This window comes from Amphiura filiformis, chromosome 11 (assembly GCF_039555335.1).
Source record: "Amphiura filiformis chromosome 11, Afil_fr2py, whole genome shotgun sequence".
Classification (NCBI taxonomy): Eukaryota; Metazoa; Echinodermata; class Ophiuroidea; order Amphilepidida; family Amphiuridae; genus Amphiura; species Amphiura filiformis.
In genome coordinates, this window is record NC_092638.1 from 33,451,720 (window position 1) to 33,523,808 (window position 72,089).

The 72,089-nt window shown below is 36.2% G+C and overlaps 2 protein-coding genes across 3 annotated transcripts; one reads left to right on the forward strand and one right to left on the reverse strand.

Annotated features, from left to right (window-relative positions):
* Window positions 1–1,212: 1,212 nt before the first annotated feature.
* Window positions 1,213–54,934, forward strand: LOC140164752 (anaphase-promoting complex subunit 7-like). The gene is given in 17 exon segments (XM_072188118.1): window positions 1,213–1,383; window positions 8,075–8,197; window positions 9,728–9,916; window positions 12,359–12,474; window positions 13,533–13,646; window positions 15,063–15,150; window positions 16,087–16,182; window positions 25,924–26,009; window positions 27,433–27,463; window positions 27,465–27,551; window positions 28,059–28,200; window positions 30,992–31,029; window positions 31,031–31,138; window positions 49,800–49,912; window positions 51,471–51,587; window positions 52,889–53,054; window positions 53,815–54,934. Coding segments are annotated over 17 exon segments (1,692 nt in total). The 5' UTR covers window positions 1,213–1,317; the 3' UTR covers window positions 53,827–54,934.
* A 4,197-nt stretch (window positions 54,935–59,131) lies between these two features.
* Window positions 59,132–70,986, reverse strand: LOC140164753 (uncharacterized). 2 transcript variants are annotated; one of them, XM_072188120.1, is made up of 6 exons: window positions 70,724–70,986; window positions 67,030–67,961; window positions 65,977–66,264; window positions 64,911–65,012; window positions 61,512–61,727; window positions 59,132–60,461 (listed from the first exon to the last, which is right to left on the reverse strand). In XM_072188120.1, the coding sequence occupies exons 2-6, from the start codon at window positions 67,937–67,939 to the stop codon at window positions 60,172–60,174; spliced, it is 1,806 nt and encodes a 601-aa protein (XP_072044221.1). In that variant the 5' UTR covers window positions 67,940–67,961; window positions 70,724–70,986; the 3' UTR covers window positions 59,132–60,171. The 2 variants fall into 2 exon arrangements, with proteins under 2 accessions (XP_072044221.1, XP_072044220.1); XM_072188119.1 differs by having other exon boundaries at window positions 70,646–70,986.
* Between the last annotated feature and the right edge of the window lie 1,103 nt (window positions 70,987–72,089).

Here is a 72,089-nt window from a genome sequence, read left to right on the forward strand (position 1 = left end):
GAATGTAATTCGATATGTCTGATGTGCTCTAATGTCCAACAATAAAAACTGTCCAAACGTTCATACCCCATCCCTTAATGACATAAAAGTTGATAAAATATTGTACATTTAAGGGCTGGGGTATGAACGTTTGGACAGTATTTATTGTGGGACATTAGAGCACATCAGACATATCGAATTGCATTCTGAATACGAAGAATGTCATTCTGATATCAAATAATTTTGATTTTTGAAATTCGCAATTTAATACATATTTATGGCAAATCATTAAAAATTGATATTTTTGATATTTAACAGTACTTGAAGTAAACTTTATAAATCTGATGATTTATACTTAAAGTGTATGTAGATGGGATGAAAAGAATTAGGTCTTTTTGGAAAAAATCCATATCTTCAATATGAAAGGTCAAAATTTTCAATTGACCGTCGGCTTTTCCTCCTGCTACATACACTTTAAGAATATGTCATTAGATTTATATAATTTACTTCGAGTACTGTTAATTATATATCAAAAATTTGCAAAAATATCAAATTTTTATAATTTGTCATAAAATTTGTATTATATTGTGATTTTCAAAAAATGAAAATTATTTGATATCAGAAAGACATGCTTCGTATTCAGAATGCAATTTGATAGGTCTGAGGTGCTCTCATGTCCCACAAAAAATACTGTCGAAACGCAATAAACGCTCATTTTAGATCCGAGGTTTTGGCTTTCAAACCCTACAATTCCCGCTACAATTATCACTAAAAATAAAACCACTAGTGACATGTAAGTACATTCCATGATATTATAGTGATAGGCACAAACACCATAAAACACCAACCCAAAAATAAACAAACAGATCTGCAGTTATCGGCAATATCATCAATGAATGCACCATGTGCACGGCGATTATTGAGGTCGAATTATCAGCGAGGTCGACTTGTCCGCAGGTCGAGTTGTCAGGGAGGTCGAGTTGTCAGACCTTTGAACTTCCGTGAACTTTGACATAAACATCAGTCAATAACAAATGTTTTATTTTTATGTATTATTATTCAATAATAAATATATCATTTTGCAAGAAAAAGATAGAGCAGTATGCAATTAAATTTTAACAAGAAATATCTTGGATTATATAAAAATGTACATCAAATAAAAATATCAATATTTATGTGTTAAGGGTAACTGCAGTAATTTTTAAATATTACATCTGTTGATGATCAATAAAAATTGAACAGCGGCGAAAGAGCAAGATTTAATTTTTGCGAGAGCATCTATTGCACCTTATAATTCCTAATTTATTGCAGATCCATTGGCCAAATAAAGCAGATAATATGGGTATCATTGACCAAGTAAAGGTTCTACACAGCGAAGGTCTCTTCTCAAATGTAGCCATACTGGTAGGTCAATAAAACTGAGATGAATTTGAAAATAATAAATAAGGATCAACATGTCAAACAAACTGCCGAATTCTGCACTGCACCTATAGAAAATATATTTAATGACCATGCGTTTTGAGTTGGGCCGGTAATGCGTAAATCAATGTCGCTAACTACACAGGTTATGTGTACAATTTTAGAGAACGTTGACCGACAGACGGTGTCAATATATAGGTATACTAGGTGAATTCAAATTTGCCATCAAATTGCATCATTTTATATATCAAATTAAAACCCTTGATAGGTAGAATCATAAAATTTTGAAGTTTAAAATATCTCCTTCAAAATGAAATTAAATGAAAGATGACAATTTTCTTTAAAAAATGATGGTTCAACCATGTCTGCAGGTTAAATATTTACGAAGTTATGACCAAAAGTATGTCGCCTTTTCATTGCCCAAATTGGCAATTGCAATTTTTGGATCACAAAAAGTTTGTTCACCTCTAATCATGGCTTGCCATTTAGCATGATTCGACATTTTCCCATTGAAACCTGTGCTAAATTTTAAACCATTTTAGCTAAAATCCGCTTTACTTTCATGATGTCCAGTTGCTTGTGTGTGGTTTAATAGGCATCTGGGAATACACCCTACATAAAGAGATTTTACAACATTGGATTTCTAAAGAATAAAAATGAATTTTGAATTTGCCCCCATACGCTTACACAGTAAAGTACACTGCCCATTTCTGCTCACATGGCATGCCATGAAGATAAATTTTAGTATGCTATAAAGGGCACCTTCTGTAGTCAAAGATGTGAATCTATCTACCCTTGAGTAAACTAAGCCAAAACTGAAAACCTTTTTTTTCATAGCACTTTCCGTAGCAAAGTTACATCTTGTCAAAGATTGACTTTCATCAAAAAGATTCAGCTAGCAAAATTCCCCAAAAGCGGCATTTCGGGTGTTTCTAGATCTTAGTCTCATGGCGATAGCAGCTTTTTTAATGGAACTGCTATCAAAATCCTCTAAAATTCCATGTGCTTACTTGATTATCACCATAAAAAATCATCTATTTGGGTCAAGTGAAGTATAAAAAACATATTTATGTAGGTTTCCTTCACCGACCTATTCTCGAAAAAAATTCAACTTTCTATGTAAATATGCATTGTGTTGGGGCCCCGGTCTCGGCGAATTCGCTGACTAGTAAATGTGTTAACTAAGGTTTGCCTAGGTTACCTACAATATACAGGCCTACGTGTCGCTTTTGAAAAACAGCGAATCATGCGCATGCTCAGCAGGCAAATACGACGGCGATTTAGTACACTGATCATGCGTGCGATTCAGGTTTCTGCAAACAAAAGCGATTGAGTATAAATGCATCTTTAGAAATGACCGGCGATTGTGCGTTCTCAAGTGGGTTTTATCATGTTAATTAGTGACACACATTTGTACTGGTTCGATCAAGCATTGAAGGTGGCTGTGTACTCTCAGACATGCATGTAGTAAAAGTGCAATAACTTTGTAATTATTTGCGCAAAACATATAAAAGTATACATTTTTATGAAGGCAAGACATCAATAAAACTTAATATAAATACAGATTTGGGTTAAAAACAACAATTTTGAAGAAAATCACAAAAAATGAGTTTTTGGCAATATTTGTTAGGTACATCATAACAAAAAACACTCTTTCCAAAATATTTTATTTTGTTTTTAGCTCAATCTTGAGGCTCCATTCCAAAAACGTTTTTTTTAATTTTTTTTGATATTGGCCTTATTTTTTGAGATATTGACCATATAAGGCATCAAAATGAACTTTTTAAAATTCAAAAACGCCTATTTGCACAAAATGATGCCCAAAATCGGAAATAGACCAAAATATAAAAAAATGAGAAAACCATTTCTTGAGTTGATCATGCTTTTTACGATGATCATATTTGCTTACCTAGTATAGGTGATGTATTTATTGAGTTATCGTGTACCTAAATCGTCATTTTACCGAGAAAATGAACATTGAAATAATGGCCGTTGAAGTTTAAAGTGGTCACATTTTGCACTTTCATCGAATCTCACAGGAGAATGCGACAGTTTTCGCTTTTGTAACTTATATTACGTGAACATCGGGTAAATCCACAGCCCCTTGAGAAGTTTGAGCGAAATCCATTCATAACTTGATATTTAAATCGGGGGAAAAAACAAAAAAAAACCCACATTTTATCAGCTAAAACGGAGCCATTTGACCACTAGGTTTTTGTGCTTCCGTGGTGTTTCCATAAGATGCGCCCGCGCATGCAGATAAGCGTCGCGTATCGTCGCGTATTTGTGCGTTAACAAATTACGCGATACGCAACGCGATTAGTTGTTGCGCGCGTGTACCTTGCTGGTACAACAAAGATTTCAAACACGAGTGGAATAGTGAAATAAAATCCTTAAAATATTGCAGTTGGAGTTTACAAATCTGGATTTTCATTCCTTGTATTTATAAAAAAACATAACAAGGTACAAACATATCATAAAAACTCAATTTTGAGAAAGAAACAATGGCTAGAGTACACAGCCGCGTGAAATGCTGCCATTTTTTGTACTGGATCGTTCAAGCATATCCAACAAATTTTTCAATGTAAGTGCCTCTGGCCCTAGTAGAAGTAAAAAACGGATACTATGGCCGGAGTTCTAGGGCTAGCAAGGAATCCAAAAATGCACTTTAAAATGACATAGACTCAGTGTGTAACACTAACAATGCTAAGGTAGGGATGTTCATAAAATTTTGAAGTTCAATATTTTTAGCTGAAAGTTCTTTCATTTGAAAGAGAATTAAATTACCTAAACAATAAGGGGTCAATCATGTTTCTAGTGCATATACTACATTTGAAGTTACAGACAAAAATAGTGTCATCAAATTGCCCAAAATTTTGTGTGTGAAATTGTGACAGCAGGCACATGTACAATGCACACTACTGTATGTGACCCCAGATGACCTCATATTCTTTACTGTAAGAAAGCTGTTTTGGATGGTCTTGATTTACACACAAATTGCTTTTGAGCTAAATCGAGTGTCGACTTGGTGGTCGCATGTCATGAGGTGGTCCATTTTGTGTTACATGGTCAAAATGGTCAAAAAAATAATTTTTTAATATGTTATAGATATTGTAAAACTGCAACATGTCATACCATTTTTACCTCAAAAATGTTTATCGTTTTGGTGTAATTGTCTAATACATAACTAATTAGCCCATGGCCGCAATGTAAATCAAAATTTTCAAATGCGTTTTTCTCAAATTGGACCTTATTCACATAAAATACCCCACAACAAATTTCTGAAGTTGGATTTTGTCCAATGTGCTAGGATATGTTCACAACATACTAGTGATGCATCAGTCTCACCCTTCAAAAAAAAAGTATGTAATCGCATTCACGATATATACAGGGTGCGCCAAAAAAGTTGATATTTTTAAATTAAAATTTAATTAATAATTCATATTTTCCCAACACTACTTCCTACCATTTTCATAATGCAAAAATTAGTTTCCTTGTGCAATTTCCTTTCAGAAAATACATACATTTATCATGATACAGTGAATATTAAAGGAGATATGGACCTTTGCAGTTTTTGCACGTGATTGCATTGACTTCTGTGCATTTAGAGCCAGCCCGTGGTACAAAATGTAATGAGAAACTAATATGGAATATGAAATTGATCAATTTTGAAGTCAATCTTGTTTCTTTGAGTAATTGCCTCTAAAATGAGACATTAAAAAGTTCAATATGACAAGGAGTTATGAAGATAAAATAATTTATTCACACCAACACTATGGAAATCTTACATTTTCCTATGCTAATACATTACTCCTGACCCACCTGCTCCTGACCCACCTGCTCCTCCACCCCATCAATTTTCAATTCCAGCTGATGTCATTTATTTAGTTTGACTCACTTTTCAGTACTAGTTTACACAGTTTTAGCCCTGTTCTTTAGCTTTAAAATGAGACCCAAAGTAGCTCAATAGGACAAGGGGTTGGTTCACTATGACATTTTTCATTCGCCTACATTCGAAAAATTGTAACACCTCCACCTTTTTGGGGTACCAACTTGTGACATGCGACCTGGTGGAACATGGATTGCACTACATGTATGTGATAGTTTATGAATCCAGTATCATGCCAGTACCAACATAAGTCAACATCACTTAGGTTTTGGTTGTCAAAATTAATTTTTAGTGATTTTCTCCATTGAGCCCCACAGTGAAGCCATTTTTGGACCGTACATGCACATTCCACTTCCCTATGGACGAATAGCGCCACCTATATGTGTGATGTGAGCTAGCCTAGAAAAAGGAGTTATGAAACTGAAAATACCAAATATTTTAGGGAAAAAATGTAAAATTTGACAAATTAAAAAAAAAAGTTAGCTTCACCCCACATATTTAAAAGTTCCATATTTGAATTCCTCTCAGTCAGAGCTTTAAATACATATAACATCATAGGGTTCAATAAAATTAAAATGATTTTATGCTGCCTCTTTCAAGGCATATTTTCCCATTGACTTCAATGTGTAACCCGAACGGAAAATAAAATATGCAAAATTGCTTCTCAAAGCAAATTAAATTACCTGGAATATGATTGTATGGTGTTATAGTCATGCAGTTTAAAGTATATTGTAAAAATGTGAAAAAAGAAATGGACCTCTTACATCATATGACCCCTGGGGTCACTTTTAGTAAATTTGCTCCTCCTGATCCTCCTCCTCCTGATCCTCCTCCACCCCGCACATTATGCTAATTAGATGCAAATTATTCAAATGTTAATAACTTTTTACACCTTTTTTAAGGTTTACTGTATAATTGGTCTCATCACAAGCTTTAATTTGACACCAAATTTAACTACATAGGCTGCATATTAACTGAGAAAATTAAAAAGATGAACCCTAAAATGTCGCGCGCATGTAACATCTCCACCTATTTACTGGCCCAACTCAAAACGCATGGCCACTTATTCCGTATTGAAAAGCGTGTACTGACAGATATGCAGTCGACCGGCCTCTAGGCATCTGTCGGATTTTTGATGACTACAATGTTGTAAGCTTTGGTCAAAAAAGGGTGGGGGTTCAATTTTTGATTAAAAAAAGGGTGTCCCTGGGCTTGGTTCTACCTAAAAAGCGTGGGGTGGGGGAATAAGGTTATTAAAGGGTGGGGGTTGTGTAGGAGCTTACACACGGAAAATGTGACATGATCAAGGGGAATGAGTCGCATGTGTTTCAAAAGAGGACATTTAGAGCTTACAGAAACTGAAAACCCCATGTTGACAGTACAACTTTTCTTTCCAAAGTTACATCAATTTATCAATTGCTGAAAATAATATAAAACAAAGGAATTTTAACACTTTCTTTGCCAATATCTCAAAATCGATATTAGCGACATCTGACTGATTTCCCTTGAACGTGTCACAAATGGTATCAACTAACAATCCACAATCATAGAAACTAGGAAATCATAATGTCCATGTACAGCAGATTTTTTTTACAACAAGTTACTTCTCACCATTTTCTTTTGTGGCTAAACTTGATTAGGAGAAGTCCTTTATTGTAAGAATATCCTTTTAAAATTTGGTTGAAATTTGTTGCCAAAAATGATGAATAAATGTTTTAATTCCACCACATAAATTCTTCTGATCAAACTTGCCGCCCATTAGCACATGGCAAACTGCAGCCTGTAGACCTTTACGTACAACATGTAACCTTATAGTTTGTATCAAGTCTTAAAAAAAACCAATTTATTTCTTTGATACACTTCACCGATCAGGTTCTTTTCAATACACTGGTAATGGAATGTTGGTGCCATTTACCTAAATCAAAGTTTGTTTAAGTGTTGTGCATCCTTAATTATTCCTATGGCATGTTTGTTTATATGTGATGAGCTCCCCGAAGTATGCTAAACATGGCCTGTCACCCAGCACATGTAATTTCACTGGACGCTGACATCTTGAAAAATTGTTTGTTGTTGTAGGATGCTCTCGGTAAAATACATTCTTTTACCACTTCAAGTTCAACATATAGACTTCGATATGTAAAGGAAAGCTAAGTGCAGATACTAGTAATAAAAGAAGATACGTTTCATCTTATAATTAAGTGTAGGCTATCCTTTTGTGCACTAATTTGTCATTTGAAGTCAAGTATTTGGTTGTTGGACGCGAGTCAAAAGATTACCAAGCTTCCGCATAATTGACCTGGGGAGCTATCCAAATTTGCTCCTACATAAAAATTTCCATACTGGTATGGTAATGGAAATTTCCATACTCACTGAAAGAGCTGGGCTTTAGGTCAACAATGTGTATAATGTTTGGTTTTAGCCAATCGGATTATGACATGCTGTCACCTAAGCCTTGAACAGATGGGAAAATGTTACCAAGACAAGCTTCAATACACATTGGAGTGGGAAGAATAGCTATGTGTTTGGTCAAATTGACTACTGGTAGGGTCAGTCCATCTCAAATCGCCTAGTTTTTACAACAGGTTAATGGCTGGTCACCCTCTCAGATTTTGTTTAAAATCACTTAAATCATAGCCCTATGTGCCAAATAAACGCATTTCAAACCGTAGGTTTCTACTCATTTCCAAGAACCGGCCTATTGAAAATTGTCAGTTCAGTTATTGAGTCGACTCAGTTGAGCTAGTTGGTAATGTTTGAATGTTTCAACTTTCCGTTTGTTTCCAACAGGCTTGTTTGGTAAAGACGGCTTGCGAACAGAACCCAGAGCTATTGACACCATCTGAAAAGTACCAGTTACAAGTTTACTATGCTGATGCTTTGTTTGAACAACAAGAGTACAAGAAGGCAGAGGTAGGGTATGCGTTCAGGATATATACATGTACATGTGACCAGCTCCAACAAAACCCAGAACAAGTCACCAGACATATTTTTGAGTTATATAGGCCTTTAAATAGGACATTCCCATAAAAAAAAAATCCAAATTTTGGAATTCTTAATTTCATGGTATTCAGTGTTTACTCTTGCTGGAATTTGGGTGTGCCAAATGAAGCATTTTCCCCCCAAATTGGCCCAATTTTGGCTCCGTAATTCCTCAAATTGACTAATTGTAATACAGCATTGCAAATTTGTGTGTGCCAAATATAATTTTCACTGGGCCAAAATTGCGCCATACAGCCTCTGAGTAAGGCCAAAAAAAAAGTTGTTTGTTTGTCATCCAACACCTGCTCCTCAGATTAAGGCCTGACCAATTTTTTTTTTCAATTTTTTTTTTCAATTAAATTAAAAATAAGTAAAATTCGATTTTTTTTTCAGATTTGGAGTATCTCTGGACCTAGCTAGAGCTAAATGCTAAAATCTTTCATGGTTGAAAATAAAAAAAGCCCCCCAAAAACATTTTGTGTCTTCAATATGCAAAGTTATAACTTGTGTTCATGTCATAGTCTATATAAAATTATTTTTAGTGACTTCAAAATACATTGGATTTGAAATCATTAAAAAACTATGACATGAACACAAATTATAACTTTAACTGCATATTTAAGAAACAAAATGTTTTGGTTTTTTTTAAGTCACCATGAATGATTGTAGCATTTAGCTCTAGCTAGGTCCAGGAATACGCCAAATCCGAAAAAAAAATGTGGGACTAAGTGGATTTTCAAATCCTTGAAAGTACTTATTAAAAAGAAGTTTATTTAATCAATAATTGACAGTTCAACTAGGATAATCCCTATTCAATCCTGCGTAAGGCAAGGAACTAATTGACCCATTACTCAGAATAGCAATTTGGCAAAAATATCAAGGTATCATTTACACAATTATTCACATGTTGAAAAGTATTGATGCTATTGATAATTAGAGTTCCATTATTTGATTAAGATGCACTGTCGGTTTGTAGTCAAATAAGACAGTAAGTATTCAACAAAAATAATACAAGTCTTTTTAGTTTCTCTGTGGTAATTGCCCAAACATGCTCATCTGTCAGTATACAGTTCTTTAACCCCAATAGGCTTCCACATACATAGAATGACCTTTGAGTGTGTTGGGTACAAAAACTCATACTCCATCAACTTGAAGTCAAATTTTGAGCTATATGTTAGTTAATGGTGCTAGGTCATTAAGCTTTGCAATTAGGGATGAGGTTATTATGGCTCATAGTGCTCGTTCAATTTCAGTCCCAGCTTACCGTGTATACCCCAATCTGATAATAGTAAAATATTACATGGATGTAATTGAAGTTACTGTAAAACTTGTGGTCACAGTGAATATCGCATACCCTGCTGACAGCTCTTTATAGTGTATCCGATCCACAGGGGGTAATTTGATCACCTCATTTGAAAATTATACATAAAATTATTTTGACATCATAATTTATCTTTTCAGTTATTATACCGGCGAGCGCTGCAGTTGAAGAAAGTGTTGCTGAAGAGTAAGGTAAAGGGAGGCTCACACAGCCACAGCAGCAGTCAGCAGCAATCCTCGGCAGATGGGCTGCCCTCGGAGTTGGATGTCAAGTTCCGCATCTATGAATGCAACTATCATCTGAAAAGTTACAGGGAGGCCATTGCTGTGGTAAGAGAAAATGCTTAGGAAAAATCTGTTTGTGGATCTGTGGATCAGGCATCGGATATCATTGCAATGATCAGCACCCAAAGTATTCCATCCCTTTATTTGACTTCAGATGGAGACGTTAGCGCGTTTTGTGGGGAAGGGCATTCTCACTCTCTCATTCACTCATATTTAACCCCATGAGAACTACCTGTCGATTGGCCTAAATGAATATTGTGTCCAATTTTGAACCAATCAAGGAGGGTATTAATAAAATGAGTCAAATAACATGAGTCTTTTAGCTGTTGACATGCCTTACTTTACCACTGATTTTCAAGGGACTTAGGCTCTCTAGAGGCTAAAGGTCATAAATATTATAAAATAAAATTTGTTTTATTTAAAATTTTTAGATTTGAGATAAAAACACCTAAAAATGATGACGTAAGAGCAATTGCAAATTAGGTGCTTTTTGATCGCGATTTTTTCGATTTTTTTCATTGTTATATGAACAATGACTGGCGACATAAGGCAGGCAATATCGTTTTAACGTCACATGACCCAAGTGATTCACTTCTGAATCACTTTGTCGTAGGAAGTGTTAATAAAATTGTCTGCAAATGCAAGTTTGACCATAAACAGTTTAAAGCCTAGTCATAGTTAGCAATTGAAATGAGCATTTTAAGTAATATCAATCAATCAGAAATGCTGTTATATGACCAGTAGTGTCTAGGGGTTGAGAGTTAAGGGGTACTACACCCCTGCCCAATTTTGTGCCTATTTTTGCATTTTTCTCAAAAATTATAGCGCATTGGTGACAAGTAAGATATGTATATTATAGGGCAAGGACTACAACTACTGCACTGGAAATTTTATTTCAGCACAGACAACAGTTGTGGAGTTACAGTCAAAAATGAGGAAAACCAATATTTGATCAATAAATCAATAACTACTTGCCTTGAGTTGCTGAATTTTCAGTGCAGTAGTTGTAGTCTTTGCCCCTATAATATACAAATCTTACCTGTCACCAATGCGCTATAATTTTTGAGAAAAAATGCAAAAATAGGCACAAAATTGGCCAGGGGTGTAGTACGGGTACGGTAACAAAATCTATATGTAGGTTAAGGTAGTTGTATCTACTTCTAGGACAGTGAACAAACAGTTATCAAAGTCTTTACATTTATTCTGCTGTCTCTTGGATAGATTGTTGCCAACAATAACGGCAGCGTATGACACCTGCTTTGGTTTCACAAAGCCTTACAATCGATCTTGCGATTAGTGTACCACACGTAAACCCCTATTAACCCTAACTTTCCACGTGCTCTTTGGCGAATGGAAGGGAAAGAAGGAAGGTATACAGAGAGAAGATAAACAAAGAAGTTGTTTTATTTAGGGACCCCTTGCATGCCAAGCACTATACATACAGGTCGCCCACTAGTAGCTATTGCATGGTGTGTCGCTGTCCCGACCCGGCCTACATAGGCCTATATATAATAATAATAATAAAGAGAGATTTAATATCTATAGCGCCTAACGCAAATAGCCTCTGGCCTATTACACATTCACAATATTGCAAGAAATTGACCGGGTACATTGCGCAAGATTGGAAGCACACAGCAACTCATAGGTGGGGAGCCGAGCCGGGAGAAAGAAAACAGAGCAAAAACAAGGAACTGGCAAAACGCAGACCACTCCACCACCCTGAGTCACTATGCAAGTCCAATCAAGTAAAATAATAATGGCAGCAACGACAATGCATGAATTAATATTAAACAAGTTAAAAACATGACTTCGGGGGATTGCATCATCACATCACCTCAGCTGCATGCATGCACAGTGGCTTTCAGCTGTAGTATTTTGTAGCGCATGATGTAGTTAGGGTTAAATCTATGTAAGATCAATCATACATTTGTACTGAGTTTTTGTGAAATGGGCCCATGGGTGGAGTGGGACAAGCAAAATCAAGTGTTTTCCCCAAGCTTAGGGCATAACATGTTGGCTCTGATAGGGTTTCGAACCCACAACCATGTTATCATGAGTCAAATGCGCCCTAACACTGAATATTTAATAAGCCTACATGCTCTGTATTGGAAGAGGAACCAATGTGAACTTATATCACAAGTTAGTTAATCCTATGGACACTACTGGTCATCTAACAGCATTTGAAATGCTCATTGCAATTGCCAATTATGACTGCATGTAGTATTTATGGTCAAACTTGCATTTGCAGATGATCTTATTCCGTCCTTGATTGGTTCAAAATTGGACACAATATTTATTTTGACCAATCAGCAGGTAGTTTTCATTGGGTTAAAAACAGAGATTGTAAGTAAACAATAGCTGTTATTTTTTTGTATTGAGGAAGTAATAAAAAGTGGAATATGACGTTGTCTTATAAGAACAGTGAATTTGTGTAATTACCCACATCCAAGCAATTGACTTTAATCGTTAATGTTTGTTTTCTTGTAGTTGGAAAGCATTCCAGCTAAGCAGCGTAAACCCAACGTGAACATGGCCCTTGCTAAGCTATACCAACACTTTGGCATGGAGAGATCAGCTACAACAGGATTCAAAGAAGTCCTCAAGTAGGTACTTCTTTTGTATTCATTTTATGTGTGCTGTTGATGTTGATGTATCTACCACCATAAATTATAATGAAAAACAAATAAATAAACAATGTGCTAAGCCAAGTCATCCAAGTAACTGTATGTGGATTAGCGATCAACTAAACTCATCACCGGTCAAGCCCCTCATATGGAGCTCCTGCATAAGGAGGATGAGAAGACCCAGGAGCATGTATATCTTAAGGGGGTACTATACCCCTGGCCAATGTTTTGCATATTTTTGCATTTTTCTCAAAACTTATAGTGCATTGGTTACAAGTAAGATATGTATATTATAGGGGCAAGGACTACAACTACTGCACTGAAAATTCAGCAACTCAAGGCAAGTAGTACTGATTTATTGATCAAATATTGGTTTTCCCTCATTTTTGACTGTAACTCCACAACTGTTGTCTGTGCTGAAATAAACAGGCATGAGAATTTTCAGTTTAAAAACTGAATTCAGTTTTTTTATAGTTAAAATTTCCATAACTTTATTTAATTTCAGCCCGCTTTTTGGTGCTTTTTGCCCAATTTCACGCACATTTTCAGTTTTTTTCAGTTATTTTTAGGAAGGTGCAGTCTCATGCCTGAATAAAATTTCCAGTGTAGCAGTTGTAGTCCTTGTCCCTATAATATACATATCTTACTTGTCACCAATGCTCTATAATTTTTGAGAAAAATGCAAAAATAGGCACAAAATTGGGCAGGGGTGTAGTACCCCCTTAAACAAACACTGTTTATGTCATTACAATAATTAAATAAAACATTTTCAACAGAAAGCCTAAAATTTAGCAAATTTCCAAATAGGAATCGTCTTTATGCAATGCTTTACATATTTGATCTGAATTTCTTTGTGCGTGAGAAATTGTGCAATAAGTTTATGTAATATAAAAAATGAAATGCTCTAAATTTCATCCTAAACAAATAAGTAAACATTATTTACTAAAGGGTTAAATGCCTTATAATACATGTATACACACAATACACATGATAATTCTTAGCGATGGTCACTAATCCGTTTTCCATCTTCCTTACAGACAGTGCCCATTAGCATTGGAGGCAGTGCTAGGGCTATTATCCCTGGGTGTCAAAGGCACAGAAGTGGCTGCACTAACCATCAATAGCTTGCCAAATGCCAGCAATCTAGAATGGTAAGAATAAACCATGAAATCTGAATCAATGAAAAATCCAATAAATTAGTGGATTTACCAATAAATTGATCAAGCATTCAATCAAGCAATCAATGTTACAAGGTGTTAAAGGTACATAAATGACAGGACAAACTGTGCCAGCAACTTGAGAGTGGTAAAAAAAGTTTCAAATAATAAACCAATCAACCATGCAATCAATCAATCAACCAACCAATCAATTGAGCAATCAATCAGTGTCACTTGGTGTCAAAGGCACAGAACTGGCAACACTAACCATTAATAGCTTACTAAATGCCACCAACCTTCAATGGTAAAATACAAGATCAATCAATAAACCATCCAAACAATAAATCAATCAAATGGATTTACCAAGATTTTTAGCCATTCTTTGTACTTTTTAGCCAATTTTTGACCATTTTCGTCAAAGCTTTTCCCCCTTAAAATTTGGCTCCCCCTCCCCCTCTCAAAAAGTGCTGACTATGCCACTGGTTGTGGCATCGGAAGGCACTGCAGTGGCAGGACAACAGTGAATATAGTTTACCAAGTTCCAGAAACTTAGTGGTAAGAAAGATTCAACTAAAGCAAGCAAGTAAGTATGCAAACAATCAATGGAACCAACCATCCATCGACTTAAAAAAAATGCAGTGATTTAGAGTGCGCTACGCAAAGGCACAACGCCTCGGCACACTTTACAGGTTGTCGCTGACCACTACAACCCCACATCATTCCATAAACCAATTAACAACCAATTCATGGACTTTGCTGCTACAAGAGCACACACCCTAGATATTCCACAAATAACCTTGCAACCAGGATCGGCTCTGTGAGTTTCATACGGGTTACTACGAGACAATTAGCAGTAAGTTCCTTGTCCAGGGGAATTTCAAGCTAACTCAATTATTTCCAAGAGAGCGTACTAGGCTCTGCCAGGATTCGAACCCGCAACCTCTTGCACCATAGTCGAACACCTTATCGATTGAGCTAACTTTCCTTTTGGTTGTAGCTTTGCTGCTATAGCCAAAATATTAAATTCTCGATCATTAGAGCCAACTTGGGTACGCACAGTTATTTGCGCCGAAATGCGTTACTCACAAATACCGGCGCTTACATCATAACCACAGCTTTTGAGAATTGACCAATCACACGGTCGTTGCTAGGCAAGGTCAAGGTTCGGTCATGCAGGTCACGCGATCGTGTTATTCTATGAAAAGTACTCTGACGCAGAAGGTACATCCTCTCATGATCGAGAAATTGTTATTTTGGCTATAGGCAAGCTATGATATGTTCACCTTATGTTTATTAGGGTAGTTAGTAGAGTGATTAAAATCAGAATTTTGACTTTTCATTAAATCTTGATGAGCTTTAAATAAATGAATAATATGGCATTGTTACCATTCAAAATGATGTTATTTTCAGGTTGACATTCTGGTTGAAAGGTCATGCGTATAGTGCCAGCAAGGATTATGCCAAAGCTGTCAGCACATTCAAGAGCCTGGAAACTGGGGTAAGTGTATGTATTTGTAAGTAGTGTTTAGTATTGTAGTACAGGTTATGTTCATATATGATCAGACCACTAATTAGCCTGATTAATTGCCAAGCTCTTGGTTACTTTGGCCACATAACCAGGCGAGAAAGTTTCCTTGAAATAAGCTTGATACATGGGACGATTGAGGGTTCTTGTAGACCTGATTGTCCAAAGTCCAGATGGAGGAACAAACTTGCTGATGATCATCAGAGGGTGGCATACCATCACAGAAGTCTTGAGCTGTTGGATATGATGGAGATGTACAAACCAACCAATGTTAGATCATAGATAGGTTGCCTTTACTCTTGAAGAACTCATGCTAGGCTATATCCCAGGCCATATATGCCCACATCCTATTTTTGGTTAGAACCTCTTTAGGATGTGCTTAAACCTGAATGGTTATAGTTCGTAGCCACGGTAGCATGAGGTACGACATGTGGCAAGTGTGTGTGTTCTGTGTCATGCTTACTGGTGCTGTATAGTTTTCTGGCACAATAAAATGTGAAAGGAGACACTTTTGGGCAGGATTGTAAATGGAAAAAAGCAAATAATATTTAAAATATTGTCTGATAGTTTCAGACCAGAATATAACTGGCATCTTGTATTTTTTCAGACATTTTGCAAGGTCGTTCCTACTTCTCAAAATTGTAAATTTACTATTTTTAAAGGCAGATATCTCAATTTCCAATTTTATAATACCATAACTTACAAACTCAATATCTTCGTTTCTAAGGAATGTCCGATTTCATTAGGGAAAACGGCATTGTGGGGCAAAAATATCTATATATAAGATACATAAAACACTCAAAAATTGATAACCTGCCCAAAAGTGTCTCTTTTTGATATACCACGTCACAAATGGTTACTACAAGTATACTGGTTTAACTACAGAAATACTTTGTTATTTTTTTTCAGAGTGTATTGAGGGAGAACATCAATGTACTGTGCTGTCTGGCAGAGAATCACTTTCTGTCTGGAGATCTTGCCAATGCTGCATTGGTTTATAAACGGGTAAGAAAACCACATACACGCACTAACACCCCCCCCCCCCCCAACACCAGCACACCCCCACACACCCCTGCTTGCAAGTACCTGCAAATGAGGACCTCATTCTGCATATGATTTAATCCTATCTAACCGAGGACACACACACACAATTTCAATTGTCACTCTGTGGACCTACCCCACATACTGTACCTCCGACAACTTCCTATCCAACGGTGACCCGTCCTGAATCCCCTAAACGTGGACCACTTTTATATGTATTTTATGTTATTTGCGTCAGGGTTCGCGCCAGATCGCGTCTTCGCGTCCATGACGCTTTTTTTGAGCGCCGGACGCATTAATTTTGAAATTATCAAACCTTCTGCGTCCGACTGGACGCAATAAATTTCAATGTCAGTCTTCAGAATGCAAGAAAGATCCCTGAAATTCGCCAATTGATCATCAAACTAAATACAGTATTCTCCGTTATATGGCTCTGGTTTTTTTAACATGTATCAAAAGTGTGAACTAAGAGGGTAAAAATGAAATTGACAGAAGACACTTACAATATGTCATTTCTCAAAGCAGATGACTTGAATTTTATGAAAATACAAAACTTGGAGCTTAATTCTGTTCATTTGGTCTGTAAACTTTGTAGACCCTTTAGCCAAATGAGATTTTTTTCTAAAAAAGCAACTTGTTGCCAAAGCTAGATATTGCTTACTGTAATGCCCATTAGTTACCAAGTTAGTTGTGAGAGGAAAATAATGAGTCAAAGTTACTATTGACCAAATATGGCCATTCTGCGATCACTTTTAGGCAACTTTTCAGGCATATGAAACTGAAAAATGGGCAAAATAGCAGGTTTGGTGGTCAAAAATATGCTCTAAATGTAATTAATTTCATCCACATATATTGCTAATCCATATGTGAACAAGGTAATGATAACCAAGTACTGACAATATCAAAATAAGTTTGATAATGCCTTTATAGTAAAAATGTAACTCTAGATACTCGTGGGTTTCGGATGTTACATTATTATGTTAACATGCATTATTTGCAGGTATCTGGCCCTATTTCTAAGCACATACTAGTTCAAAAATGTAAGTGATAATCACTGTCAGATGATTAAACCTATCACTTGCAAATCTAATCATAAAAATGATATTTTCATCTTACTGAAGAAATTTTTAAATTTAAATGTATATACATGTACTGATATGGCATTTATTCATATACATTGTTACCCACATCCGTATTGTAAATGTGCACTGGAATCCTAATAAATCAAATTAATTAGCTCCATGAAGCATTAAGTTGATAATACAAAGGGCTACGCCTGTCTTACAAGCATAATCAGGCTTTCTTTTACGTCTTCCCAACTTCAGAGTGTTTCGGATGTTACATTAGGTTAACATGCAATTGCAATCTAATTGAACTTATTGAGGGAAACATTTGTGACATTTCATTATTTTAGCATAAATATCAATCACTTTGAATCAGAAAACCTGTTGAAATTATTCAAATGATTCAAAATATGTATAATATGTGTATAATGAAAGGTGGTGATTCGGATGTTACATGCTGTTAACATTTTTACAAAGTTTGATGGTTGGAAGATGAATTAACGAACATGAGATCATTGCATATACAACAGGTATGTTGCCATGATGGACACTCAGACATTTTTTAATGCAAGGCACAATCATTATATCATTTGCACACATATAAAATATGCAAAAACTGATCGTATTAAAACAGCTCATAAGTCTGTGTTAACAAATAATTCCCATGAAACTTGTTCTGTTGTAAGAGTATTTTTCTTAGTGGTTAATTTGTTTCCATTGATAATTTATTGTTTTATCAGACATAATGAAGCTGTATGAAGCATAATAAGTATTTCTCCTGCTTCATTTCTGGTATATGTGCATAGTGATTCCAATAGGCCTAACACATGTACATGTACATATATATTTTATGTTAAAATGATCACTTTTTTATGAAAATGCAGCTTTTTTTTAATTTTGAAATAAACGATTATGATAAAATTGCTACTTATTATTTTCAATAAGTTTTAGATATCATCTAATGCTAAAATATTATAAAGTTTTTTGAAATTACAACTTCATTTTGGACTTGTTAACAAAAAATGGGTAACATCCGAAGCACATTTTAAATCAAAGTATTTTGCTAAGTGTATGGAGAAATATTCAGTGTAAGTTGCTTTTCAAATTTAAAATACATTTCTTAGGATATGTGAATATGTCAGTAATGAAATTAATTTGAAAGGAGTGAACCAAATCAATTATGTTGCTTTTTATCTTATGTGTTGTGCATAGAGACAATAGATATTGTAGAGCTAACAACTTGTAATTTTTTCCACTAGCAAGGTTTACAAAGGTGAAATGGAGTCAGCAATATTAGAAAAATGAGAATATATACCATATTTACTAGAAATTCACATTCATTTAAGTGTATATTCTAAAATCTTCTTACAATGCTCTGTTATTGGCCTCACTTTCCGTTAACATTTTGCCTTGTAACATCCGAAACAAACTTGACATGTTAACAGTTTGCAGACTCAAAGAACAAACCTGGGTATGGTAAAAAATATTTCTACTATAGCCTTCCCATGATTTCCAATCCATTTAACCCTTTTATTTCCCCTCTAATTAAATTTCTTCAATAAAATGTCACTCTTTCTGTCTCGGATGTTACATTTGATTCGGATGTTACCATTGTTAACGGAAATGTTGTGTGGCCAACATTTTACATATAAGTCAAGAGGAAGTGAAATCATTTTTCATTTAGATACTTGTTGTCATGTCTACTTCAACTTAATAATGAAAATTCAAAGCTAGTATTGTTCTTCACATAATTATAAGACAATATGTATTCTTTCGGATGTTACAAAACTGTTAACGGAAAATGAGACCCATTTAAGTAATGCTTCACCATAATTTGAAAACATTCAACCGATACAAAATTTGCACTTGCAATTATTTATATTGCCCTGAGGCATACATTAAAAGTATTTGTGTATGTTTTACTTGATAAAACAATAACTTAGATCATGTTGAAAATAGAGCAAGATTGTTAACGGAAAATGTAACGTCCGAAACATAATTTTCAAGTGCTCAAAAATTTTTGATGTTAGAAATTATTTATGTAAATCTTGGATTTCTTGGATCTTGTACTAACATGTGTTCATAAAATATTGAACAGAATACTCAGAGCTGATCTGGTTTTATTTTGTAAACAAAACAAATTAGTCACTTTTGTTAGGTTGACAAATTTCCGTTAACAATTGGACATTTGGTCTCGTCTCAAGTAAAGAAAGAAAACTGGCACAAATTTTGTTAAGCTATGGGAGATTAGCCTAGGTCTACACTACATAAAAATATAAAAAGTTATCTGGAAATAGGTCATGTGTTTCTGCTGGGGTCTCCTAAAGTGTCATTTAGCCTTTTGATACATGTTAAAAAAATCAGAGCCATATGCAAATTATAGTATGCAAATTATGTGTGTTCATGGATCTCATACTCCAAACTTAATGCCAGACAACTATGACGTCATAGAAGTAGCAATGTTTATATGGGTGTATAGTTCAGTGGTGAGACGAAAATATCGTGTGTACTGCCTTATGTGACAATCTTCCAAAATTATACAAGATTTTCAGGATTTCATAGATTCCTCACATTATTTTAATGCTTCAGCTAGTAAATTTGTGAGTTTCCTATACTCAAAAATGTAGAATTTCTCTTGATTACTGAAGGAAAATTTGTGTTAGAAAGGGCACATGATAATCAGCTTAAGAAGTTAGGGTGCCGAATTTTGAACCACATTCGGCCTGCAAGTTGCAACACTGCAATTGCATAACGTTGCCTCTACCGGCGCAGATAGTAAAGTTTGACTGTTTCACATCATCTAGTAAATTTCCTTCCAAATGACAAAATTACCCAGTAATAAGCTTAACAAATGTTACAGTTTTCCATGCATGGGTGGCCATGTGGTAATTATTGTCGCAAAATTTTTCAAAACATGATCAGTCACAAAATATCTGCTTGTTTCTTTAATTCTTTATTGTTCGTCTTCAGTACTCTTAAAGGAGGATTTCGTGATCCTAGCATCCTCTTTTTATGACATTTTTCAGTAGATATCCACGAAAAAAGCTTATTTCCAACATTTCAGTTGATTCCGATGTTGCGTTTGCGAGTTATGCATGATTAGGCTAATGAAAGTTGACTCCCAGTTTCCCGTTACCCGACTCCGGTCAGAAAAAAATGCCGATCAAATATTTCATTATTTTCCATTATTTCATTATTTCACATTTTCAAGTTTTAAGAAAAAGGATAGTTTTAATGTCATCTTTCACGTCCGACCACGTATTTTAAGCACTTTTTACGCCGACCCTGACCGGCCCGAATAGGCTTTGCAAACGCTGGGTTAAACTATGTGGTAAAATGGCGATATCGTGAGGGCGCATTTACTGGAGACTAGCAATTCCCTGCATCTAAGTTTCTCCTACCACTAAATGGATAGACCGAACACAAAGAGAGGCAGCCAAGTTCATGGGAACCAGCGTATGAACAAATATGAAAGCATTTCTACCGTGCACTATGTAGCGCTATATATAGACAACATCAAAATAAATAAAATAAATAAAATTTGAAGTCAAATTTATTCTGCTTTTCTTACAAATATATGTATTTAATAAAATAAACTTATAAATAAAATGATTTATTTGTCAATTTCTTGCATGGTTGTTTTATTATTAACACGTGCACCCTGTGATGATTTTTACCAGCAACCTCCAGTTTGTGCAAGTAGACAAACTAATTTCCGTATAAATATTGCTTCCAAAGATGTGCTAGTGGAGAGTAAGTTTGGTTTGTAAAAAGTAGTGTGCAATAGAACACACAGACACAGTGTATTTATATGGAAAAGTGGTTCTCCAAAGACTATCATGGACTTCTGGTGCTTTCATATGTTGCACAACCTATAGGTTAATTTGAAGATTCCAAAGAAGATGTGCTTAATTAAAATTTGTTTTGAAGTGAAGCATGGTCATTACTAACTATACTTTATTATTTTATTTGGGCCTCAAAACATAGCATTCCGTAATTAACTTTGCACCGATAATGAAAGTTTGAAAATAATGAATAATGAATAATGAAACAGTCACCTACCCAGTCATGAAAAACTATGTAACGGGAAACTGGGGATCAACTTTCATTAGCCTTATATGTATTACACTGCTCCATAGACAATGTGTTGTAATTTCGTTCTGGTGCACCAGAACGAAATTCAAATTTGCGATATTTTTGCTAAACGAATTAATCTGCAAGAAATATTTGGTACATAAACATTATGTAGCCAGAGGTATCCGTGGTGTAAAAATCTCAACTTTTTTTTGGGAAAAGTGGGGGATGAGGCTGTGGATCACGAAATGCCCTTTAATGTACACTCTTAATGTGTACATATATCACATTACCCCTAAAAATGCTTAACAAAATTTGGGACCCCGAAAAAATTACCCCGGACCCCGAAATGTTTGGAAATGGGGGTTGAAGGGGTCCAATGGACCCCGTAAATTTTGACCCAGCGCTAACCCTGATTTGCGTTGTCCTGGTTATAGCCAGACGTCAATGGTTGCAGGTGTCCACGTTTGTGCGGTGTATATCATAATATAGGTCCACGTTTGCAGGTAATTTCAAACACAAGTCCCCCCACACACAAACACGGGTGTTTGCCTCCAACCATGGACAAAGTTTAGTACTATGCAAACGTTGACATCTGAATCCGCATTCTATCCACATACCAAGGACATTTTCACCATTTTTTTAGTGTATATGTACACTATATATATAACATGAATGACCCTTGTAACATGCAGAGCATGCAGAAGTTGAGTAAATTTGATAAGTACAATTATGTGCTGGTTTGATCAATGTAAGTGGAGTTTGAAATTTGAACCTTCATATCATGTAGTTATAGCATGTAGTTGGCATCTGCAAACTATTTTCTTGATAGTTCCTATTTCATAGTTCAAGCTTATCTGTAATCTACTTGAACTTTGTTTCTACACATATCCATTTGTAAAAATGCAATGCAAAATCAGTATCATTTTATGCATTTGACTTGCAACAAGAAAAGCTTTGCTCTCTACTCTGATTGAACCATGGCTACCATATCGTGTAGTAGTGTTCTCTTCCTTGTACTAGCAATTGTTTTGGCTCATCACATTAATTGCAGTCCTATCAAACAGAAACCAACAATTAACCAACAGGCTAGCGATGAATGCGACCAGATCGCATGTGCTATGTCAGATGCAGATACACCAACTGAAATAGATGTGAAGTTGCCTAAAAAGCTTACCAGGACTGTCATGAAAGCACTTCCACATATTGAGGACAACCAGGATATGCTGGTAAATTTGCTTGAGAATATGAACAATATGACATCATCCATGAACGTCCTGTTGGAAAATGTTGCAAACTTGCTGCAGAGCCAAGCTCGTATGCTCAATGACCGATTACCAGCTCCGCTACCCACTGCTAGAGATTGCCAAGAAGTTGCTGCATTGGGGTCATACAAGAGTGGCCCCTATGTCATCACACCTCAAGATGGTTTAGAACCATTTGTGGCATATTGTGCTGGGGGTTGGACTGTATTTCAGAAGCGATTTGATGGTTCAGTAGATTTTGATCTCGGTTGGGAGGACTATGAAAATGGATTTGGGGAGCCGGATGGAGAGTTCTGGATGGGTTTGAAAAATATTCACAGACTTACAAAAAATGGAAAATGGCATTTGCAAATCAACTTCAAACTATACGGTGGCAAACATGTATATGCTGTATACGATTATTTTAAAGTTGGAGATGCAGCGTCAAACTATAAACTTTTAATTGGAGCACATAGTGGAAATATAGGTGATTCCCTCCGGTCCGGCAACAATACAGCCTTCAACACCAAAGACAGGCAAATTAATCCAAGTATGCGTAATTGTGGTGGTATCCCTCAACATGCCTGGTGGTATAGTAGCTGTAGTACTGATGGCTCCAACCTAAATGGTCTGTACTATGAGAGACACGTTTATGCAGGAATATGGTGGTATAGCTCAAAAGAGATTGATGGAATAAGTTTTTTACGTCCACTGCGATACACCCAGATGAAAATGCGTCATATAGGCTGAGAAAATTACAAAGCAATTAACTCTTCCATTTGTACTGAGAGCCTTAGTGTATGAATATGGAGACCCAATATGACCAACTTTCACGTCACAATCACAGTGCTGGTCTTTTAGTTGAAGCATTTGCTGAGGAGGATGCCTGAATTTAATTTAAAAATTCAGATTTCTACACAATTGTAATGTACATTAATAAAGTAACATAACCCTGCAAAAAGTAGATTTTGAATGTAACAAAGTATGTCGTTTAATTCATACGATCAAAATATTATTAGTCAAACGGGTATGTGATGTTCATAACATTGCATGTACAAGACGTTTGGGATGTTCATAACATATTGAGACATGGCCAGCCAAGTGACACACATTGGCGACATCGGCGCTGGAATTAAAATTTACCTCATTTGTTCAAATCAAAATTAAAGGGGGCATATCTAACAGTGAAAACTACTACCATTTTGTGGGAAAAAAATACAAATCTATTTAATCAAAACATTACAATATTGCCTTAAAATAGATTCCATTAGGAGGTTAAGTTTTCCAAGTATTGTACAGTGGAAATGGATGCGGTAAATTTTGATGCTCCAATTTGAAAGAAACGGTCTCAGATTGTTTGTCATATAGTCAAAAAAGGATAAGTTTTTCCACTCTCTAGAATAGGTTGTACATAGTCAACAACTGGGACTTAACATTTCTTGCTCTATTACATGTACTCCAGTAATAAAGCATTTTAGACAATGCAAACCATTCCTAATGAATGAATAAAATGAAAATTAGAGAAAAAGTATCTTCTACTAGAGCAGATTCAACCCATCGTGGGACAAATTCAGACTATATACCAGGTGATCATGCATGTCACACTAAAGATGAGGCACAGGTGATCAACCAGCAGCCTGGATATGTTAAAAAAAAAGCCCCACAATGGGTTGAATCGGCTATATAAGCTGTACAGTTATTAAAACTAGGTACATTAACAAGTCTGCATGCAAATTAATGAGGAATAAAATCATGTAAAATGAAAGTTTTTCAAATAAAACTGAATCAATAAATGTGTCAGTGTAATACTTGTATGAAAAGTTGTTATTTTATTACACATAACATGATAAATTACATCTACATGTATACTAAGAACATAACATCCACCCATGGCAACTGATGTAAAATTATTAATATTTGAAGCTTGCAAGACAAACAGTTGAAAGGTATTGCTTTTCATGTCCAAGGAAGTTGTATGACCCATAATGATGACATAAATTCTTATAACAATTTACTTGTAAGTTTATCCTAATCATGGAAGTCTACAATATTTGTGATATATGTACAGTTTCACAAGTTTTATTTCTTTATGCATGATAGAGACCAAATATGTATAGGCTTTCTCAACAGGAATTTATGATAAGTTATAGTATTTCCACGAGTACGCTGTTGGTTATCAAAATGCCGATGCAGCTTTTCCCTAGGAGTGGTCAGGGTTTTGTCCGATGTGTCTTTAACTTCACCATTCCTGATAAAGTAAAATACACATCTGACGAAAGCTTGACCACTCAGTCACGAAGGGACAGGCTGCACTGGTAATGTGATAGGCAACAGCTTACTTGTATAAATATCATATCTTATGATATAGAGCACTCTATAGACCCTTTTGCCTACTTGCTATTATGCACTATTCCAGGGAGTACTGCCCCATTCCACCATTTGAGTGTCTCAAAACATATAATCTCCCAGGGTGAATAGCGTTATGTTCATTACATTCTGGAATATGTACATTTCACCTGGTGCCTTCATCGGAAAAAGGGAATCACAAATAAAGATGCACAATGGCTCATACCTTTCAGAGGCAAAAAAATCTTTTCAACAATGTAGGTGTTATTGGCATGGAATCGTCTGGAAAAAATTGTGTTGTAAAAATTGTGTATGGTTTGAGTTCAGGACTATGCTGAGCTGCAGTTTTTCCTATAAAGAGCTCTGTGGTTGTGGGCAAATCATGGAAAAATGATCTAATTTGGGAATCAAAAGGTTTTGTAGGAGGATCATCGAATGCTCAGTGCAACAAAGACGCATCTCCATTAGCTTCTCTTGGTCAATGATGTGTACTTTACGGAAAACAGCTTTTATCTAGATCTATAGCTGCACTCTGCTCAATGACAACCATCTTTTTTATCTTTCATGACAACCATCTTTTTTATTTTTTACTTTGCGTGCTGACGTAGCAACAGTGTCTTCTAACAATTGATCTAGTGTTTTGTTCTCACTTGCTCCCATGGGATGAATACGACAACCACACCTTTGGCAGGACAACCACATAGTTCTCCAAACCCATATCTGTTTTTATTGATAAGCTCAATAGTTAAAACTTCTGTAAAAGTGGAAATTTATGTGGCACATTAATTTTCGCACTTTTTCACTCTCAACACAGCTACTACGAAAATAGAAAGGCACATTTAATTTTGTACTTTTGTGCATATGTCTATGTACAAAAAATGCAGGCATGAAAATTACCACTTTTGCAGTTGACCGTATATGATTATTGCGCATATTGTATGAGTTATAAGCTGTGTCTTTTTCTTTCTTCAATTCAGGTTCATGCATTAGATCCACTGTATCTAAAAGGAATGGATGTGTATGCATATCTACTTGCTAAGGAGAACTCAAAAGATCTACAGAAGTAAGTTACCATACCTTAAAACTTTCTCTCATCACCATATAGAGGTGCAACATATTGCCACTTAAAAGATATTTTGTTTATACTATTTTTCACCCTAATGTGGCAGTGACGTAAACGCGTTGAGGCAGCTGTTATGAGGCGTTTTTAAGTGTGTACGTGTGTACACTTTGTAGCGCTTTGAGTCATTACTAGCGACGTAGTTGAGCTCAATGAAATGTGCATTAACATCACTGCCACATCAGGGTGAAAAATGACTTGGCCTTTGCATCATGTCCCTATAGTCTTAGCAATATTATATTCAAGTAAGCCACCCACAAGAAATCAAAAGGAGATGCAATCATGGTTCCCACGGTCCTTGAAAGTCCATGAATTTGAAAACAGCTTTTCAAGGCTTGAAAGTCCTGGTAATTTGCACAGATTTGAAACACACCAAGGTAAGCAGTGACATGATAATTGAGTTTTATTTGTTCGTTTGTTTATCTACAATCTCTGTCAAAATTTCTTTGAATGCTAACAGTAGAGAGGCCATGCAGCCAAAAGTGCTCTATTTAATGATTTCGTATGACAGATGTTTAACATGGACAAATCATGTGACCAGCTCCAACAAAACCCACAACAAGTCTCCAGACATGTTTTTGAGTTATATGCCTTTAAAGATGACATTCCCATAAAAGATATGAAATTCTTAATTTCATAGTATTGACTGTGGACTAATTGGTCCATTTCTCAGAATAGCAATTTGGCAAAAATATCAAGGTATCATTTACAAAAAGGTCCTTGAAAGTCCTTGAAAATTGGAATTTTACCTGAAGTATAATTTTGACAAAATTTGGGGAGTGGAGAGGAGCTGTCACTTTCGTTAATACGCAGCTTTTTGGGTTGTGGTAAGTCCCTGAAAATCATGCTTTTGGACCTTGGAAGTCCTTGAAAAGTCCTTGAATTTTGAAGGTGTGGAAACCCTGTGCAATGAGGCCAGAGGCCAAGTTCTACACCAAACCTGACATGTTATATGAGGAGAAGACAGGTACTGAAAATAAAACTGTCATTCTTTGTGTTCAAATGGCCTATCAATATAAAGATTGACCCTTACTGAATCAGATCTCACTAAATCTCAATATTAAAAACACTGCTTGTGCACACATTGCATGTGGCTTGATGGAGTCATATATACCCAGGGAATCGTTGGCCGGGCCAACGTCACCTGTGTGGCTACATGCTGGGGTTCTTCTGTGTGGCATGCGAGGGGTCCGAGGTTCGAATCCCGGGGGTGCCAAGTGACTTCTTTCTTCATCTTCTCTCCTTTTTTGTTTCTTCTTTCCCTTCCGATAGCAAAAAACCTTGTGTTCAGTTAGGGTTAATAAAACATTTCCAAGATTGAATGTCAATAATATCTCATAATATGCTTATATTTTGATTGTTTCAGTTTGGCAAATGAATTGATGTCCGTAACTGATAAAAAGACCAGAGCCATGGATAGCTATGGGTTATTATTGCTCCAAGACTCCAGCTAAGGCTACAAGAGCAGTCTACTTTGCACAAAGGGTATGGTGTACTTAATTATGTTTTATAAATATTACTTTATTTATTCATGGGTAATGTTGTTGTTGTTGATGTTGTTGTTGTTGTTGTTGTTGTTGTTGTTGTTGTTGTTGTTGTTGTTGTTTTGTTGTTGTAAATATATCTGTTGTTGTTGTTGTTGTTGTTGTTGTTGTTGTTGTTGTTGTTGTTGTTGTTGTTGTTGTTGTTGTTCACGGAATGATCCCTTTAGCCAAATTTGTTGAATCATCCTTGATTCAACAACTTGGTAAACAAAAAATGTTTTACTACAGAAAACTTCTAAATGATGCCTTATGTCAGGCAATATAAAGGCTAAAGGGTATAAAATGTTTTAATAACATTCCGAAAACGTTTTTGAAAACTTGATGCAAAACATTGTAGGATAATGTTATTAAATGTATGCAAAATATTTTGCAAAATGTATGACACAGATGGGTTTGCTCTTACAATCTTATCATGCATTTATTGTTGTGTATCTTTATATACATGTAGGCATTTCAGCTAGATCCACGCAATGTTCAGTGTCTGCTACTCAAAGGCAATGTATTAAAGGATATGAACAAAATACCTGAGGCATTGCTACACTTCAGAGAAGCTGTCAGAACTGCACCACACAGATTTGAAACACACCAAGGTAAGCGATTATAGGTTAATGAACATGTTTTTACTTGTTGGGAGAGAATTAGACAAAAATAATGCACAAGATGATGTTGATGCCTCTAATGCATGAGCCCGAAGGGGGGGAAGTGCATTAGACGCATCAACAGCGCAAGTGCATTATTTTGTCTTAATTTTTCGAACAACAAGTAATGCGCATTTATTAACTTCTTTCATGCTCGAGAAGAAAAAAAAACCACATGATTTTTGCTGTTTTTATAACAAATTTATCACTAAACATGTTGGTAAATAGAACCAAATATAAATGCATCAACCCGTTTGAAAAATTAATCAATCCAAACGCATGCCAAAGTACTGCTACTGCTAGTAGTACACAGAGTGCACATTATACACAAGCAACGCACTCACGCCTGTACATTTCTAACCACTTTTCCGATTGGCTACTTTAAGAAGTGTATGAATAGAATGATAATGGAGTTATGTTTGTTCGTTTGTTTATCTACAATCTTGGTCAAAATTACTTCCAACACTAACATTTGAGAGGCTATGTAGCCAAAAGAGTTCTATTTCTGATTTCGTAGGTTAGACGTTTCAAATGGACAAATCATATGTGACACGATCAAGGGAAATGAGTCGGATGTCGCTGATATTGATTTTGAGATATTGGCAAAGAAAGTGTTAAAATTCTTTTGTTTTATATTGTTTTCAGCGATTGATAAATTGACGTAACTTCACAAAGAAAAGTCGATCAACATGGGGTTTTCAGTTTCTGAAAGCTCTAAATCTCTTTAGAAACATGTGTAAAACTTATTTTCGACCAGGGCCGACATGTGACTCATTCCCTGATCATGTCACATATATCAAAATGTTCAGAAGAGTCTGGAGAATCGTTTCTGCTATGTTGTCAAATTTGTAACCTGCAATGCATGTTCTACTTAGTTTCCACGGCAACAGCCATGCTATTTTTAAAAATTATTTTATAATTTTTTACCCAAGAATATTACAGTTTAAATAGCTATTTCTATGAAACTACAGCATTTTGCAAAGATCTTTCGCATTGCCCGATTTGGCACAGTTTATGGCATATGCATAAAGTGGGGGTTCTGAATGGTTTTAATTGAAACATGTCATCATCACACCAGCACCTCCTTCGATGATGAATTTGCGTAACATTGTGTGACTCAGGCGTGATTTTATGCAATCAGTCGACCAGTGCGATAGGTCTTTGAAAAATGAATGGAGTAGAAACTTCATATTTGGTGTGTGCAATATATGACACATGGATGTCTAATTAGAGATAGAAGTTTCCAATAGATTTCTTGATTTCAGGAAATACGATCTTGTAATAAGTAGGCAGAAAATGCATGTTTTTAGGGATTTGGGGCATTTTGGCCAAATAGAGCTAAGAATGTGGACCTGATCTAACTTCTGAATTCACCATTCTGATCATGTGGATATCAATCACAGACTGTACCATATATTCGTTAGCTTGGTAAAATGGTTAATGAAAAATATTCAGAACTGATGAACATGCAGCTAGACATTGTGGCATACATTGTGCTAGCAGAGATGTGTTGAGAAATTGTTCTATACTGTTGGAGATCTTGATGCCACAAATGACTTTGAAACAAGAAGTTTGTTTTTCTATTAATCCTGATTTTGGAGGTGAAATATATAGTAGTTGTCCGTCGAACAAATGCATAGATTATCATGGTTGTCGGATATTGAAACATGCATGGAGTCAACTTTAGTTATTAATCATGATGTTGGAGGTAATTTTTAGTGGTTGTCCATCAGACAAATGCATGGCTTTTCATGCATGGTAGTCACATGATTTTGTATAAGTGGACAAGTGCTTATTTTGAACACTAGTCCTGAATGCGCTATTCCATTTGTAAAAATCCACACTACCTCTGTGGAAGATTTTGAAAATGTCATCCACAGGGAGAGTATGAATTTCAAATGGAATTAACCAACTCTATTTGAAATTCTTAGTCAGTGGGAGTGGTCTAGTTCGTAGACATACTTTTGATTGGACAATCGTAAGATTTCGGGTGCCGTTTATCAGGCCGTAGACGACCCCACGTCATCATGCGTCTTGATAATGCCTTACACGCGTGTAGAGGTGCGCGTATGTATTGCGCTGTAATGCGGAGACTTGTGCGGAATACGCGACGCGTTAGCGGTACGCGCAACAGAATACGTGAAGTTGTAAACAAGTTTCGCTTCATTTTATAATGAGGGAGTTTTTATGACGGTAACTTAGTTTTTGCTTTAAAAATTTGTTTACAGTCATTAAAATAATATTTAACTGACTAAGAATGAGAATAAGCGATAGGAATTTTTATTTTGCCTATCCTCTACCTATGATAGGCGACAGGCAGGTCCAATATTTTTATCGTAGTGGATACCGCTGCGCCGGCATCCACTACTCAAAATATTGGACCTGCCTGTCGTCTATCATAGGTAGAGGATAGGCAAAATAAAAATTCCTATCGTTTATTCTCTAACTCACCATCCTCTGTAGAAGATTCAGGATGAACCTTTCACAGAGGGTCTATGAAATTCAAATTTATGGAGCTGCCTATTATGTTCATTCCATTTGAAATTCATGCTCCCCCTCTGTGGAAGATATTTCCAAAATCTTCCACAGGGGTAGTGTGGATTTTAAATGGAATATATAGCCCAATGTCAGGTGGCAGTAATTGCAAGAATGGGTGATGACATGATATTCTTCTTCAGGTCTCCCATTCACTGAGCTAAAAAAAAAAAAACAATAACAAAATGTTCATTTTGTATTTCTGCAGGAGTTGTTGAATGTTACGTCAAACAAGGGCGTGTAATGAGAAGCCATGTCTACAGCTAGCAATGCATGCAAGGTACTAGGACAAACACCAAGACCTCTGACACTATTAGGCTCGGTACTGGCAAAAGATAGCTTATCTGTTGAAAAGGTAGGTGTGGCTATATGATTTAGGGGTTTTAAGGGGTACTACACCCTTGGCCAATTTGTGCATATTTTTGCATTTTTCTCAAAAATTATAACGTATTGGTGACAAGTAAGATATGTATATTATAGGGGCAAGGGCTACAACTACTGCACTGAAAATGCAGCAACTCAAGGCAAGTAGTTATTGATTTATTGATCAAATACTGGTTTTCCCTCATTTTTGACTATAACTCCACAACTGTTGTCTCTGTTGAACCAAAATTTCCAGTGCAGTAGTTGTAGCCCCTATAATATACATATCTTACTTGTCACCAATGCATTATAATTTTTGAGAAAAATGCAAAAATAGGCACAAAATTGGGCAGGGGTGTAGCACCCCCATAATGAATGGATGAAAGTAACAGAGGATCGTTGAGATTGAGGTGAGGAAATAAATTGTGCTTCAGGATTACAAGTTATGTGATGGAATCTCAAATACGACACCACTTAAAAATAAAAAAATTGATCATGACATGTTGGTGTCTGCATCACATACTGTTGTATCTCAAAAGGCTGCCTTGTGTGTTTAGTATATTTTTGTCATTTAATTGTGATACACCATAATATTACTTATTATCAATTATTGTTACAATCCCATGTCCATTTGTAAAAGAAAGAAGTATGCTGAAATACAAAATATAAATTATGAAATGCAACAATGATATTGAAAATCAGGTTTTGAGGCAGCAAGTATGTGATGCAGACGACGAAATATGAGGAGATAAAAATGGCTGATGCATTGAGGTGAAGATGGAAGTCTTAATTTGCAAAACTAATTGGATTTTGCTAGAAATTAACTCGGGCACAAGTTTTGATGTGACATTGATACAGGTGTAAGGCTGAGACTTTCAAAGTATGGAATATTTGGTATCAAAGCTTGCAAGCAATCTACATGTATATGCAGTCATGTTTAATAATATACAAATATTTGACTAAGATGTTCCCATTAAACTTGAAAAAGGAAATGTTTATTCTATATTCCAATGATTTGTTTATTAGGCCTAATTCATACTTTTTATTGGATGTTGGTATTCAATGCAGCAAGTAACCCTAATTAGGCTATTCCATTTACAATCCACACTAAATTACAATTAGCCAAAGTCTTCCATAGAGGGAATATTCAAAAAACTTAAATGTGTGTAAGAAATTGTTTTAAGGCAGCTGGAATTCTTTTATGCAATAATTCTTTATGCAACATTTATATCAACATTAACGAAAAAAATATATTTACAAGTACCGAGCATCATCTTACATGCAAGCTTTCATTTTCAATATCGTGCAGGTTTTCAAATTTGAACAAAACCTAATTAAATGTTTTGCAAGAAACAGATTTTTAAAAAGGAAAAAAGGAAAAGGAAAACATGAAGCTTATTGTCAGGTAACCACTGTAGTGCGCATTGTGTTGAATTATCTTTCTTTCAAACTTGGAATGAAGTGAATTGACGTATGCGATGGAACTTATGTAACCGTTCATTTCTTCGCAATCAGTCAACCGATTCCAGTAAAATTGACGTATATGATGCAGAATAAGATGGGCTACATGCTGATGTTTAGATATTTGAATTCTGATTTCTATTTCTCGACTTACGTCCAAATTCATTCGCCCGGTAATTTTTTCTGGGACACCCTGTAGACAATTGGGTAACTTCCATAGTTCCATATGAAATATTCACTCCAGTTGTGTAAGATATGGGTAGGTTTCAAAATGATTAACTCTGACCAATTACATTTGAAAAACGTACCCTATGGAAGATATTTCCAAAATCTTCCCCAGGAGTAGTGCAGATTTTAAAAGGAATAGCCCACTGAATCTGTTTCAGTTCATTTGTTTTCTTCCAACATTTAAAAAAAAATTATATTTGACGTCAAATTTGAGTTTCTTGAAACATATGATCGATTTTACATCAACAAACCTTTGTTAGAGATTAAGGACTAGAAATAGATTAAATAACGTTGCATCAAATATTCAATGTTGAATAAAAAGTGTAAACTGGGCTTTAGTTATAGTGTGTACTAATTTGATTTACTGCAGTAGACAATGCTGTATTGTTATCACGCACCACAGAAACTTGACAATATGTTATTGCATACATGTACATATCTTGCCTACGAATATTTTATTTCCCACAATTGGAGACAATATGTGTTGAAATCAAATAGAAGCAGGAATTGTGTGTTAGGCAAGAAATTTTTTTCTTGATATCCTAGCATGTAGCCATGATCACAGGGCCATTTTTTACAGGCTTTGTTTTATATTTATAGCGCCAAAAAACAAGAAATTAAAAATAGTCATTGTCATTGAACATGGTTTGTGTTATCCAGCTAAGGCTGGTCGGAAGGGAGCATGACCTGGTGGTGTTTGCACAAGCTGACACACAAGAGGAATATACTAGTCTCAGAGAGGAATGAGATAAGCTTGATATATATGGCTCAAAATATGCTAAGGTGTCATATTATAGCCATATATTTTGACATCTTTTTTTTAAAATAATAATTATAGAAATGGAATATTTGCTAGTTTAGTGGCAAGTTTAGGTAGTAAAGACATAGCATACACAATTTAAGTAAAATCCTTTCACTCTAAATAATAAAAAAATAAAAAATAGCTGTAAAAATGCCTATTTTTACACTTTTATTTGTAACATGCCAAGAGACGCCTTTTTTCAACAGCTTTTAATTGTTTTTTACGGATCCTTATAGAAATTCATGTGACCTGTTTCCCAAAATGGTGCAGTAAACCAATCAAAAAAAAAACAGAAAGAGGCATTATGAATTATAAGTTAACAGATCAAAAAAGGATTTAAAAGTTTGCCTTGCATGTATGTTACTATTGTCTGTCAAACTTTTGATTGATTTTGAAGTCCCTCAGTTTTTATAAACAAAGACTTGAAGCATAAACTAAAGGGTAAATCTATTGTAAATAACTTCATTTCTCCATATTATAATCAATTTGTAAGTGGCTGCCATCTTTTTTGAACATATAACAATTTTAAAATTTTTCTTGAAATGTCTGTCAAATAGTAACATACGCAAGACGGTGCTGTAATACCTGCTAAACTAGGGTGATACAGCTAATTATGCTACATGACATAGCATTTAGCTCCACCTAGCTTTGTGGCACTATCACTTTGTGAGGAGAAGCTTTTTTGATGACACAATCCATTGTTAAGTGTTGTCTGTCAAACATTTGTACGCAAGTTTGTACGCAAGATTTGTATGTGTCTGTCAAAAGTAACATACATAATCGCTTTAAAAAATTAAAAATCACTTGATGTTCACATTATGATGATAGTTTAGAGTTTATAAAAGTGTTTTAAAACATGTGATTTATAAACTGCATGTGATCTTTATTCAATTTCCCATCTTGAACTACTGTTTTTGCCAAATTATTATTCTGTATGTTACATTTGACAGACATCTTGCGTATGTTATGGCTTGACAGACACACATATTTTATTTATAACAATTTATCCTCCTTATTGTAATATTTGGACACATTTTTTCCACAATCAGTTGCTGTAGGTCCTACACCTAAATAACCACAAAATACCTTATGTAATACTTTATAAATTTTTATTTGATTGCAGAAAATCATCAAAATTGTGTCTGTCAAATATAACATACGCAAGGGCTAGAAAATTAAATTTGTGAAGTAAATGGTCTATAACTTATCTTTCTTTTAGTGTATTATGAACGATATATGTGCATACTATAATTTAAACCTGGTTGGAGACCAAAAGAAAAGAGCTGGAAAAATAATTGTGTGTTACACTTTTATGACACCTTAGCTTATTTTGAGCCATATGGGTTGTCATTTGTGCCCTATCCATTTGCATGAAATTATTTTTGGGTGATATATTATTGGCCTTAACTCAAGAACCGCAAACCCTATATGGAAATATATTTAATGTGGTTAAATTGGCCTTATTTAGTTAAATGGCTAAAACTGGAAATTTATTGCTCCTGCCATCCCATTCACCTTAATTAAAGCAAATATATGGATTATTAATTTGGTGAACATGATTTAATTTTACATTGTTTATTGATTTGGTTGAGAAATTAATGACAGCTGTGGCACTATTAATATTTCATCACAAAATACCCTGGCATGATGGAGCCATTATAAATCCCAGGACTTTGGATGGCAACCGGTGGATTGCTGGTTTCGAGTCCCGGCAGTGCCATCATGTTGTGCACTTGGACAAGGCGCTTTACCTTACTTGCCTCTCTCTACCCAATGGTGAAGTGGGGAACTGATGTTATGAATATTGTCCGTTGAACATGCCTTCAACATTGTATAAATAAATAAATGTAAAGCGTTTTGATGCATGTAAAGGCGCTGTATAAATGCCAACATTTATTTTCATTTTTTGTTTATTTATCCAATGGGAAAATTGAATGTAACTGAATTACCAATATCAACATTTATTTACAGGCCATGGTAATGCAAATTTTAGATTTGCGTCCACCGCCCGCATGTTTTGAAACCTACAGCATGAAATTTTCATTATGTGAAAAATATTTCATTATTTCCACAAAACAAGGTTCTGAAACAGTTTCAAGGTCTGGATTGTCAGGCTGCTTTATTTACGCAATAATTGGCACCTACATGTAGGGCCTCCTAGTACTAGATCGTATCCGTACTTTGATCTCTGCACTCATTAATGATACCCCTTTTCAATGCATCCACTTAAATTGTGGACAAATCCTACTGAAAGCAATGATGAAAAATGAAAAACGGCCGCATGCGATTTGAGAAAGTGATGGACGCAAATCTACAACTTTCATACCCGTGGCCTTAAATGAGTCATTTGTTGCTAATATTAATTTTGAGATATGTGACGTGTCATGTCAAAAGGAGACACTTTTGGGCAGGATCGTAAATGGAGAAATAGCTAAAAATCTGACCGGGGTGATTTTTTCACAATTTGGGTTTGTTGCGAATTTGTGATGTTATTAAGGGATCTAAAATGAGCGTTTATTGCGTTTCGACAGTATTTTTTGTGGGACATGAGAGCACCTCAGACCTATCGAATTGCATTCTGAATACGAAGCATGTCTTTCTGATATGAAATAATTTTCATTTTTGAAAATCACAATATAATACAAATTTTATGACAAATTATAAAAATTTGATATTTTTCAAATTTTGATATATAACAGTCCTCGAAGTAAATTATATAAATCTAATGATATATTCTTAAAGTGTATGTAGCAGGGAGGAAAAGCCGACGGTCAATTGAAAATTTTGACCTTTCATATCGAAGATATGGATTTTTCCCCAAAAAGACCTTATTTTTGTTTGGTGTTTTGGAAAAAAAAATCCATATCTTCAATACGAAAGGTCAAAATTTTCAATTGATCGTCGGCTTTTTATCCCACCTACATACACTTTAAGTATAAATCATCAGATTTATAAAGTTTACTTCAAGTACTGTTAAATATCAAAAATATCAATTTTAATGATTTGCCATAAAATGTGTATTAAATTGCGAATTTCAAAAATCAAAATTATTTGATATCAGAATGACATTCTTCAGATTCAGAATGCAATTCGATATGTCTGATGTGCTCTAATGTCCCAAAATAAATACTGTCCAAACGCTCATACCCCAGCCCTTAATGTTAAAAAAAATATTGTCTGATAGTTTCAGACTGGAATATAACTGGCATCTTGTATTTTTTGAGACATTTTTCAAGGTAATTCCTGCTCTCAACATTGTCAATAATATTTTTAAAAGGCCGATATCTCAATTTCCAATTTTTTAATACCATAACTTACGAACTAAATATCTTCGCTTAGGAATGTCTGATTTCATTGGGGAAAATGGCATGCTGGAGCCAAATATCTCTATATTTAAGATATATGTAAAAACCTCAAAATTGATAACCTGCCCAAAAGTGTCTCCTTTTGACATGATGCATCACATATTACCAAGAAATTGTTCTGAGCAAGTTATGGAAGTTTGAGGGAAAGAAAGTTCTGATAATAGTACATCAAATGAAACTGATTCTTGATTTTTGATTTTGCTTGACAAATAATTCAGTTTGCTTGGTTGCATCACACTGTGTGACCATCCATCACAAATTGGCTGTAATCTCAGCAGATCTTTTGAGAAATGGTTCTTTGAACCTTTTAAAAAACAATAGAAAACAAAGGATTTCCCAACCCTTTTATTTTTTACTACCTTGCAAATAAGCAATTGGGAAAAGCTTATTGTAAGGTGAATTTGTGACACAATCTGGTCCACGGGGTCAAGCGCAGCAAATTTGTAATTGAGATAAAGGCAAAACTATGAAGTAAAAAACAATAAAATAGACATCTCAAAACTTCAAAATTTTAGAACCAAGTATTAAGACTTGTTACAGTGTTTAAGGGTAGACAAGGTATTGTTGGTCAAAGCAGCCAAAAAATCGATTTTCATTGTCTATTATATTATTGAAAAATAACACTTTGATGTTTTGCAAAAGTTCATTCTACAAATTCTTCTACACAAAATGATCCGCAATGCAATTTTTGCCGAAGCTCACTACCATTCGGAAGATGCTGTGAACTACCAAATCGCAACAGTTTCAAATAGTTGCTAACCGTAAAGGTAAAAATTATAGTAACTCAATTTTCAAAAAATGTCTTCTTTGGTCCCATATGAGCAAGTTGTGTCACATTAACCTAAAAAACCAATATCTCAAAAAGTAAAAAATACCTACATTACATTTGAAAATTGAGTTACTATAGACCACTTGACATGTGACGTCATTGCCCGGCAGTATGCGCACGCATTATGGTACTTTCCATTGTTCTTTGCCCTGCAGTGTGCGTGCGCATCGTAGTCTGCTCAGGGCATGTGTATTTTAAATCTCCCACCACATTTCATATAGTACAAGAAAGCCATTGAACAGTGAAGCGGTTCGTTCGGGCATATCGACAGACCAATCCCTCGCCTTTGTTGATAAACAATGATGTAAAGTGGTCTATATTTATTACATTATACAAACATTAAGCTATCATATGTGTTGAAAACACCAAATGTCTAGCATACTTGGTTCTAAAATTATGAAGATTTGTGATGTCTATTTTCTTATGTAATATATACATGTATTTTATTGTTTTTTTACTCCATATATTATGTATGTATTTTATCTCAATTTCAAATTTGCCACCTTTGGCCTCCATTGATCAGATCATGTCACATATGATAGCTTTTGTAGACACATGCCAATCAATGCACAAAAAGACACCTTAAAATTTAGCATGTTGGAAATAGCAAATTTATTCAAAGCAGCAAGGAAAGCCTTAAAAAGTCAGCTTTATTTCTCAGTAAATATACACAAAATGGCAAATTTATAAACTTAGTGTTTTTATCTCATACACCTATATTTTTAGTTTATGCTATTTATCATATGATTATGCAATTGAAAAGAACATGTTCAATTGATTTATCCATGATGTTTGATTTCCGCCAAATTATAATTTTTTTTATTCTTTACCACAAATGTTGAAATAATATTACTAATAACTGTTAGGAAAGGGTTTTGTCTATTTTTTAAGCAGGAGTACTGACAAGGTAAAGGTGAAAGATACCCCAACGGAAACATGAAGTTCTATGGGGAACTAAGTTAATGTGTGGATTATGAAATTATGTCAGAAATTGCATTGTTTACTAGATAAAAAAAATAAGCACAACAATTTGGCTGATTCCATTTATAGCAGATTCAACCCATCATGGGACGTTTTTCAAACAAATTCTGGCTACCAGGCAATCATGCATATCACGCTATACGCTATGCATGACTGGCAGATGATTGACCAGCAGCCTGGATTTGTTGGAAAAAACATCCCACGATGGATTGAATCTGCTATAGGTGTAAGTTGAGACATTACCATTGGCTTTGGAAGATTTTCAACATTGGGGGGCTGAGCAAACAGAAAATTTTGTTGACCCATCCTGGGGGAGGGGGGTGTCTGAGGGGGTTCCCCTACACCAAAATTATTGAGGGGCTGAGCCCCCACAAGTCCCCCCCAGTCCCCCCCCCCCCGTCCCTAAGCCTACAAGGTTTGAAAAACATCAACCAATTTCATATTATTTTTGTAAGATCATACATTACATGACTTAGAATGATCAGACTTTTGCACAATTTATGACAGCAAAAACTGCTAGTCATGTGATATTATTTTAACCCTATGGGCACTAACCGCCAAATTATCGACCTCTAAGAACTACTTTGATTGGTTACAAAGAGAGCTATTATCATGTATTTAGCCAATCAGAGACATGGTAAGAATAGTCAATATGGCTGACAGGGGATAAAGCTTAGAAGTACCAATCTAAAAGCTCTATTTTGATTAGTTATTGAGATGATTATATCATGTAATTAACCAATCAGGGGTTCTGTAAGAAAGGCAGTATTGCTTAACATCAGATTCAGATACATGTGTAAACCACAAGGTAAAGGATTGTGAAATTATTATGAGCCCTGGGGGAGGGTAAAATTGGGGAGAATCAATTTTTGGCCATCCAAGAGGGGAGGGGAAGCAATTTTTGGCAAACTGAGAAGGGGGCAAACAATTTTGGCACACATTCATGGGGCACCTTTGAGATAAAATGCTCTAAAATGGCTTAGGAAAACAGTACAGATACAGAAAATAAATTCAAGTTTTCCTGCTCCCTGCATTCGCAATACATATCCAGTTGCAATCCCAACAATTTGGTATGTGCAAAGGAGAGGGGCAGAGAATTTTTTGGCAGGCGGAGAGAGGTTTAAAATAAAAATATAGTGTAAATAATTGATTGTCCCTTCAAGCTTTAGGTATGAGAACAAAAGCAGGAGGTACATTTTTGCACAATCATCATGGTGTTGCAAAATAGAATAGCAGTACATTTTTATGATATGTGCAAACAAGCACTTGGCCTAATTACTTGTTTAAGGTGTGATTTCACACAAGAGGAAAATAATCTTGCTTATCATAGGCCTAGAGCACTTTTTGAAAGCCCCCCTCTCCGACAATCCATTATGGATTGTTGATACAGTTCTTTATGACGTCACATGTATATTATTTTGTTATTGATATATATGATAAGTTTGCTCCTGAATAGAGCTATATAGTTCAGCAATACATAATTTTCTATTTTTGACTATTTGCCTTTTATTTACTGAGCGTTGAACTGTCATAAAAGACATAGTAATTCATATCAAATGCAAGAATTTCCAGATTTTAAATTGTGCAGTATCCATATCGAAAGGATGCACTTGCCGGCAGTGTCGGCTGCTACATGTGTTTCTTTTTACATAATAGCTGGGAATATATACCAGACTCATCTCAAGTGGAGGTCACTGCAAATCACCCCAAGTCACATGGTTTAATTGGAATGTTGTCTGTATTTCTAAACCATGAGACTTGGGGATGATTTGAGGTGACCATGCCACTTTGAGATGAATCTGATATTTATTCCTAGGTATATGTATATTATGAAAGAAGAGACACATAGCAGTCGACAAGTGCATCCTTTTACACAAATAGATTCCCATTGCCTTTTTTGAAGTTTTGAACAAAATCAAAAATATATTTGTGAGTGCTCATCAGGCCTGAAAAAAAATAGGAATTAAGGAATTTCCTTGCTGGGAAATTTCATGATTAGGAAGGAAAAAATAAAGAAATATATAAGGAAAATATGTTATGCTAGAGGGAAATTATGTCATTCTTGAGGGAAATTCTGCCTAGATTGCTGGGAAATTAAACATTTTTCCAGGCCTGGTGCTCATTGTAAATAAACTGGTCCCAAAAAGTAACTTACCAGGTAAGAAATTCGTCTGTCAAGTTCAAACGACAAATCGTATTATACTGAATAGCATATGAGTGGAAGCGGTGTACATTTACGCGAGTTTGACACCTCATTTGTCGCAAACAGATCAAAACTTTTGAAGTTATGCTCATTTGAACAAGCCTACTATCAAATTTGAAAGTTGCAGGTCCGCCCCAATGAATTCACAAAATAAACAGACACATGAAAGGATGTTCAGAACTTTTATTCTTTGTCAACTCACACTTTCCTGCTCAAACATATTGCTTGGTCTTGTCAGGTCTTGAACCAACGACCACATGAACGCAATACTCTGGACACACCCAAGGTCCCCTAAATCCCTGGTCATCATATTGATTCTTTCATTCGACTTAATTTCTTCAGATGATTGAATAAGGACAATTGTCATTGAACTTTGATCATTCTTCATCCTCACAAGAAACAATAGGAAAGTTAGTCATGCAAAGAAGAAGAGGAGAGCACTGATTACACCTGTATACTGCCAACCATCTCAAGTGGTATGAGTGCAACTTTCATTCCAGTGGATAGGTTCGGTTAAATAAGCATAACTTCAAAAATACTCATCCGCTTGCAACAAATGAGGTGTCAAAATTCAAAGCGTAAATTAACACTGCTTCCACTCATATCCCATTTAGTGTAACACAATTTGTCGTTTGAATTTGACAGACAAATTTCTTACCTGGTAAGTTTCTTTTTTGGAGCAGTTTACATTGCTATGCACTTGTAGATTTGATTTGAAGTATGGATATGGTAATTAAATGTAAATTTGTGGATGTGTTATCGACATATAGACAATATTTTTAGACATCCATCTACTAAGGGAACAAACCAAAACATTGATGAAGTCCTATAAATTTGCTACTATATACAGTAGTTTGTTCAGCTTGTAATCGGCGGACCTTAACATAGCGGATTAATTTCAATATATTTTATTTTGAAAATTGTCTTGTGAAATGTTGCCAGAAGCATCACAAATTATTAATTCAAGTCCTATACTTTATCTACTTTGTTCAATACAAAAAATATAGAACATACAGGTCAACTGTATCACTCTGAATGTGGGTCTACTTTTCGGTGTATAGTGGTAAAAGCCTAACAATTCCCGCCAATTATGAGCTGATCAAAGTATTTTGCATTTCATTGCTGACACCCTCCCTATCCATCTGTAATGAACCAGTGGGTCAAAATAATATTGATGATTTTTAATGCTCTGCATGCTAGCCATGCGCTTCATCAACGGAAAAAGTTCAAGTTTTGAAATATTTTCTCAAAATATCAAGAGCTATCTTAAGAACTACTGATCCAATACTAGGCTTGTTTGTACTCATTTTAATGCATTTTTCATGCTGATTCCAAATATGGTCATAAAAATTTACATTTCTGAAATTTTTGACTTTTTAATTTTTTTTTAAAACTTGTCGTCTGCAGTCGACACCCGCGTGAAGAGAGTTAAAATCATAGGAGTTCAATAATTGACATTTTCCGTAAATCCGCTCCCTGTGTAACACAACTAGTTTCTGTTCATATGACATCTTCGATCATTTATTTTGTTCCTTATTAACAAGTCACATTGTATATCTTCACTATGTTGGCATCGGCAACTGCAAGTACATTCTCCGTCAAGAATACCATTGCCCTAGGGTATATCAACCCACTGGCGATCCGCGCCACAAATTCACCGTTTACGCACGAGTACTGCTCGATCACACCTTTCTTCTCCGACTGTTGTTTCTCGTTGACTCTTCCAACAAGGATGCAGTTTGTGCGCTTATCGTAGCAAATTGCGTAAGCTTTTGGTATGGACAGGTTGAGTACTGGCTTGCCGGATTGTATGTCGACAATACATACACCTTTTTCACGACTAGCTATTGCGACTTGAGTATTCAAGATTGGAGCAAGACGATCGGGTGACGTGCCGATTTTGAACGCGGTCAAATCGGTGGAATGATGTATGGTAATTTGACACAAGTCCCGATCTCCCGCAATGACGCGTTTATTTGGAGTTGACGTGACGCATACAACACTGAAGCTTCTGTTGCTTCCTTCAGCTTGTGTTTGAATGTCACCTTTGTGCGTACCGACTTTGTCGTAAATTTCAATACACTCCATTCGGGCCACCAGGTGATCACCATTTGGCAGCACCGTCACGTCTTGCGGTCCATACGCGCGCACTGGAAGTTTGAAGTGCATTTTCTTCTGATATTGTTGACTGATGCGGTCGTGATGGTACAGCTGAATGACGCCATGGTATTTTGAGCAAACTGCTAGGGAGCCATCACTGCCAGCCGAGATGCCAGAAAGATCGCGTTTGCAGTCTTTGATTTCTTGGATTAGACTCAGCTTTCTTGGCTTACTCTGTGACTCTCTACGAGCTAGATTACTTGTGTTGCGTTCATTTAAACTCAAATTTGATATATCACGTACTTGACTCACAAGATCTGACTGTGGTGCCTCAGGGGTGCTCGATTTGCGACGCTCAAGGGTGCTTGATTTTCGTCTGGAAGCATGTTCCTGACTCCATTGATCCGCCTCGGGCATCTCAGTGGTGCTCACTTTACGCCGCTCATGTGTACTCAGTTTACGCGCAGAAGTACTCTCGACTGATCCGATATTTAATCCGGCTGGGTTAGGTTTGAATTTCACCATTTCAGGTTTGCTGTATTTATCCTCAAGCTTGTGAGGCTTTTTAGAGCACTTTTTAAGGAGTTCCTTTGCAAGCTTATCATGTTGCGGCACATAATCTTGACAAGATGTAGATTCCTTTACTTTCCGTGCGTTAGTAGCAGCAATTGTGATATCACTAGCAATCTGAAGCAGCTCCTCTCTCTTGCTTTCAAAGTTCTGCAGATGCACCGCGCTTCTGTTACGCATTTCTTCCTTGATTCGGCGTCCTTGTTCCTGCACGGATTCAATCAGTGTATCAATCTTTTGCTCTTCCATGAGAAGTAACAGTTTAAAGTTTTCCTCCTGATCCTCCACCTCGCGTGCTGCTTTTTCCCACTGTCCAGTGCTCTTTCCGGCTTTAACCAAGATCATATGCATCTCCTCGACTTGCTCCGCGTACAGCTCGTTCACATCTTTAATATCATGTCTAGTACGCGGCTCATGTTTTAACACGATGCAAGCCTGGCATGCTGTCACCTTGCATGTGGTGCAATAAAAATGCACCTTTTCACCGCTATGATTCGGACACATCGGTACACCACTCGTGTCGCCGTGCTGTTTCTTCCGCGCACTGTCCTTACGCTTTTGAACATGACTGAAATGTTTCTCCGCTAGACTCCGTATACGAAGATTAGTCTTGAGTCCTTCTATTCCTTCCGCGGTAAGATGAGTCACCATGCGGCATTCAGGGCATTCAATAGTAGGTTTCCAGCCATCCGTGATCAGTTCCAGACATATTTGGCACTCGATATGTGGACAATCCAGTTGCTTGGGTGTATGTGGATCAACAAACAGCTCAAAGCAAAGAGGACAAGTCAAATCCTCTTCAACGCTCTCCTCATAAGTAGCCATTTTGTTTAAAACTCGTAGCAATGTCTATTATAATAATTATCCAGTGTGTGACAACAACCTGTTGATTCCACCTGATGATATTAATTTATGTACATGTATATGAACAAAAATAATGGGCTTAACACTACAACAGGTGTTGTGAGCATTATCCCCTGCTCAGTGCTGCATGCTAGACTAAGTATACAGGGCGTAACAGCATGCTGTACATGTGCTTGTTGGTTGCAATCAATATTTTTACGAGCATTTTAATTTTGCACCATTCAGGGACCATGCCACAATGCAATAAAGGCTGTGTCTTTGCAGTTAAATACCTTGAACTTTACAGAGTTCACTGTGGTTCCCTTACAGATTTGCTATTCATTTTTCCTTGCAAATGTGTGAAATTGCACAATTATGCCAACTGAAATATTGACGTGATCCCGGGATGTGATAGGCCTATATTAATTTTAAACAAGTTCCTGTTGCTTTCGTGCAATGGCAAGCTAATTATATGTTTAACAAGAAATAATTTTTTTGTAGATAGCAAAAAAGTTAAGGCAAGAAGGTCATCTGCAATAGCTGCACTATAGACATTTGCCAATTTCTGCATTCTGTATTGATACATACAAATCTAAAGATATGACATTTGGCAGCTATTGCAGGTAAGGCCATCTTGCGCTAACCTCTGGTTGTTATTGTCTGAAAGGTTTCTAAGCTAAATACAGTCTTTTGCAGCTACCTGCTTATTCAGTTGGCAAATTCAGTCATGTGGAGAATGCAAGTATTGTACAAACTTAACCTTGCATGGAAGTATAGGTGTGATTTCATGCAGAAAAAAAAGAAAAAAAAAAAAAAAGGTTTCAGAAGCTAAACAAATGTCTGGATTTGTCTCTCCCATGACTCATGGAGGTGTTTTGTGGTTAAATTTATTTTGAGGGTTTTGTTCTGACAAGCCATGTAAGAAATCACAAAAGGCTACTAACAAAAAGTACAATAGTTTTCCTCATTTTGTGGTCGTTCTTTAGCTTTATTATGAACGTGATTTTACTCTTTGATTCCACCCCTTTATAGCTTCAGACTCTGCATTAAGGCCAAAAAAAATTATTGTTTGTTTTTGTTTGTCCTCCACAGCTTTGAAAGAGGATGTGCGGGCGGGCGGATTTTTTTAAATTTTTTTTTTTTTAAATTTTTTTTCTTCGGATTTGGCGTATTCCTGGACCTAGCTAGCGCTAAATGGTACAATCATTCATGGTGACTTAAAAAAACACATTTTGTTTATTTAATATGCAGTTAAAGTTATAATTTGTGTTCATGCCATAGTCTTTTAATGATTTCAAATCCAATGTATTTTGAAGTCACTAAAAATAATAGACTATGACATGAACACAACTTATAACTTTGCATATTAAAGACACAAAATGTTTTTGGGGGGCTTTTTTTTACTTTCAATCATGAAAGATCTTAGTATTTTACTTATTTTTATAAAAAAAAAAAATTGAAAAAAAAAAAAATATTGGTCAGGCTTTAATCTGAGGAGCGAGCGGTGGAGGACAAACAAACAATTTTTTTTGTGCCTAACCTATGGCATTATCACATGCACCTGTGTATTAAAGTGAATTGCATTGTTTTGATGACAATTGACATGAGTTTATAGTGATCATATTTTATTGTGAGTAAAATCGTAGATAGTGAATTGAAGGAGTAGAATTGTGGACATCTTTTAGACCTATATTTTACCACCAGTTATGTGTAACACAGACTACCCCCCCCCTGAGTGGTGTCAAATGAAATAGGAAAAAGTAAAGAATATAATAAAAATATTTCTCCACCCGAGGTGACACCAATCATTAGCACTTGTTCAGTGCCTGTATAGGACCATGCCAACCCCTCTCTGACATTATAAAATCCACCAGTCCTATGGCGCGCCTCATTGGCCGCTTCGCGCGCACCCCCCCTCTCGAGGAACTAGATCTAGTTCTAACCCATCAATATTCATTCTTATGTGTCCTTTTCATATCTCAAAATGCCAAGAAGGTACGACCCCCCCAGTGGTGTCAAATGAAAGAGAAAGAAGTAAAGAATATGTTAAAAATTATTTCCCCACCAGGGTGACACTCCTCATAAGTCCTGGGTCAGTATTCATATTTTGGGTCCTTTCCATATCTCAAAATGCCAAAAGGTATGCCAAAAAATAAAAGCCAAGATGGACACATCTTGGAATGTCATGTAGGTATGTCCCCCCTGAGTAGTGTAAAATGAAAGAGAACAAATTAAAGCATATATCCAAAATAAAATATTTCCACACCCGTTGGTGACACTCATCATAAGACCTGGGTCAATATTCATATGGGTCCTTTTCATATCTCAAAATGCCAAGAAGGTATGACCCCTGAGTGGTGTTAAATGAAAGAGCACAAAATAAAAAAACAATGCAAATAATTTCCCCCACTGAGGGTAACACTCCTCATAAGACCTGGATCAATAGCTGAAGCCACATGGTTCAGCTATGGTGCGGTAACCGGTCTAATTTTACTACAAGCCGGAATATCCTGTTGGGTTTGGCAAAGGGCACAAATATTTTCCGTGAATATTTTTTAATGAACTTTTGCTATAATGGCAGTCATCCAAATACTTGATATCCTGTCTGAACTCCAAAAGAGGGCAGTATGATGATGATTGAATTGAAAATATGATAAGCATAAGCATATACAGGGGTTAGTTCAATAGCTGCCATAATCAGGGCTCTTAAGGTTAGCCGAGAGTTTTTCATGCGCTTGATTTCAGAGGGGCGTATGTTCATAACAGAAACAGCCATGCAGAAAATGAACAAGCATACTGGGACGTAGGCCTACTTACAATAGAATATTGATCCACGGTCAAGACATGAAACTTGGCTTAGCTCGTGCCCGGAGCTCGTGAGTCGGGCGGGCGGGGGGTTACATGAGGGGCGACATGCGGGTCGGATGCCGGGGAGGGGTACAAGCCATTTTCGCAATTTTCATAAGGATTTTATAAATTTTAAAATTGATTGGGGCACTTCGTCAAGCTATGCCCTGGAAAATGTGTTGATTTTGAATTTATAGCCTTGATATCTTTGATGAAATAATCAATGCTGCTATTCCCCTGATTACAATGTAATAGGGTACAACAATAACATCAACAACAATATCAAAAACCAACTATTTGCAAATCGAATTTGGGAAGAATATTCAAAAAGACAGACTTAGCAGGCCTACAAATTTCTGAATTATATAAAGTGAAAAACAATCAATCACGATTCACTGCAGTCAGCGAATCAATCAAATAAAACTAAAAAGAAAGGAGCAAGAAAGAATAAAGAAATAGTGAAAAGAGAAAGAAAGAGAGAGAGAGAGAAAGAAAAAGAACGAAAAAGGAAGTAAGAAAGGAAGAAAGAAAGAAAGAAATGAAAAAAAAATGAAAAAAAAAGAAAAAAGAAAAAGAGAAAGAAAAGAGGAAAGAAAGGAAGTAAAAATGAGAAAAGAGAGAAAAAGGAAAGAAAATTCAGCCACATGAGGACTCGAACCCACAAAAATTGTTCATAACAGATTCCCAGTCCAACGCTCTATCCACTGGACCATACATCAGCTTACGCAATTTCTTATTCTCGAAGCGGATATGTAACTATAATTTGATGTAATTACTTGATTACAATCGCGTCCGCACAATGGCTCTTAGAATAAACACGCATGTCGGCGCTGAAATTTTGAACGAACTGATGGAGGAAAAACCTCGCTTTTGCAATACTAGCTTCAATTTGGAGTGAAAATCAAATGGGATAGCAATTGGCAGAATGTTGAGAAATAATGTAGGTATTCAGATGTCTAAATTAACGCCCGTTATCAAGATATCGATAATTTCACAAAACAGTTTTTTCTCAGACAAGATTCTCGAAAATGTTCCCCAAAAACGTGTTTTTGATCTTGTGAACATGGTGCGTAAAAATGATTTAACCGAAGGATTTTCAAACGGATTCTAAATTTTTTTATAAACACACAAAAATAATGTAAAGATACATCCATGCACCAACATTTGACTCACTGCGATATTTGATTGCTGAGAAAACGCGGTTTTAGAGAACAACTTTATCGTCTTTTATCGCTTTTTATAATGCGTTTCTTCGTGTAACCTTAACTAACAACAGGTAATTATGTACTCGGGTACCCGATTGAATTACCAGGGAGTATGGATTGCTAGCTTTTCTATAGAAGCAAATCTAACAGTAGCAGTATTTTTCTGGTTTCCAACCCTTGAATAACAAGTAATTTAGGGCCTATAACTTTTTTTTAATCCAACATTTTGTAATTTTTTTTTGGGGGGGGGGTACTTTGACCCGGGTAGGCAAAGGACTGGCGAGAACTTGGGTACCCCGGATTTGGTGAGAGCCTTAATACAGATTCAACCATTTCTACATTCTATACTGTACACAACTAAGTATGGCACCGGCAGCTATTGCAGAAGGCTTTCTTGTTTTTTCTGTTGTTAATGGTAACCAACTAAGCGTTGAAGAAAATTAAAGAAATTTGCAGGTCGGTGTACTATAGCATTAAGTATATTGACCTCTGTGCACTGTTTGCTGGAGGTATTTGTTTACATAAGATACTATCAAAAGTAAAAAAGAGACTGAAATATTGCAAATTTTCTATAAAATGGCAAAATAATTAACTATTTCTGCAAAATGACTTTCTGACACAGCATAAAAAGGTGACAAGTGCAGGCGGCAGGTTAACTCACAATCGACTTGGATCACTTCATCTTGGATCACTTGATCCTTCCTGACAAAATGGAAATGGAAATATTATTTATTTGTGTGGGCCTTTCCATTTAAAATCCACACTACCCCTGTGGAAGATTTAGCTGAAGTTTTCCACAGAAGGAGTATGAGTTTTGAAAACAACAGGCAATTGGGTAACTTCCATTTGAAATACTCACTCCAGTTGTGTAAGGTATGAGTAAAGCCACAACACAGGGGGAGTATGGGTTTAAAAACGATTTAACCCTGACCAATTACATTTAAAAAACATACCCCCTCTGTGGAAGATATTTCCAAAATCTTCCACAGGGGTAATGTGGATTTCAATTGGAACAGCCCAATTCAGTTGGAAGAATAATGATCAGTTTTTAGAATGATACATTAATTGTTTATATTTTTTAGTTTCATCATATTTTGCAAATTTGTTTTGCACATAGGTGTTGCACCAAGCCATGCAGTGTTGTTCCTTACAATACCAGGGCACATTTATTTATCACAGACAATTTAACAAAATCTATCCATTTCCTCTATTTTTGCAGGCAAAAACCATGTTGGAGAAAGCATTAGCAATAGAGTCCACATATCTTGATGCAGTCTACCTATTAGCTGATATACACCAGGAGGAGAAGAGCTATACTAAGGCCATTGATTTGTAAGTATTGATTGATTGCTTGATTGATTGATGCAAAAATACAAAAATGAACATAAAATATTATAAAGTTCATAACTTTGCTACCAAGTATGGAATGGAGAGTGGGAATGTCAATATCATTAAGTATAGCGGTCCTGCTTGCTTTTATCGATTGGCTCCAAACAAAGGATTTGAACTTGTGTCCTTCAACGTAATCATGGCGCCGTGCAGTCCATTCAATCAAATGTTGTCATCAACCTATTTGATTGTAGTGAATTTATTATGTGTGTACATGGTGTAAGACGAACTGTCGCGGTATATTGCAATCATGCTTTTGTTGAATGCAGTTGAGTAGTCCGCCATCTTTATGGTATGATACATCATATGTGACACGATCTGGTCCATGGGGGCCAAAGGAGTCATTTTTGAAAATAGAATTACTGTAGTTATTACATTATACATCACAATAGACTATCATTTACTGAAAACACCATAGGTCTAGCATACTTGGTTCTAAAGTTATGAAGGTTTTTGATGCCTGTTTTCTTTTGTATTTCATTGTTTTTTTACTCCATATTATTACCTTTATCTCAGTTTCAAATTTGCCGCCTTTGGCCCCCATGGACCAGATCGTGTCACATATGCACAACCTCGATTGGTCTTGAGCAAGTTGGAAGTAACAATTTTTCAAAATGTTTGACCGGTCTGTGTGGATCAAAATTATGGCAGGTTTATGTGAAAACACTGTGTATTATGTGTCACGTGAAAGTGAACCATTTTGTACAACAAACTATTTTTTCGTAACTTAAAACAGAACCATCATGAGTATTCATTGGATATATATCTGGCAACCTTAACAGTTTTTATGACACATTCTTCCTGCATTCTTATTGGTTCTTAGCCGTATGATTTGACACAATATAACACGGCTCAGTGCGTGCGAGTCGACACGATACATATGCGCTATATGAACCAATCGGAGGCGCGTTGCAACAACTGGACTGGTCGTAGGTAATTCTTCATGTAAAATGTAGGATTTTATTTCATTAAAATTTGGTATACTTATGATTAATATATTTATTTGAATTGAAGCGTTTAAGAATGAGAATAAAAGTATTGTTTTTAGCCGCTAACGGGCATCTATCATCCCTTATAATAGACCACTTGACATCACTGTTTATCAACAAAGGCGAGGGACTAGTCTATCGATTTGCTTGAACGAGCCGCTTTCTTGTACTATATGAAATGTGGCGGGCGATTTAAAATGCACGTGCCCTTAGCAAACTACGATGCGTACGCACACTGCAGGGCAAAGAACAATGGAAATTGCCATAATTTGCGCGCATACTGCCGGGCAATGACGTCAAATGCCGGGCAATGACGTCAAATGCCAAGTGGTCTTTAAGGCATGCAACATCATTATGTTTGGCATAGAAGTACAACTCGGCTTCACTTTGTTGTTTTACTTAAAATAATTATGTCGCCCATGTTATATAAGACTATAGATGCATTACAGAGGCTAAAAACAATACCGTTATTATTATTAATTATAATTTTATTGTTATTATTCTTGTTATAGGCTAAGGCAACAGTTACAGAATCAGAGTACAGCAAGATTACATCAGATCCTAGCTGATTGCCTAGCAGCAAATAATGAACTACAAGAAGCACTGGACCAGTACAGTATAGCACTAACGTAAGTCATGCTGTCATTAATCCTAACCCCAATAAAGACCACAAAATACCATGAGGACAACCACTACACATGCATGAATCCCATGTGATGCCATGATGCAATCACCCTAAGTGTGTTATGCTCACAGAATTGCTGACCAGCCCAGCGAAATCCCTATGGCTACCAGTCAGTGATTGTGTGCTTGGAATGCAAAGGGTCTATGGTTTGAATCCTGGAGGTACCATGTGACTTATTTGTTCATCTTCTCTGCTTTTTTGTTCCTTCTTTAACTTTGATAGCAAAAAGCAGTGTTCAGTGTTAGGGTTAAAGAAACAAATCTTTCACCAATGGACAAAATCTAGCATCATCTGTTATTGAGGACCAATCGTTTCATGAAGTTCAAGAGAAAGTATATTTTTCAAAGTGCAGTCTTTATATCTTTCACCTTAATGCACAGGTATACAATGCTATGCATGATTTGTTAGACACTGGCAATAGACCTTTATGAATATGCGAGAATCTTCATTCCGTACAAATCATGGGACTTGGTCCTGTTAGTGGTGGATCTGGTTTTTTTTAATAATCTGTGCGTAAGTCATGATGTCAAAAAATCACTTAACCAGTACTACCATGGAGTTTGACTTGAGAATTAGAATCAATCCTCCTTCTTTGCATGTGGCTCATGGTCAGAAAAATTGTGAGCTTTATAATTTGATCAATGCAGCATATTGTGTCATTAAATGTCCATGCAATAGATTCCAGCCAGCAATTTTCAACTTGTAGAATGTGATACTATTAGCAGCCCCCACAAAAAGTTTTGTTAAGCATATTTTACCCACACAATGTTTTTTTTTTTGCCAAAGCTTGTGTACAGTTTTCATGTCCAAATGCACCTAAAAATTCTCATCACCCAAAACTGCTAATATTGTGTTGTATATAATACATCTCTAGTAAGAATCCCATGCAACAGCAGCATTGCCAACCAAGCGATGGCGCACTAACATACAATAAAAAAATTATTAATACCACCCAGATGGTGTTGGCCGATGGACAAATAAGTGCCCACCTAAAGTGACTTTAGCACCATGGCACTTAGTGGAATGAATACGGCACCCTAACCTGATCTCAAATAAGGCCTAAAAAAAATTGTTTGATTTGCGTAAGTACAGAAAATTGTGCACGCCACTGATGACAAGGCATAAAACCATTACCACATCACCCATTATTTCTGACTTTATAATCTTGGGCAAGTGGTAGTTTGTAGCAGGAGTGTTCTCAACTGACCTAATATACTCTTTTATTTTTCCCTTCACAAACTTCAGTCTTGATCCAACCAACAAGAAAGCACTGGAGGGAATGCAGAAAGTAGAGAAGGCAACAGATGGTCTGGAAGCAGGACATGAAGATGAGATGGAGATAGCGGAGGAGAGTGGAGAAGATTTAGATTACGATGCTAGTGATGCAGAGGTTTCATGGGCTGATAATGAGGTTAGTAGGGGTCCTGGGATGATGACACTTTGTGTATAGGGGAACAGGCTCATGCTATTCCCGGGAAGAGGGTATCTTTCAAGATAATAAATTTATTTTTGTGAGAAGTCAGGCACACTTCTTGCCTGGGAAGCGGACTCTGATCTTTCAGGGTAATTTGCAGATTAACTGGTTCAACAATGATGGCAGGAAAAAAGAGACATAGCCAGGAATTTTATAATGGAATTATATAATGAGAAGTTGAGCTAAATGATGTCAACTATCCAGATTACTTTCCTGAATGTTGCTTTCTTCAGGAAAATAGCAGGATTAAATGTATATGCACTTTTCTAAGGATTGACTCAATAAATGTATGTTAACTTCTCTTGAGAAGTTCAGCCACATTTGGTGTATTTGAACGGTACCTTTCTGATCTATATTTCATTTGGTAAGCGGAAGTTAAATCCAATTCTGGATTCCAAATAAATGGAGATACTCCTGATGGATATGCCTAACAAATGTTTGAGTGATTATGTTCCTTATTTCATCTGGGGATAATTGCAATAATCAATTTTGATTTTTGCATTGGGTGATGAAATGCTACCCTTTTTAAATTTTGGAACACAAGTAATGCCTTGCTTGCTTGTCTGGATATTGCGTGTGGAAGGTAAATGAAAATGTAGTGTATTGTGTACTCTAGATTAAAACTGCAATTCACTGGGTACAGTTTTATATTCACAATAATATAATAATAATGATAATTCTTTCTTCTTTGTTTCAGTGGTTCAGCTGATAATTGATGGCAAACGGACATGAAAAACTATTGCGCTAACCAACTTTTGAAGTCAAGTGATGCCTCAATTTGGAAGACAACCAAACTGCAGCAGAACCAAGGCACCTCAGCAATGTGATAAGATTGGTTTCCTCTTACAATGTTGGAAGAGATAAATACCTGTTGTGTTGAAGAAAGGTTGTAAATATGAAGATATTGGTTCCAAACCATGTTAAGTCCATCAGCTCATGTTTCTGATTTACCTGTGCGATATTGTTGTGATGCTATAGTAATTTCAGTTGGATGCACCATTACAAAGCAAACAGTGGATGGATACACAGTAACAATACTGTGTGAGGCCTTTGGTTCCCAAATGAGAACAATAGTCTGCATATTGTTAAACAGCATTGTTGTGTTAAATATTGGCTTGTTGATGGTACAACTCACTGTTGCTAATGTCAAACTTGTCAAAGTAATTATTGTGATTGTATCACACAAGTAAATGTGGTTGTGGACTTAACATGGTTTGGAAACAAGCTCTTCATATAATGTATGGTTGGTGTTTCAAACCAAGATGTGAATTATGGTACTTCAGGATAGATCTTTGGAAGACTGAAGTTAAAGACAAGTATGTGGAAATTATTATTGTCTTTATATTTGACATATTATACAGGGCATATCAAAATGATTGGTACCCATCAATTTCGATGTTCATCGAAAAGCCTGCCTCTCCCAAATACAACAGTGGATACTCTTGAAATGTCTAGAATGTATAGTTTATGATGTGTTTTACAATTAATTTACAAATTATTTGGATCTTATGTTGGATTGTGATGTGTCAGACTCATCCATTATCAATGAAAACTGATGGGTACCTATCATTTTGATACAGCATGTATTTGTTTATATCTCAAATTGACAAAAATAGATATATATCGGTTTTTGCATCCTAGAAGTGCACTGTAAGGCAGTGCATATAAGATGCCAAGTTAGTAAAATTAGGGTAGGGGTGCTAATTATATAGGTGAAAATGCATGAACCATCCCAATCTGTTAGTGATCTTTTGATCAAGCATCGATGCTTGGCCAATCCTTATTTGTAATGAAATATCCATTAATTAGCTATTGTTAATAGTCCAATTGTCCAATACAATTTTACCATTAATTCTGATTAATTAGTTGATAGCTCATTAATAAAAAGTATCAAAGCAGCATCGATGGTTGATCCAAAGATTGAACAGATTTGGCTTAATGCCTTAGTTGACTGCATCACATATTGCTACATTATATATAAGATGTTGTTAATATTAAAATGTAAGTCAGAAATAGAGTACATGTTGTGAAGGCCATATGCAGCACATCTTTGGCCTCACCTCTATACTGTGTTTCACCCCAAGTTTGGTTGTGAGGTGTGTTTTTTACTGGTTGTTATATCAAATTGTGTGCACTAATTTAATGAACGCATCTGGACAACTGCAGCTTGTTGCCACATTTTTCACTGCAAATACGTAAAAGCACTGATGTCGGTACCAAACTTGAGGTGAAGCAAAATACCGTAAAATATTGATAGTTAGCATAATTATGTGCTTACTATCGAGTGGTTTTGAAAACATGAAATTGTAAATTGAAAGTGCTCGATAGTAAGCACATATGCTAACTATCAAGTTTTTACAGTATAGTAAGCTGGGTGTGTGTGTAATGCCAAATTTAGGATGGACAATTTTTATTCGGAATATAATTGGCAATCCTCAATTTCTAGCTATAATACCGGGATTTGGCCACTGAGAACTTTTGATGCATTTCCTATGCAACTTCATTGGATTATTAATAATCAGCAAATTAAAAATGAAATAGAAATAGTAAAAGTTGAAACAAGCCCACAAACTGCCTCTTGAATCACAAAATGGCTGCTCAGTAAACCTCGCTCGGTCAGGTCTCCTATGTGCCGTGCAATTAGAGGAGCCCTAAGTAGGGCTCTGGGCTCTTACTGTCAGTCCCCAGCAAAATAACAATACCTTCAAAATGTAATCATTTGTTTTCGTCCCAGTTTTGCCAAATTAGTAACAGTGAATATTTAATTACATAATATATTTCCTGCCCAGTGACGTAGGGTAATATGAAAGAGGTACGTATATCAGATCATCCAAAGAAGGTGTCAAAAGACAATGTGAATGTTGTCTTCTTTATTTACATCTGAATAGGTCATTTCCATGTAAAGTCCAGCTCTTACACAAGATCCAGTTCTTGCCCTGTCCTCAGTTTTGTGATCCGAGGGGCACCTCTCATAATTTAGTGCTCTCAGGTTGAAATCAATTAGCATTTCATATTCTTAATATGGTGGCAAAGTTTTATTTGTAATGTCATGCAATTATTTCACAATGCAATTTAATATTGAATTTAGTAATAAAAGGTAATAATTTTCATTTTATTTCTAGTGATGCATTCACTATATGAAATATCTGACTTTGAAGAATTTACTAATGAAATGAATGGCAATACCGTATTTCGTCAAATAGTCGCCCCCCCTCAAATAAACGCCCCCACCACTTTTTTTTTTTTTTTTTGTTTCAAAAATGCCGATATTTCCATGCTATCTTGTGTAGTAAGCTTACCAAGTTGTCCACATGGTCGATAATAGCGTCAATAATTGGTGAAAATCTGGATCAGAAACCCGGAAGTGAACCAGAAGTCAGTGTTTCTAGCTCATAGTTCATCATTTTAGCGTGAGTTTTACGTTTACCTAATGATTTTAACGGGAATTATCGTTCTAAAACTGAGCAAAATAGTTTTTGTTTGAAGGTATACATGTTTTTAGTTTCTTTGTATTTTATCATTTTTGCCAATATATTGATGAAGTTAATGAGGAAAATTGGCAAAATGTGCTCATGAATATTCATGTTTGACGAAATACGGTATGTGACCTGCTTCCATTAAATAAGTGTAAAGTCGCAAGTTGGTAGGTTTGAGACCCCTTGCTGCTGAACTGATGTTCTTTATTTGACGCTCACCTGTACATGCCAGAAGTACCGTATTCATTCCATTAACCACCCAGGGTCCTTAACAAAGTCATTTTGGGTGGGCGCTTATTTTTTATATTGTTTACATAATTACATATGTAAAAAATGGCCCAGAATATGGACTTTGTGTGTTGATGGCTCTGTGATTGATACATGAGTAGTTGCATGCATGGATCCTGCACATAGTGATAGAGGGTCATGCAGTGTTCGATTTACCTGGATTAGCGTAGCAAAATGCTACTCACAATTTTGGAATTGCTACTCAAATCTGAAAGTGAGTAGCAGTTTTTGCTACACAAAAAAAATATACGAAAATCAGTCACTGGCCACTGCATTTGTCTACGAACTTGCAAGAAGGGAGAAAAAGGATGATAGTTACAGTTATGGCAGGAATTCCCCTGAAAGTAGGAATGTTTTGGCAATGGTAAAAGGTATACAAAAAAATCCACAAAATATGGTGAAAATAATTGCTACTCACAATTTTGGAATATACTCAAATCTGAAAGTGAGTAGCAGTTTTTGCTACACAAAAAAATAGATGAAAATCGAACACTGGGGTCATGTGTAGTAAAGTCGCTGGGTGGGCGCTTATAGGGGTATGGGCGGTTAATGGAACGAATATGGTATGTCTTTCTTTGTGAATGGAGCATGCTTTACATGACAGTGAATGGGAGACAACATTCACAATAGGGCAATCACATCAAAGGACATACTACTGGCTTGTACATGATGTGCAATAATAAAGAACATCAACTCAGCAGCCAGGAGGTCTCAAAATTACCAATTTGCAACTTTACACTCATTTTGTAGGAGCAGATCACATAATGTTATGAAACTTTTTGTTTTCTGCAAAATTATGTATAAACTGATGCAGCTCACGACTCGGAAAATTAATATTATGTTAATATTGGGTTTGTTCACGTTATGTGAGGCCTTCATAAAATGTGCTTATTTAGCACTAATTGGGGGTGAATTTATTATGAGACTTACTATATATCCATTCCAAAAATAATTAAATACACTGATATGGAAAAATAACTTCCTATTACTGATGAGAGTATAGTCCCACCTTTAGGTAAAGTTTCACCCCCAAAATGTCAGCATAATGATGTTACACACAAATGTACACTAACACAGCAATTAACAATTATAGTAGATCCATTTTCTATTTGTTGATTCATTTCAATATGGTTATTGTCACGCTCGCATGAAAACCTCTGACAACACATCGTATTGTGAATCACAAGATTTGGAAGGCTGTTGCCATGTTAGGGAAGCCAAAATGAAGATCCAACTTTTCTTGAACTACCGTAAAGGTCCTGCGAATGGCGATATGGGCTCCCTTGACATGTGGAATTTTAGGCACAACCTGAAAGTGCCCTCCCGTAAAATTCCCACCAGCAAATAAGGGCACAGAACCTTAATTCTTGTTAGAATTTCAGAGGAGGGAGCTCTCTATTTGCACATGAAATTTACCTCAAGACAAAGGAGCCCAAGACGTCCTGGCTGCTGAATTGATGTTCTCTGTTTGATGCACATATGTACAAGCCACTAGTATGTCCTTTGTGAATGCCCTATTGTGCATGCTGTATGTTATTCACAAAGGAGTTACAGTGTACTACTGGCATACAGAATACCCCATTCACAAAGACATACTTTACAGGTGCGCGTCAAACAAAGTACATCAACTTAGCAGCCAGGTGTCTTGAAACTACCAACTTGCAACTTTACCAGTGTTCGATTTACCTGGATTAGCGTAGCAAAATGCTACTCACAATTTTGGAATTGCTACTCAAATCTGAAAGTGAGTAGCAGTTTTTGCTACACAAAAAAAATATACAAAAATCAGTCACTGGCCACTGCATTTGTCTACGAACTTGCAAGCAGGGTGTACAAGGCTGATAGTTACAGTTATGGCAGGAATTCCCTGAAAGTAGGAATGTTTTGGCAATGGTAAAAGGTATACAAAAAAATCCACAAAATATGGTGAAAATAATTGCTACTCACAATTTTGGAATATACTCAAATCTGAAAGTGAGTAGCAGTTTTTGCTACACAAAAAAATAGATGAAAATCGAACACTGAACTTTACGCTCATTTCGTGGGGGCAGGTCATATAGATTTTGCTCATTATGGGTAATTAGTAAACTTGAACATTACAAAGTAGTGAAATGCCAAATATTGAAAGATCTATTGTCTAATTTTATTATGTACTTTCAAAATTCTTATCAATATCAATTAACTCCTTTATTCCATTCAGTGCAAGTGTAATACACTAAACAATTTCTTTTTGTCACAACATCAACAGTGTCAAAAAAGGAGTCTGTAAGATATGAAACATCCACAGTGAGTCCTGTTTTATTGGACTAGAACTATGAAATCTCGTTATAAATTTCTAATTGTTTTATGTGATATGATATTGATATGCTTAAACTCATGAAATGTATTGTTGTCAATGCAGTGTTGTTGAACTGACTGTATATATGAATTGTAAATGTGTGTAAAAAGTAAGAATTAAATGAAAGACAGACATTTAATACATATGAATATGTTTACCTCTATGATACTGTGGACAAAGTTGGTCATTAATTGCTTGTGTGTATTTACTGGATACAGATATGTAACATGATTAAGAGGAATGAGGTTGTAGCGGCACTCTTTAACTTCTGGCTGTTAGGATGATTTTCAAAGGAAAATAACCAACAGGCCTTTTAGAAAGGCTAGGCTGGGCAAGAAAGGTTATTTACATTTCATGCAGCTTTGAAAGGAAAACCTGGGTACAAACCTGTTTTCAGACTAGCAAACCTTAAGACTAGATAGAAATCCCCAAATTGTTATTGGGCAGTAATTTGCACATAGGAATGGTTTTAGAACTGGGCTTGTGTTTACATGCACATGGAAGGTTTTCCTGCACAGCGATGGTAGGAAAAAGAAGCCTTATCCCAGCAAACAAAAACGTTTTACAGAAAATGTTTAAATGTTTTAATAACATTCAAAAAACATTTTTGAAAACTGAATGCAAAGCATTCTAACATAATGTTATTAGGTGTTGACAAAATATTTTGCAATAACATTTTGACCGCATTTTAAAAAACTTCTTGTGTTTTTTCATATAAAACGTTTTAAAGATGTTTTTATGGCCTTATTTACTGGGTAAGGCCAGTACATAGTCTGATGTGTTTGCTTGATTTTTCTGTTGCAATAGAGGCTACATTGTTGGTTCTGTAAGCGATTTTCGCTTGTTGGCTGCTATTTACTAACTCAAATGATAAAACTTTTTCACAAAAGTTACAAATGCAGGCACAATTTTCACATATATTATGGCCTTTTATGTAGGGTTACTTGGAGATTTAGTTCTTGAACAATTTTTCAAGAGCAACTGTGAACTTAAGACACGTCTTTGCATTCATTTGGTAATCCGACCTCAACTCTTCTTTGAATTCCTTTGGATCCCTGGAGTAGTCACTGTACATCTTTTCAAGATGGCTGCCTTCAAGTGTGTCCAGTGTTTCGCACAGGTCATCAAGTTTCTTCTTCCTCAGCCAAACTTGGACATCTTCTTCAGTCCAGTTGCAAACAGATGAGTTGGGATTTGGTAGTGTAGCATGGACTGTGGTTGCTTGTGTAGCTCCGAGTGGGCCTAGAATGAAAATGATGATTAAAAAGTGGTTTTAACATTTGTTGTAATCATTCATAGAAGTGTACTTTCGTCCACATGCAATAAAGTCACTGTATAATATATCGTTAATCTTAAAGGTGGGTAACCTGATTGAAAATCTCATCCCCCACTTTACCTCATCAAAATGCTGATTTTGGTATCAGATGAAAGCTCATATTTTTCTCATAAACATATTGAAATTTGGCGTTCCAAATCGGTGTATTTCCAAAAAAATCATAAAAAACTGCCGACTTAGTCTCAAATATGGTATACCATAGTTGAGACTAATTAGGCAGTTTTTTGATGATATCTTGGGGAAATACACTGAGCTGGAACTTATAATTTCAATATGTTTATGAGAAAAATAGGGCCTTTCACTTGAAATCAATATATTACATGATCATGATGATTATCATTAATAAAAACACCGTAGACTACCAATATCATACTGTATAAATGTCGGTAATTCCATTAGGAATTAGTCACATTTACAAAAACCATTTACATTTTCTTTTTGCATGAGTGCTTGAAAGGGATGACATTTTATGTTATATGTAAGTTTTAAAGAATTTGATTTCCCTAATATATCAGGTCACCTTCCTTTAAATACCACTCAAACTCACAGATAGTTGCATTTTATGCAATTAGCAACTGCATCAACTTCAAACCCAAATGTCACTGATACAAGCTCTATCAAAATGATCGGTACCTAACAGTATAACAGTATCCCGTGATCATGGGCATGACTGCATGCCACATCAAAATGCACCATAAGATCCAGTAAATTTGATAATTAATGTCATAAACAGTCATATAACCATAAATTATGATAATTTCAATAGTACCCTATGTTGCATTTGGAAGAAGCAGGCTTTTCAATAGCCATCACAACTGATTGGTACCAATCATTTTGATACGGCCTGTATTGATCATAATGATAATTAAAGTTGGGCATTTTTTGTGAAGCTTCCTCCTCAAAATAAATGATGCAATGCCTCTTGCATGTACTTTTTGTACTTATGCTACTCTCACCGTCATGTTCATCAGGGAGTCTTCTACATGCATCTGGTGTCAATTCCTCCAAAGCTGTCAAGAGTGATGCCAAATCTGTTTGTGTGAGATCCTCAGAAAAGAACTTATAGTAGAGCTGCATTCCCTGCAGAGCACCAAGCCATCCATCTGGTGTGTAATCTTGTTGTACAAGTAGGGGAATTACTTTCTTCTTGAGCTTGTATGCATACTCTGCTTCTGCAAAACGATAACCATGCCATAGGATAGCATTGTTATAAACATTCCAGAATCAACGAGAACAGTTGCACCCCCTGATAAATTTTGTGTCTAATTTTGCATTTTTCTCAAAAAGTAACTACACACTGGTAACAAAAGTTATGTAAACTCAACCCAGAAAGTATCGAAACAATTATAGATGGTCAGATATATTGGGAACTGCAATATATAGCAAAAACCTATTAAATGTATATAAAACGCAGCTTTCTCCTGCGCATTTTGATACCTCTTTTGTTGCTCTACGACATCATTTGGTCGAGTTATGGGCGCTTGAGTGGCTTCAAGTCGGATTTTGAAAGTTGCACTTGGCTCCTATTCAAGCCAAATGCGTTCGTCGTGCATACACACACACACAATCAAGACAAAGATGTGCTCTGTTTACTTAACCATGAACTTTACTTTATTTTACTCCTTCGACTTCCAACTTCCAATACTTGCTACCCTTTACTTATCTCTGACTTATCTCATTAACTCTTTCTGCTGACATCTCAATACTTGGGTTGGGTGTGCCCACCATCACTGTCTATCACTGAATTTGGCGGACAAAAGCAATGGTCATTTATTGGTCACAGTACAACGCTTGAATAGGAGCTAAGTGCAACTTTCAAAATCCGACTTGAAGCCACTCAAGCGCCCATAACTCGACCAAATGATATCGTAGAGCAAGAAAAGAGGTATCAAAATGCGCAGGAGAAAGCTGCACTTTATATACATTAAATAAGTTTTTGCTATATATTTCAATTCCCGATATATCTGACCATCTATAATCGTTTCGATACTTTCTGGGTTTAGTTTATATTATCATGATTATAGTGGCAAGGAATCCAATTACTTCACTGAAATTTCAGTGATTCAAGACAGGTTCATTATATATGTTACGAAATGAGGTACATTCTAGCGGTACCTCTTTTCTTATCATAAATAATGTATCGCTTGTCTTGAGTCACTGAAATTCCAGTGTAGTAACTGGATTCCTTGCCACTCTAATATACATAACTTTTGTTACCAGTGTGTTATTATTTTTTGAGAAATATCCAAAAGTAGTCACAAATTATCAAGGGGTGTAGTACCCTTAACAGATCACACAACCTAAATCATAGCAAATGAAAGGAAAATTCGACTGACCAATACAGGATTTGAACAGGTTCCCTTTGATTCACTCCTTTAATACACACCTTGTTCAAGGAAAGGTTTTCATTATTATTATTCCATCAGCTTCAATTACATTATTATGATGGGGATGACTGTATGCCAAGTTGAACCCTCCCAGCAAACACAAAACGTTTTCAACATCATTCGCGAAAAGGTTGCCAGAAAACGTTTAAATGTGGGGTTATATAAAGGGTATAAAACGTTTTCATAACATTCCGAAACATTTGTTGATAACATACTGCCAATATTCTAACATTATATTATTTATGTGTTGACATAATATTTGGCAATAATGTTTTCAAAAATTATTTTACAATAACATTTTGAAAATATTACATGTATTTAGTGTGTTTCAATACAAAGTTTTTTTTAAAACGTTTCCATGACCTTTATATAACCCGGCATTTAATGTTATTAAAACGTTTTTCAAAATCCAAAATATATTTAAAACATTTTGTGTTTGCTGGGCTGTAGCCTACATGTTTCGCATTTACATTTCTAAAGCTGAATTTATGCTCAATGTTTACTTACATTTCCAGAGCGTCAAGCTGATCAATCGATTCAAATCGCGGAGGCAAAAACGACGTCGCTTTTGCAAGTTGAAGAAATCTCAACTTACCTGCGATATCGCTTGACACGTGATTGCGTCAACCAATCATATACAACCATCTGGATCTATTATTTTGCTAATTAATTTACCTTTCTTGATTATTAATTTTTGGTGATGAATTAATTCAAAGCAATACTTACTGACAGCAACTGATGTTTTAAAAATGTATTTTGTGGCATTTAGAATATTTTAATTGCCGTCTGCAATCGCTATCGCCGTGATAAGTATAAATGCAAAAGCGACGGGCGATGCATCGCAAAATTCGGCGATTGCAAATCGCTTTTTCAAAAGCGATTAATCACATCGCTCGGCGATCGAGTATAAATTCAGCTTAAGTCACCTTTCCTATAAATAATAAATTAGTTGTAGTCAATATGTATGTGGTTACACAGAAAGAAAACGTTTTACAGTATACGTCGGGAAAATGTTGGGTTATATAAAGTGCATAAACATATTATTAACAATAATCAAAAACACTTTTGAAAACTTGCAGCAAAACGTTCTGACATAATGATGAACAAATATTTTGCAAAAGAATATTTGCCAACAAATATTTACAATAACAGTTTGACAAAATTTTTAAAATGGTGATGTTTTGGTTTTTTACCATATAAAACATTAAAAAAACCGTTTCCATGAACTTAATATAACTCGACAATTAAATATTAAAACATTTTGACAGAAACCAAACACGTTTAATAACGTTTTAAAAACATTATTTGTGTGTTTGCTGGGAAACTCATGAAGGTTCTCATGCTATGCTTTAGAAACAATAAACCGAGACGCTCAAAAAAAACTATTCTAAAGTATGGGAAAAGTTAGAAGTCAATAAGCACAGTGATTAATGTCAATGCATCATAATCAATATAAACATCTCAAAAAAAGTAACTAACCCCTTAAACAATGAACATTATTCAAAAAGGGGCTATTGTATTGCAAAACTGAAAAAGGCGTTGGAAGCAGAATTTATTTTTGCGCATTTTGACACCTCATTTGATACGATAGCCCAGAAAACAATAAAACACCGGTCAATTTAATGTAGTGAGGTCCAGATTTGAAAGTTGCACTTATGTAAGCTTATATACAATGTTTTACAATACAAAAACACTCAGGTATCATTACACAGATTTCCTTCCATTACACTGAATGCAAAATCAGTAGAATTTACTGCAACTTTCAGATCTTTGGCTACATTGATTTAAATGTACGCTGTGACGTCAATATTTAGGCAATTGCTACAAATGAGGTGTCAAAATGTGCAGAAATAAATTCTGCTTCTGTATACAATCACCCGTTTTTGAATAATGGTCATTATTTAAGGGGGGGTCAGTTACTTTTTTGAGATGTTTATATGATCTAAACATGATTAGATTAATAAGTACCTGTCCTGCAACTTTGGCTGTTCTTGTATGTCTCGGACATGAAGATGAGAATTATCTCGGACTTTTCTACAGCTTCGGCCATGGAGCTCAGAATGTCAGCCCCTACAGATAAGAACAACAAAATGATTTTGCTGATATTGTACAGTAAAGGAACAATTATACAATTGTATTCTTTGTACTTACCAGTAATATGCATTTTTTCCGATTGACACTGGGGGCTTAAGCTAGTAAACAACAATAAAAAAAATAGCCACAACTGACATTGCTGCTCTCAAAATAATGTTATATAGCATAGACGCTTACACTTGAAATGCTAATATTAAAGGAAGTGTCCGGCAATCACAACATTAAGTCTTATATATTAGAAAAATAATTATTAAGCACGAATCACATGGTTTTATTTAAAACAAACCCATATTAACCATAAAAACGAATAAAAACAGCCATTTCTCAACACGGTGAAATGTTCTAGAGCAATGACGTCATGGTTATTTGTGCTCATTTGTCGTTAGGCTTCATTTGGGACGTCATTGCTCTAGACAATTTGGGCGCGGGAATTTTGAATATCGCGTGTTGAGAGATGGCTGTTTTTATTCGTTTTTATGGTTAATATGAGTTTGTTTTAAATAACACCATGTGATTCGTGCTTGATAATTATTTTTCTAACATATAAGACATAATGTTGTGATTGCCGGACACTTAGCAAAACGATGTTCCTGAAAGAACTTTACCGTTGGAAACTTTTTGGGTATTCCCTAATCAAACATGACCGAATTCATTTACAAAGTTGAATTATATAGTTGAAGTATAAGAATTTTACGAAAATCTCCATTCCTCCACGGATTCAAATATCAATCAATGATCTGCATCTGGATGGTATCAAGTACTGATCACGAGGCGCCTAATTGTCATGATTGTGCAATACATGTTTAGGAATCGATCAAAAGTGAGGTATGATTAGCACATCAATAGTTATAATCCGGTCAAGTGTTAAAAGTTTTTAATTATTTAATATGCTTGAATAGTAACGATAACTTAACACCATTATATGTTACTTATTACTTACTCAAATGAGTGACATCCATCCACACTCTATAGCCGTGGTTAACCAAATCATCCCTGATCTTTTCTGCAATACTTTGGAAATCCCACTGGTAGCTAATCATGACTTTGGCTGTGTGTGCCATCGCCTGTCTGGGTTCCTTGATAGCTTCTTCGTATGATGGTGGGGACTCTTGTGGAATGCTCTCTCTTGTTGGCAGATCTTCGTGTCGGTTGTTGTTGATCTCCCAAAAAGCAAAGGCACTGGCATTCCGAAGATCTCTGTTCGTTGAGTGCCGCAATTTATCTAACACTGTAAAAGGACCATATCATAACTTGGGTATGAATATACATGTACTTTCCGATCCGGAGATTCACCCTTCGCCACAACAACAACGATTAATTTACATCTATGGTACATGGCTCAATCCATTTAGACTTACACACAAATTGGCTCGATAGCTCGAAATGTGGTACATTTTAAATTTACTACTTGCAAACGTACTAAGATACGTGAAGCGTTTTAAGCAATTCGCCGAACGCGAGTAGCGGCAACGCCAAAAACTATTTTACACTGAAAAATAAATTGGAGATATCGCCCTCCGTAGTTATAATAAAACAGGAGCACGGTGGCCAAGCGGAACGGGCTCAGACTCATAAGGTTGCAGGTTCGAGCCCCGGCGACGCCATCGTGTTGTGCCCTTGAATAAAGCACTTTACCTCGATTACTCTTCCCCACCCAGGTGTCTAAATGGGTACCGGCTTTCTTAAATGCTGTAAAGGTAACATACTCGCTGTGGATGGAGGAGGTGTGGCGATCCCCCACAGCAACATTTCATATGGAGTCTGGCCTAATCGCTAACGAAAGAGAGATGTGCACTCGGTCCTGTAATATGCAGGTTTGACTCCTTTTACTGTGCCACGAAAGGGATAAAAGTGACAATGTGTTCGTTATGCAATATTGGTTTCATGTTGGTTCTTTCTATCGTTTCCTTCTTCAAAATTGAACAAATGCAACATTATTTGTCACAGAGTAAGTGGTGCTCTCATAAATAATTCTAATTCATATCATACTTACATGGAACTGCTTCTTGGAGTTGAGGGCCTTTCTTGATTGACTCCACAAATGTCAGGTTCCACACGGCTTCAGCAGCCACACACTGTTCCTCTTCATTAAAATCATCCTGCAACATGCGCACTATGGCAGGAATGCCGCCTTCTTTCTCAATCTCGAGTTTGTTACTGTCATTAATCGATAAACGATTCACGCAATCGAGAATCTCTTTAGCAGACCCTCCTACCCCACAAAAACCCACTTCGTGATTTGATGACTTCGTTGCATTCTGCAACCATTTAATAAGAATAGCTACTCCTCCATTTAAAGTTGCAAGAATACCACTTTCTGTATCATCAACGACATATGCAAGGATCATGAGCGACAACAGGCTAACCATTCCATTTTGTGATGTCAGGTACTTCTTGAAGATACAATACGCGTCTGCTTCTCGAAAGAATTTTCGGTTGCTGCCAGCCCGAGATATGGAATTGCAGAGAAGGAAAAGTATGTTTTGCACTGGACCTTTTATCATTTTGAATTCTTTCTCTTGTTCGAAGTAGTTGCCGAGTTCATTTAACCCCGCAAAAAGCATCGGAATACTCCCACATTTTCCCAACTCGACACACAGCTCAGGGCAAATATCGGTAAAATTAAGGTAAGTCTGCAACATAAGATTTAAGTTTGAGAATCCAGCCTTCCCCCATTGCTCTCTTGTTAGAAAGCCACTCAACGGACTCCACATTCTACCAAACAACTGCCCATACCCTTGAGTAGACAAATATAAGCCTATTTGTTTTATATCCCCTGTTTGGCTCTGCCATATTGTCGAAAGGGCTGCTTCTGCTTTAGAACTTGTATAATCGTCACATTTCTGCAAGTATTTGAATGCTTTATCGATGCTTTTTTTGACAGATTTGTCCAGTGTTGCCATGATGTTGTTAACCTTCTGTTTTCTATAATATGGTAAAATACAACAAATGGTGAATATCAAAAGTTGTGGGCCGACGCTGCATGAGAAAAGGCCTTATTACCGATGTAATGATGATATAAATGTGCAGGCCCTGAGATATAGGGTGACTTTAGGTATAAACAAAATCCCAAAGACCCACCGCACCATCTCTGAATTCCGGGGATGATATACTTGAAAAAATGATGATGTGCATCCCCACCTTCACATCTGTTTGGAGTGCGTCGTAGCTTTAATTTCGACTACAATAGGCATGATAAGTGCCCACCTCAATGTAATACATAATGTCAAATATGGAAACACAAAGGTATTGCAACATAGCTGAAAAGAAGAATTCGGCCCCGGGGGGCCACTCAAGTATGATAGTGTACGCATGCGTGACCAAATTTTCTTTAAACACCCCCTAAACGAGTTTTACCCTACCAGCAAATTTAGGCCCTTAATAAGGTAATTTAATATAAAATTTACCCCCAAATGAGTTTTTTGGCTAGTAAAAATGAAAAAATGGACCCTTTATGGACTCGTAATTTACCAAAAATGTGAAAAGGTACCCTAAACAAGTTGTTCAGCTTCAGAAAACTACCCTTATTCTTAAAAATCAGTGTTTTTAGACCCTAAATGCGTCACTTGCGTAACTTGCCTTGCCTAAAAAAAACACCCCCTTGCTTTTTTGGTCACGCATGCGTACAGACCATTTATGTGAGTGAACCCCCCGGGAATTCGGCAAACTGTAAACTAAACATCTTGTCCATTTCCCGAGGTCGATTTCACGTTTTGTACTATATGACAATATTCTTTGCATGATATCATGATATTAAGACCAGGCTAATCAATATTGGAAGGCAGTGGCGTAACTAGGGGGGGGGCAACATGCCCGGGCGCTACCGTTAGGGGGGCGCCAAATTGACCAATTCAGCCAGGCCCAGCATCGATTCTGCGCCCCTCCAAGTGATGAAAGTCAAAATTTTCAACACAAAATCAATTGAAAGAACATTTTAAGACCGATATGCAACTTCTAGTAACCAAAATTAATTAGTGGTAGGCCTTATTTGTCCAGAATTAACTGAAATTCTGGGGTGGGGGTAGGGGCGCCAATTTTGTTTCTTGCCCCGGGCGCTACCGACCCTAGTTACGCCACTGTTGGAAGGTGTCACATAATGGTTACGGTGGGCATTTCCCAGTGCTGGTAATGGCGGAAAGATAGACATCCAATTGAACGAAGAATCTGAAGTCCACAAAATGTCCAGATGCCTAGTTGGTCACCAAATGGTTCAAGTGATTTCTGTAACGTGCCAGGAAATAGATTACGCAAGAAGGTTGTACAGAACTACACAAAATAATATGCATGTGCTGTATGGGACCCTTTTTACGATACATCATCGGACTTGAAATGATTTGAAATCACCGTCTTGAAATGATACAGCACAGGGTAGCGCACTTTGTCACCAAGAACTACAACAGAACAGAGGGCTCCATGACCCAGATTCTCCAAAAATGGCAATGGCCTACACTGGAACAAAGAAGAAAACAAGTCCGGCTTACGTTATACGACTATGTTTAAAATACAACATGAATCGCTTGCCATTCCAAAACCAGACTACGCCCAACGTCAGAGTGATAACAACACTATCATGATCAGTGACTATATGCAATACCACCCAGCTAAATACGTCAGGGTTGTGAGACTCTTGAATTGCAATTGACCTTTTCGGTAAATCCCATAACCCTTTGCGAGTACACCTGAGAACTCGTCATTTGACGTCACGCCGACTTGCAATGCGCAGTAACGATGTTCGATAAACGATGTGCGCATCGGCGCGGAGCGGCGTGACGCAGAATGACGAGTTCTTAGGTGTACTCGCAAAGGCTTATGGGATTTACCGAAAAGGTGAATTGCAATAATAAGGTCACGTGGTTACTCCATCAAGGACATTTAAACACGTGATGAACTCACAAAAATGTTTTGATGTGATTCAAGGTCATTGGGTGCCTTATTGGGTAGCCACGTGATCCTTTGAGTCCTCAGACTTTGAAGGACCTTATAATTAAGGCTGTGAATCGTTCTTCCGCCACCATTTCCCTGATACGATGAGAAACCAATTTAACCATGTTAACCATTTTGGAATCGTTTTAAGCCTTGACATTTCCTGGACTACTAAATGTCATCTTTTCTGCGTTACGGATTTACGCCATTCCGCCCGTAATAACTCGAATATGCACATGGTGTCACCATGTCGTGCAGTACATTCATCCCATTTGATGCAAAGAACATATTAAATTGCTATCACATATTGTGGAAACGACAGGATTTAAGGGGGTACTACGCCCCTGCCCAATTTTGTGCCTATTTTTGCATTTTACACAAAATTATAAAGCATTGGTGACAAGTAAGATATTTATATTATAGGGGCAAGGACTACAACTACTGCACTGGTAATTTTATTTCAGCACAGACAACAGTTGTGGAGTTACAGTCAAAAATGAGGGAAACCCAATATTTGATCAATAAATCAATAACTACTTGCCTTGAGTTGCTGAATTTTCAGTGCAGTAGTTGTACTTGCCCCTATAATATACATATCTTACTTGTCACCAATGCGCTATAATTTTTGAGAAAAATGCAAAAATAGGCACAAAATTGGCCAGGGGTGTAGTACCCCCTTAACTTACACTTTGTCGAATTCTTCTTTTACGGCTATATTGCAATACTAGCTAATTATTTAGTGTAGTGTGTTTGTGGTAACTCACAACGTATGTACACTTATGCCTAATACGTATATCTTGAAATGTTTGTTGTTAGTTTCACTGCTCACTGCTCTTCTGCAGATGCCAGATGATTTTCAATAAGAGCTCTGATGTTCAATAGATCACTCCGAACCAAAAATATTTTACAATATCTGCAAAGCTCTGCAATTTGTAGCCCTGCGTCGCGTCAGAAACTCTCAGCTCAGTATTTATAAGTATTATCCTTATGTGTCACTGTTTGTAAGCAATGCTGAATTTCAGGAAGTGAAACTATTATATACACGGGACGTACGCATGATTGAAAGGTCAAAGAGTCACTTCACAAAAGTTGAACCACGCATCAGATCTAATGTCTGAAAATAGTCTGACAATATAATCTGTGGTTCCTGGAGGATCTTCGGATGCTGACTTTCCCTATAATTACTTTTTGCTCTTTATGTAACCCAAATTAGTCGGAATTGGGCGCTTTGGGGCACGTTTGCCCAAATGCACGCAATTGAGCGCATTTATAGTCTCCACTGAAAACTGAACCAAAATCGCTGAAAAGGTGCCCCCAAACCGTGGCACATCCCCGACACACTTTAAAGGGATAATAGGTATGTATGGTGGTGCAAAGATAAATAACCATACCCGGGTAATCATACCATCAAGTCGTTTCCCTAATTGTGATTGGATAAACTAGACGCAACGTTCCCGGAACCACCGCTAGGTGGCAGCACACGACGAAAGCTTTGATGGAACACGTACCTTAGTTACTTTCATATGGAAAAACCAGGTAATGCTCTGAGATGCCCGAGATATCTATGATGTAGCCACAATTTTGACATTGTAGCGCATGGAATGCCTTAGAATGGTTTCAAAAGGGTTGGAAACGCTGATAAATATACGAAACAGCATAGATATGGGCCAAAAAGTGCATTTAATCGACAGATCTAATAGACCCGTGACGTCTGCGTGACGTCTGCCTTCATCTGGCCAGACGCCACCAACGGCATCTATCTCTCAGTTCCGAAAAACTCTGGATATATTTCGTATCACAGTTGAGAGCTTTGAGCGCGCCTCAAACCTCGTATAAGTTCACTGAGGAACTACGCATGCGCTATAAAGTTGCAACAAAACTCAGTTTTTTCAGCAATGTTTAAGTGAATTCTGATCAATATATTTGCACCATAATTTAAAATATCCGACAGAATCCTGATGGCCGTGGCAGATAATGTATGTTCCCACAGAGCCGGGTGACACAGAAGCACACTTTTTAATGCGACATCCCAAGATATAATGTATGTTCCCACAGAGCCGGGTGACACAGAAATCAGAAAAAGTATACTTTCACTTATCTATGATGTATGGTTATGGAGTTATGGACAAA

What these genes read in the sequence shown, in the direction of transcription:
- LOC140164753 (XM_072188120.1), bottom strand. Translation starts at nt 67,939, where the DNA reads ATGGCAACACTGGACAAATCTGTCAAAAAAAGCATCGATAAAGCATTC. An exon ending in GATGGATGTCACTCATTTGA is followed by an intron (nt 65,013 to 65,976) that starts GTAAGTAATAAG and finishes TCTTATCTGTAG; the next exon opens with GGGCTGACATTCTGAGCTCC. An exon ending in ACTCCCTGATGAACATGACG is followed by an intron (nt 60,462 to 61,511) that starts GTGAGAGTAGCA and finishes TTTTCATTCTAG; the next exon opens with GCCCACTCGGAGCTACACAA.